Genomic DNA, 72,089 nt, shown 5'->3' on the forward strand with positions numbered 1-72,089 from the left:
CTGTCAGGCTACAGTCCATAGGGTTACAAAGAATCAGACACAACTGAAGTGACTTAGCACGCACAGTGTTAGGTAATTAATGGTCAATATGCATTGTTTTTCATGCCAATATCCAGTTGTTCCATGACCATTTGTTAAAGTGCCTTCTGTCTCCTTTGAATTGCCTTGTCACTGTTGGTGAAAATCATTTGGCTGTATATGCATGGGCTCATTTCTGGGCTGATCTCTTTTGTTCAATTGATCTTTATATCTATCCCTTCACTAATGCCACACCGCAGCATCATAGAACTTGAAAAAAAAATGAGTATAAATGTTTGATACTTTCCTCGAAAAAAAAAAACAAAAAACCTTTATATCTACTTGGTTGTTTGTATTTCCATGTACACTTTAGAATCAGCTTGTCAATTTCTATATTAAGTTTTTATTAGAATTATGATTGGAATTGTGATGAATCTATTGATTGTGTTAGTTGCTCAGTCATGTCTGACTGTTTGTGACCCCATGGGCTGTAGCCTGCCAGGCTCCTCTGTCCATGGGATTCTCCAGGCAAGAATACTGGAGTGGGTTGCCATGCCCTTCTCCAAGGGGTCCTTCTGACACAGGAAGCAAACCCAGGTCACCTGAATTGTAAACAGATTCTTTACCGTCTGAGCTATCAGGGAAGTGATGAATCTATAGGTCAACTATCTTACAATATTGAACTGCCAAATTATGAACACTGTATACGTCTTCATTCTTAGTGTCTTCTTTGATTTCTATAAGGGATATTTTCTAGTTTTCTGTGTATATGGTCTTACATGTCTCCTGTTAAATTTATTCATAAGTTTTCAAACACACATTTTATAATTCTAAGGTAAACAGAATAAAAGTTTTTTTTTTTTTTTTTCCAGATTTTTGGTGCTAGTAAACACAGACTTGATTCCTGTATATTAACCTTGTATTCTGTAATCTTGCTAAATTCATTTATTAATTTTAATAGTCATCTTAGTATTTTCTATGGATATGTTCACTTTATCCTCAAATAAAAATGGATTTACAGCTTCCTTCTAATCTTCATATTTTTATTTATTTTCTTGTCTACCACATTATCTAGGACTTTCTGTACAGTGTTTAATAGAGTAATAAAGTTTCATTCTTATTTCCTGTCCTTAGAGAAAGATATCCTAGCTTTTAATACGATCACTTTAGATAGGGTTTCAACACATGAATTTTGGAATGTCACAAACATTCAGTCCATAAAAGGGACGCAATAGATAAATGGGAGAATGAAGAAGTAAGCCAGTGAAGGGGTAAGGGAGATCCCAAAAAGATGATGGAATGGGACAGAAGATCTTCCCGGGTTCTGTTACCAGTGTAACCGCTTGTCCCCTGCCAATGGATAATCCTATGTTTACACCTATGTTTAATTTTATTTCTCTATCAAAGCCTTTTAAAATCACTTATTCCTTATCTCTTTTGTGTAGCAGAATGTAAACCAATTCCATTGCTGGTTGTAAAACAGCAATGAGATTATATCAGTGAATACACTTGTCAACCAAACACTGTCATATCAGTGCAGAGAAGCATTCCTATTGCTATTGTTATTATTGCTACTGAGAGAAAACCTAGAGAATGGATATAAATAGATGGATGTTAACTAAACTTATTGTGGTTATTGTTTCACTATATATACTTAGTTGCTCAGTCATGTCAGACTCTTTGTGACTCCATGGACTGTAACCAGGCTTCTCTGTCCATGAGGTTTCTCAAGGCAAGAATACTGGAGTGGGTTGCCATGCCCTCCTCCAGGGGATATTCCCAACACAGGATCAAACCCAGGTCTCCTCATTGCAGGAGGATTCTTTACCATCTGAAACACCAGGGAAGCCTATATATATATATATATAGTATAGTAAACACCAAATCATTATGTTATACAGTTGTCCTTGGTTTTCATGAGGGATGAGTTCCAGGACCTCCCACAGAAACTACAACCTGTGGGGACTCGAGTCCCAGTCAGTCCTCTACATCTGCTCTTCTGTACCCATGGATTCAATCAACTGTGGCTCATGCTATATGTTTTTATTGAAAAAAAATCTGTGTGTAAGTGGACCTGCATGGTTCAGACTAACGTTGTTCAAGGGTCAATTGCATACTTTAAATATAATGTCGTATGTCAATTATATATCAATAAAACAGAGCAAAAATACATGTTTGCCCAGGTGAAAAAAATAAGCTGAAACAACTTCAAATCAGTTTACTATCTGCAGAGTCAAAAAGGACCAAGGTCACGGAGTTCTAGCAACCTACAAAAAGACTGTGTTTATATTATTAGCTGATTTTCACTTCTTGCCCACTAGGGTCAAAGGCATTCTTTCTTAGAAAGGAGTCCAAGGGGGACCCTAGATATCTGAGAAAATGTAGGCCTTATGGATGTGACAGAACTTTGACATCCCAGCTGTGTTGTACAGCCCAGTAATGAATAGTTGTTTTCTGCACTAACTTTCCCTTTCAGAATCTATGAACTCTATTGTCCCTCATCTTAGGTAAACAGATTGCTAATATCTTTATCAATGAGAGTTGCTGAAGCTCAGAAAGAAATACCAGAGTGGGGAGGGGGGTGGAAATCTATGTATCAGTCCAGCTGGTATGAGAAGGATCTTAATCAAAATAACAACATTCATGAACATCTGGTCTCATAAGCTTTGTTTATCATTTCCTAGACCTCAGAAAAAGCTTTGTGAGTTGTAGGTGGCCTGGTGTTTCTCACAGCGTTCCAGATGTTTTTCTCCCGAAGTCAAAGGCAGCCACAGGAAATTTGTTTAACATTATAATTTTTAATCATGAACAGAGACACAATACTTTTGACTTTCATTTCCTCTCAGAATCTTCTCAGATATTATCCTTTTATTCACTTTTAAAGTTTATTGAAATAATATCACACTTTCACATCCCATCATTTTTGACTGCAGGAAATAAAATATACATTTTTTGTTTTTATTTTCTCCAGACCTAGCATAGTTCCAGTCATATTCTAAGTTTTCAATAAATGTGTGAATTAAGTGAATACATGAATGAATGAGCAAATTAATTAAAATTTTCCTTCCTCTCTTGGTGGTGATTTAGTCATTAAGTCGTGTCTGACTCTTGCGACCCCATGGACTATATAGCCTGTCAGGCTCCTCTGTCCATGGGATTCTCCAGACAAGAATACTAGAGTAGGTTGCCATTCCCTTCTCCAGAGATTCTTCCTGACCCAGGGATCCAACCCAATTGCTGGTAGATTCTTTACTACTGAGTCAGCAGGGAAGCCACTTTGTCTCTAATAAGTGTGTTAAGATGACAAGAAGATACCACCCTTCCACAGGCAGACACACTCACACACACACATAACTGGTGTTGTGGAAAGATGAGAAAAAGCAACTTATTTCACAAGAAATGTTTTATATTTTTCACGTATCAACGCCAGAACAAGTGACTTCATGCATTCTTCATAAACCACTGATCAATAGAAGTTATAAAAGAATCGTCTATGCTGGGATTTCGTGAAGTAATGACCAGCTGTGGAACTGGTTCATGTTTTTGTGGTTATCTAGTTAGATGTGCTGGTACAAGGCCTAACGCCCACTGAGACCTCCTGTAGTTTCAAAAATATACTTTCTTTATGGCACAGGACTGTTTACTCATAACTGTCAAACCACCAGCAAGTTATCAATCCACATTCAAGGCAGGCACCAAGCTGAATTTGTGTTAATGTGAACTCTTGAGGGAAACAGAAACTAGGCTGTGTTTTTATACAATTTTAAACACAGAAGAGAGAACACAGGAACTTTTTCAAAAAAAATAAAATAAAATGCTTTCTCCTCAAGAGGTTTTTCCTTCGTGGTGTTGTTCAAGCAAGGACTGTTTTGGAAATGCTGACAGGATCTTAGCAAAGGCATCCAGAGGGAAACATATAATATGTTTATTTATCTTAGAAACCACAAGAACATTGCAAGAGGCCAGAACTGGCCCTATAAAATGTGTTGCTAAGATATACAGTATGACTGCTTAGTTTGGGTAAAATCAAGTCATTTCTGTGCTGATAAAGGAGGGTAATCTATATTCTGATGTCTCCCAAATTTATGTCTACAACCCAACCCTCTCCCTGGAGCTCCAGATGCCTAGATCAAAAGCTTCTTTTATACCTCCTCCTCGAAACTGAATAGGCGTCTTAAAAGAACAAATCCCAAGCCAGACTTTTCATTTCATCCACCCCAGCCTCCTCAGTGTTTTCCATCCCAGTCAAGGGTGACTTCATCCTCCCTGTGGCTCAGGCCAAAATTCTTGGAGTCATCTCTGTCTCTCTTCTTTCTCTCTCACACCCCATTTGATCTCTCAGCCATCCAGTCCTCTGTAGCTTCAAAACATTTCCATATCTTGACCCCATTCTCACTTCCTTGTCTGATACTAACCAGGTCAAAACCATCGTCACTTCTTTCTTGATAAATATCCCTCCTAGGTCCATGCCTGTTGCTCTACAGCCCATGCAACTTGAAGTACCCTTTCATAGACAGTTGAATCAAGTCATTTCTCTACTGAAAACCTTTCAATAGCCTCCTGTCTTGCTCAGAGGAAAAGATAGTCTTAAAGTCCTGTAAGATTTAGGTTCCCATTGCCTCTCTGACCTCATGCCGTATCTTGCCTCTCTTTATTCATTTTACCTGCTCACATTTGATCTCTCTGCTATTACTAGAACCTACCACACATCTTCCTAACTTCTGGCTCCTTTTTTTGTTTTGCTTCCTTCCATTTTTCATAGCTCTGCTCAAATGTCACTTTATCTTAAGGTCTTCTTCTGACCATGCTATATAAAACAGCAAGTTCCCATCTCATACTGTCAATTCCCTGGTCCTTGACTTTCCTCCGTTTTATTTTTCATGTCCAGAAAGTCTCCTCCCACTGTGACATCTGCTGTCTGAGAGTGAGACATCGTTCATTGCTTTATGTCAACCACTAGGGCAATGTGAAACACACAGCAGGTCTTTAATTAATATGTGTTGAATAAATAAGGTGATATGTGTTGGCAGATATATCAGACCTGGATAGAAGGGTTGGATTATTTGACGTCTATGTCTATTTAAAAATTGATTTGTGTTCCTACACTTGTCTGTGAAGGCCTGGGAGTATGAACTTAGCCCTCATAGTCCCTATTGGAATAAGGTGTCTGGCGAGCAAGTTGTCTGTTCATCAATGGTTAATCAACAGTTGAGGGTCATGTACTTGGTAAGCAACTCATCCAGTCCTGTTCTTGTTATCTTGCATTGTGGAGGCGGGAGTGGCAGACATATGGACTTTCTCTTCAAATTTAACTCTACTGGAAGGCTGTTTTACATTCCTGGGTGTTTATGTTTGATTTTTAATAACTTTAGTGTTTTCCCTCTCTTGAGTTTTCTTTTTTTTTCCACTGTTACACCTTGTAGTATGAAATTAACAGTCTGTCACAGACCTGTGACTTGAAATAACTGTGACAGATGGTGCACTAGAATACATGAACAGATCCCCTAAAAGAAATTCTTTTAGCAATGAATATAGGAATTAAAAACTGAGCAGCAAAATCAGAAATGAAATATCAACTCAACAACTTGTAACGTGTGTCGCAGGAGGAGAGTCTGCAGGGCGATGAATTCTTGTCAAGAGTTAACAGTGTACATTGAGGAGCAATCTTGGAACAGCCCTCACTGGAACTCTGGATGAGTGAGAAAGTGTTGTATACGCGTTTTTAGTTTTTAGTTTACTTAAGGGATCAGGCGTTTCCTTGTTAGCCTGGAAGACAAGGCAACGAGATCCTGCAGCTGCAGCTATAAGAAAATGTGGAATAAGGAATTGTATAATGGAGAGGGAGGAGGAAAAAAGAGAAGGAAGGTGTAGGCATGATTCAGTAAAATGAGTGATCCAGGAAAAAAAGTGGACATCCAAGTTACGCCTGATTTATGTGATGAGAAAGACATAGGTACTTTCATTGCCAGGTCAAGGTCATTGATCAGGAGTGCATTAAAAGAACATAAATACTGTGCTCTGGAAATTTTATGGCGCTTGAATATGATAGATGACAGCCCTTAGGATAAAAAGGTGTGCAGCCTAGGCTAGCATGAGTGTGTGGTTTACCCAGTCACAAAGGGTCAGGAGCAAATTCATACTTTCCAACCTCTTATGTAAACCACACACAGTCAAACAAAAGTGTCAATAGAAAGAAAAAGAAATAAAAAATTTTATAAAGATAAAAAGAAAGTGAGTGTTAATGGTTTAATTACATCCCCTCAAAGACAGTTTCAAGATCTAACCCCTAGTACCTGTGACTGTAATCTTCTTGGAAACAGTCTTTGCAGATGCAGTGAAGATAAGGCCATACTGAGTTGGAATGGGACTTAACCCAATACTGTAAAAACAGACACACACGAGAAACAGGCCATGTTGGAGACAGAGGCAGAGATTAGAGTTTATTGCCTCAATATGGGGAGGGAGGAGGGAGGAGGGTTCAGGATGGGGAGCACGGGAATACCTGTGGCGGATTCATTTCGATGTTGGGCAAAACTAATACAATATTGTAAAGTTTAAAAATAAAATAAAATTTAAAAAAAATTAAATAACTCTCCTAAGTCCTGTGAACAGAAAAAGGTAAAATCAAGGAAATGAACTACATTTTTCCTTATTTCAAAGAAAAGATATTCAAGAAAGAAGTTGTGCTGATACCTAAGAGTGGGATTCTGAAGGGTCAGGCCTCTTTCCCATGAATTGGAAAAAAAATTAAAAATAGTTTTACCACTGGAAAAGGTAAGTCTGAGTATCTGCCTTGCAGAGGAAAGTCCAAAATCTTTCCCATGGTTCTCTCTCTATCCATCCCTCCCCCAGCTGTAGGTTAAGCAGCAGGGTAGCTGCAAACATTTCTTCTCCAGGAGGAAGTTTACAGCATGAAGGAGGCTGTACTTGAGAGGAGAGTATAGCATTCCAGCTCTGAAAAAAAAATGTCCAGAGATATCCTTGAACACCAAATGCCTTCCAATAGAAATGACCTTTTCACTGTAGTCATGAGAGTAAGACCTCTTGAGACATATGAGAGAAAAGAAGAAGAAGAAAGACATTTCCTCCTTCCTATTGAACGTTCTGGAAAACTGATATTTTGTGTACCGACAAGACTGTGGAAAGAAAAAAAAAAAGCCTCTTTCCCTAATGTTATCCTCAGCTCTGTGTATACCATAAGTAACTATAAACCACTGCTTCTGCTTCAGAAGAAGGTGAAGAAGTAGCAGAAAGCCTTCCTTTATGCCAGAGGATCAGACAATGTGCTAGGTATACCTCTGAGTGGTTGAACTTACTCTCTGCCTTGAATAGCCTCCAAATCTCCCTGTGGAAGGCTCACACAATCATCAAAACCCATTTCAGTCCCTACCTGTGAAGTTTTTCAGGCTCCTCTGTTCTTATTCTCCTGCTCTTAGAAGAGGTGACCATCCCTCTTGTGAGCCATTGCTGTAATTTGCATACATTCCTATGATAAAATTTATCCCTCTGAATTTCTGTTGTTTGGTTAAAAGATTGTGTCCTTTGTTAAACTCCAATCACCTTAAAGTCAAAGATGGTGTCTTCTTACTTCTTGCATCTCCAGTGTCTGACACGGACCTAGTAAATATTTTTCCAAGAATAGAAATTCACTCTGTACCATGAAAATGATATTTAAAATCATTGTGATTATTAAGAATATGATTTCCATTATTATATCGACATATGGCTATTAACTTAAAATTCATTAAAATTACATAAAATTTAAAAGTAAGTTCTTCAATCATTTCACAGTCATGTTTGGTTAGTGGATACAAGCCTGAACAGTATTGATAGAGAACACTTTCAAAACTGAACAGTGTTGTTGAAGAATATTTTCGATTTTTTATGAACAAATGTATCCTTTTTGAAAAGTGAAGACACTAATTTGAACTGGTGAGACTGTCTATTATTTTATATCTCTACATTATATGGGAGATGTTCGGTGATTCCTCATTGTTGGGTATGATCTATTTTAAAGTAGCAGAAGACAACATATTGAAGTGATGGAAAATTTGCCTTTCTTACTTACAAGCTGTATATCCATGGAAAAATTACTTGACTTCTCTGGAGCTCCATTTGCTCATCTGTAAAAGGGATATTAAATAACCAGAGATAGTCCACAGAGCTGTTGTAAATATTAAATAAGATGCTTTCTGTGTGTGTGTTAGTTGCTTAGTTGTGTCCAACTCTTTGCAACCCTATGAGCTGTGGTCTGGCAGGCTCCTCTGCTCATGGGATTTCCCAGGCAAGAGTACCGGAGTGAGTAGCTGTTCCCTTTTCCAGGAGAGCTTCTCGACCCAGGGATCGAACCTGGGTCTTCTGCATTGCAGGCAGATTCTTTACCGAATGAGCCACCAAGGAAACTCAAATAGGATGCTTTATATACAGGTAAATCATAATATTCAATAAAATACGGTGATTATTTTTATGGAAACTGCACCTCAATACTCTAACCCATTAACACAGAGGAGCTTCTGAGAACCATGAATAGATTCCCTTATTAAAGACTATCACCTTTGCTTTTGACATGCTGAAGGCAATGGCACCCCACTCCAGTACTCTTGCCTGGAAAATCCCATGGACGGAGGAGCCTGGTAGGCTGCAGTCCATGGGGTCGCTAAGAGTCGGACACGACTGAGCGACTTCACTTTCACTTTTCACTTTCATGCATTGGAGAAGGAAACGGCAACCCACTCCAGTATTCTTGCCTGGAGAATCCCAGGGACAGTGGAGCCTGCTGGGCTGCCAGTCTATGGGGTCGCACAGAGTCGGACACGACTGAAGCGACTTAGCAGCAGCAGAACTATATAAATTTTTGCAAAACAAAGGCTGATTCTAACCTGATCAGGACTATGATTCTGACTCTGCATTTCCAATATCTCAATTTCATCATCTGTGAAATGGAATAACACAGTCTTATGGATTTTTTGTGATAAGTAGACATGGTCCCCAAAGAGCCAAATACAAAAGCTGGCAATTTGTTGTATGCACTGAATAAACTCCAGAAATAAATGTCTATTTCTGCTACTGTTATTGTTGTCATTCTTATCTTTCTACCAAGAGTTATCACATGTCTGCAATACATTCACTGCTAGTTTATTGAATAAATGAATGAACAAAAGAATGAATAGAGTATGCTAACGCAGTAAATAGCTTCTTCCAGTTATGGACTGATAACGGATTATGAATAAAAATCACTAGCATAATCACTTCATGGGAGTCTGCCACATAATTAAACTGTTCCTACAGAGCTTTGTATATCCCAGGCAGTAACTGGTATGAGGAGAATATGATTTTAACCAAAACAGCTTAGAGCTCAAGCTTTGATTCTTATGATCTTCATGATTATGCAAATATTATTTTGGTTTTCTGCTATATTTATGTACAATACATAATTGACTGCCCATTAATATTGACAGTATGCGTTTTCTGTTTACGCTTCGATTTTTGACACTAACTACATTTCTTTCAATAAGTAAACTCTGCTTTAGTCAAAGCCATTATAAAAGCAGTCTAGTGTTTCACAACGGAAAATCAGATTTAGCTAATCATTTGACAAAGTTTTGTCAAATATTTTTGTATTTATTAGCACCTCTGCTAATGCATCTCTGCATTAATACTTCTGCTCAATGCAGAAAAGTCTAAAATAATCGGGGTCAGAAAAACTGCCTGGGATGACCTACAATGCAAATGTAATGCTTAGATGAGTGTGTACTAAGTTGCTTCAGTCGTGTCCCACTCTTTACAACCTACGAACTGTAGCCCACCAGCTCCTCTGTCCATGCAATTCTCTAGGCAGGAACATTGGAGTAGTTTGCTGTGCCCGCCTCCAGCGGGTCTTCCTGACCCAGAGATCAAACCTGTGTCTCTTATGTTCCTGCACTGGCAGGCGAATTCTTTACCTCTAAGGCCACCAGGGAAGCTCATGCTTAGCTGGTGGAACGTGTTCAATGATCCTACAGATACGATTACAGTGTTTGGGCTATTCTCTGAATGTCCTGAAGACATCCATTCCCCTCTCCTCCCCACTCAGCCCAGGAGGTGGCTTAATCTCTGGTTTTCTTTAAGGACTGTCTTCCCTTGAGGTTTGACCAGTGGGAGGACCTGAAGTGGGAAGGGAAGGTAGTTACCCTACTTCAGTTCTTCACCTCTGGTGGGTACTGCATCCCACCAGGAGCATGCCTCCCTGGATGCATCCTCTCACTTAGCTCCGGAAATTCAGTTCTTCTCCTGTCCATCAGCCACATGGGTGGGAATGCCTTTCCTCCATTGTCCATTCCTAGGTGCCTCACCATCCCTTGTTTCCTGTGGCTAACTCTGAGCACACTCTAGAGCAGCCCTGTCATCAAATTGCTTTCATTTAAATTCTCTGGGGTGAATTCTGTTTTCTACCAGACCCTGATTTGTACAAAGATTAAAAGAGAAAGCTCTGTTGCCAGGTATTTCCCAGGTATTTGACTATGGGAAAGTTACTAAATTTCTCCTAATTTTAGTTGACTTTTCTACAAAATGGGGATAACAATAGTATTTACTCTACAGGGTTGTGAAGTCTGTATGTAATAGTGAGGGACAATCTCATGACTTTTCCTGGAATTTTGTGTTAATATGCTCTTGTGTTATATGTTAATGTAACACATGTTACATGTGTTAATATGTCTGGGAGTCAATGATGGAGGAAGTTCATATTGTGCAGCCATAAGAGAGGCCAGCCTGAAAACGTAATGCAGGAAGGCAAAGCTGAAAGAATTGATGAGAAACTCTGATAAAGGCTCACCTACTAGCAAGACTGTTTTGTATTTCCCCTCATAGTTTAAACCAGTTTGGGTTGCAGTATTTACAATCAGAAAACATACAAGGTTATAGAAGACATAGACTGTTCTCACGTGTTTGCTTATTAGACATTGATATCACACGCGTACTTTTTGATAAATATTTACTCTTGGTAAAGCAGCCCATTCCCCAGGCTTGTTGAATGATCTGCTTTGATAGCTATTTTTAAATTCGACACAAAAGAATTTATAAAACCGAAGGTTTAGCTAAATGCAGGAAATATTTCTAATACGTCTAGTAAGGACAGAAATGTTTATGTGAGCAGATTGATTATACACAAAGTTTTAAAACGAATTTAGTATCCAGTAACTGAAAATATTCTTTTTTTAGACCAATAAGAAAAAGTCAGTTTTGTGCCTTAGCAGCAGCAGCAGCTTAACACTGAATATAGATTAAGTAAGTTATAATACACAAACATCAAAGGACAGGGGTAGAATACAAACCTGAGAACTTGAAAAGATGTGCTGTTTTTATCAAGAAAGCAATGTCTACTCCCTTCAGAAGATTGAGTTTAGGGAAGATTTAAAATTACGCCTTTATACAATAGTAAGTTTAAATGTACTTGTGAATTTATTTTTTTCAAAACAATGACATTAGCAAAAATTTTACATAGCCTGGATTGAATTCACACACTCAAATGAGGCTTTATCAATAATAATATGGATGAATACATTGCTAGACTATGTCAATGGAGCTAATCCCCCGCCGTGAGTTACAGAAGATTGATACCATTTTTATTTGATTCTTTCCGGAAATTAAATGCTCTACTAAAATTGTTTACTCCAAATTTTACATTTAGTGAAACAAGAATATCTGCAATAGCTCAGTTAACATCAATAATAAGCTTCAAAAAAGGATTCTGAAAATGGCAGGCAAAATATTTTTTTATTGTAGGCAATTACTTAAACTGCATATTTGGCTTTATGCATAATAAGTCATGTGGGAAAAACATCCACATTGCAGATAGATTTCCAGTATCTAGTTTTCTTTTTTTTTTGTTTTTTTGTTTTTCTGAGCAATGACATTAATGGGATTTTGCCAGGTTATAAAAATGAGGGTTTTCTTGGGAGCTACTTGTAGTTTCCAAGCTGAACGGCAGCACGCACATAGACACATCGGAAGGTGGATGGCTGGATCTCCCAGTACTGGACTGGGTTGCTGAAAAGGCTCACTCCTGAATAAGAAGCCTTTTTGGTGTTGTATCCGGGTGGGCAGAAGTCGTTAGAGCCGATTGCAGAGATATTGTTGTTGTGAAGGTAGACAACCTGCAACCCCAAATAATGGCACATGGTTATTTTTCTCTAAATATATGGAGACCGTACAGGTGAACACTTAATTCTTTTTTAGCATGCTCATCCTTCAGTTTAAATATCTTAATACTTATCAAACCAAATGTTTGGTTTCTCTCTCCCTTTTTAATCTTGTTTTTCCCTTCCTTAGTCTTCCTTATCTCAGTATATGGCATTTCAGTCTTTCCAGATGAGTCAGGCTAAAAACATTGCCATTATCTTTGACTCTCCCTGTCTTATACTCTCTGCCTTACCATCAACAAATCCTGCTAGTGTAACCTTAAAAAAAAACAAAAACGTGTAATCCAGTTCTTCTCCCCATATCTACTCCTACAACCTTATCCAAAGCCACTATTATCTCCTTCTAAATTATTGAAGCTGCTCTGATCTTCCTGTTTCCTCATTTGCCTTCTTGAAGTCTGTTCTTTCTTTCTCTTTTCTACCTTCCTACTTTCCTTCCTTCCAACAATTCTTTTAAAAAGTAAGCAAGTTATATCATCCTGACTCAGTACCCCAGCAGCTTCCCGTCTCATGCAGAGTAAAATCTAAAGTTCTCACAATGGCTGGCCATCCTTCTACTCTGAGCTCACCTCCCTTCACTGTTTAGTCCAACCTCCCTGACCTACTCGCTTCTCTTCAACTAGAGCACTGTCCCTCCTCAGGTTGACACACACCACATCCTTCTTTTGCCATAAACTCCAAGGTGTCTGCCAGGCTTACTGACTCATGTAATTCATTTATCCTTACCAAAGAAGTCTTTCTTGACTATCCCATTCTGCTGTTTGCTGTTCCAATTATATTTATTTTTATTCATAGCAATGATCACTATATTTGCTTTTTCTCTGTTTTGCTCCTCTAAAATAAAAGCTCTATGAGGCAGGAAACCTGTTCTGCTTTGTTTGTGACTATATCTCTGGTGTCTGCTAGAACAGAGTGGATGTTCAATAAATATGTGTTGAATGAATAAATGAATGATTTCATGGTTATTTCATAAATTGTATCCACATGGAATATTATGTTTTCAGGGCAAAGACAAAATTATAGACTATTTAAAGAATTAGCCTAAAATAAGGAAGTAATATAGTAAAGTATGAGAGGGTATAGAGTATTAGAATCAGAATTAAAAATCACAAACTCTACGAAATACTTGAATGTCACTGTATTTGGAATAAGCAGACCTAGAAATTTTTAACAAAGATGTATTCTAAGTTATAAGTACTATTCAATGAATATAATATGATAGTTCATTAGAAGTTTTTTTCTGAAATATATTTTATGGTTATGTTTAAGACAATGGCAATTTGTTCATAGATTTTTTTTTAAGCAAAACTAAATATCAGACTTAAAAAGAAGTTTGAAAATGAGTTTTTACTCCCATTATTTATATGTGAATTCTGAAGATCAGAAGTGATTGATCATAAAACCAAGGCAAAAATATAATGGTAAAGTAATAATTTCTAAAGCAAGCTATAAAATCTATGAGGTCCTTCCTTAAAATAACTGACTTGAAATATTGTTCCACCCACCAGAATATTTGTATTCATATGCTGATTAAGAGTCTTGATTAAGAAAAAGGTTTATGAAGAGAACCATAGATGTTTTACAAAAACAGAAACAAGGGATATTAATATCAAAACAATATCTGTAAGGTGTGTGTGTGTGTGTGTATGTGATTCTCAAACTTTGAAAATTTCTTGTTGTCATTTGACAGTCTCCATTGTTTAACAATCATTAAAAAGAAAGGAGAGGTGCTTGGTGAGAGTCTATGGCTAATAGTTAAAATAAGAGAAGGAAATATCAAGACATAAAGCAAGTCTTAGTCTGTGTAAAAAGGAAATTAAATTTCCAAGTCGTTATATGAGGTCAATATTTTCTTACAGCCAGACAAAAATCATCACAATAAAGAAAGCTATAGTCATAATATCACATATGAATATAGACAAAAAATTAACAAAATATTAGGAAATTATATATCACAACATATTTAAAAAAGGACTGTTCACCATGGTCAAAACCAAACATGATTTTTCTCAAGGATGTAAAATTTATTTAACTGGAAATCAATTAAGTTAATATAGCATATTAAAGGAATAAAAGCAAAAATCACATGATCTCAACAGAAAGAGAAAATATTGGGAAAAAACACACATTTATGACAAAAATTTTCAGTAAATTAAAAATCAAAGGAAACATTTTTAACTTGATAAAGAACATGTACAAAAGACCTATAGTTAACATCATGCCTAATGACAAAAGGTTGATTGCCCTTGTAAAATAGGGATCAAACAAAGATATCTAATTTCTTTTTTTTTTTTAATTGGAGGTCACACATACCCCAGTGTTCAAAGATGTCTAATTCCATCACTTCTACCAACATTGTACCATAGATTCCAGCCAATGCAATGAAGCAAGAAAAGAAATTTTAAAAATTCAGATAAGAAAGAATAACTAAAATTCTCTTTATTTACAAATTACAAGATCCTGAATGTAGAATATCCAAAGGAATGTATTAAAAGTACTACAATTAAAAATAATTTTAGCACAGGACCCTAGAACTAGGACAGAAGGTAGATGTACAAAAATCTATTGAATTTCTATAAACTAACAAAAAAACTCAAAAATAAAGTTAAAGGAAACCATCCGTAACAGCACCAAAAATAACACAAAATTTAGAAATGAACTTAATAAATTGTAAAACTTGCATACTAAAAATGCCAAAATATTGCTGTGAGAAAATAAAGACAAAATAGAGATATTCCATGTTTGTGCATTTGAAGACTTGAAGTTATTACAAGGACAATTCTTTCCTGAATGATCTATAGATTCAACACAATTCCTATTGAAGCCCTGGCAATCTATTTGAGAAGAAATGAACAAGCCGGCCCTAAAATTTGAATGGAATGCAAAGAAACAAGAACAGCCAAAATTTTGAAAACTAAGAACAAGGTTAGAGGAACTTCATTTCTAATTTCTAAACATAATCAGAAGTTAGTTATCAAAAGGTATAGTACTAGCAAAATAAAATGTGGTATATCCATATAATGATGCACAAGTCATCAATAAAAATGAATGAATTACTGACACATGCTGTGATGTGGATGACCTAAAATTACTCTGATAAGTGAAAGAAGCCAAAAGCCACACCTTGTATGATTACATTTAGAAAAGAAATGTATAGAGAAGACAGAAAACAGATTAATGATTCCCTGTGCCTGGGGACGAGATTGAGAACAACTAGAAATAAATATATAAGAGGCCTATTTTGGAGGTAATGAAAATATTCTAAAACTAGATTGTGGTGATAGTTGGATAATTACATAATTTTACTAAAAATATTTGGACTATATGGATATAGAAAAAAAAAAAGTAGAGTGGGTGAAACCTCTAAGAGCCTCTAGAAATGCAGGTAATATGAGTACATGGATGCCAACTGGAAATGGGAAACTAAGAGTAAGGTCCTTCTGAATGTGGGGCCCTGTGTAAATGTCCATGAAATTTGCTGATATTCAACAAAGATTTCAAAACGGCATGTTTGATGGTATTTTCTCTGTGACCACAGTAAGACACACTATATGTTGAGCTTTTCGTATATACAATCTTTTAAAAATACACAATTTAAATAACACGTTTGTTTAATTTCCTCAAGATCACAATGGAAATCTTATATTGTTATATATGAAATCACTATGACTACTTAAAGTAATAGGCATGACTTACATTTATAGGTTTATGAACTGTAAAGCTCTATTAGCATAGTGAACCACTGAACCATATCTTCTTATCTTTAAGAATACATGATAACTGATAATTTATATGAAGTTGACTCGGTCACACTGCTAGGTAAACATTGTCTTTTGACCTACAAGATGTTTGTTGAAACTCAAAGTTAAAACTACTGTTTTATTTCATATCTATAGATTACAGATGATATCTAACCACTATAGATTTGTTACACTGATCTGTATCTTGAAACTACCCTGTTTCATAAAAAATAAATGACATTCTGGAAGCAAGTATTATAGTAAGTTCAAGGTAGTAGTCCTAATTTTTAAAAAATTAATACTAATTTAAACCTATATATCTCACAGAACCAGAATGAAAATTCATATAGAAACATCAAAAATATTTCTCTGCAAAAACATTTCTAAGCAGAACTTCCTGCCTCCAGGCATCCCAGTAGGGATGCTTTGCTCCCTAGATATTCCTCACAATAGGTAGTGGCTTTATGTTACCTGGATGTACTTATGATCGGCCAGCCCACCGGGCACTTTGACAAGCTTGTTGTTGTTCAAATGAAGTTCCCTCAAATGAGGAGTGTTGGCCAAAGAGCCATTGTCAACCGCAGAGATGCTGTTGAAACCCAGTCCCAACCTGCAACAGAAAACAGAAATGAATGGATCCACTGCACATGGATGCCTTCTTACAATAGGAAAGGCATTTTTTTGTTTTGTTTTTGTACTTACTGTTACCTCTGCCTAATGTGATTTTTCCCAAACTATTTGAGCTTGGATAGAGCCCATTTGTTCTTAAGGTTTCATCTCAGATACAGTCTGCTTCTAGTGAATGCTCCTATAGCACCCTGTTGTCACCCTCTTGTAACACTCAAGGGGCTGTGCACTTGTGTGTCTTGCTTTGAGAAAAGTGACTGTCTTGTATATCTGGTACTAACCCAGAGCTTGATGTAATGAAGAGTTGATTGTATAATGAATGCAGTTAACTCAACTGAGGCAAAATGAAAGTGTCCCTATTACTATCTTGGTCACTTTGTAAATCAAGCAATTGTATTTTTATTGTATAAATTTATTTGTTGTAAATAAAAAGTGAAAGTTTGTAATGTCAATAAATCTACCTGCCAGAAAGCTTAACAGAAAATGTGTTTAAAACAGTCTATCAATGACAATCTGTTACTGTCAGATTATGCCTGGTGTCAATATTCCTGGCTTCTGACACTGACCTCTGAGCTATGACCCTTAGAGCCCTGATCTCTGACCCTGATCTTGCCCCTTCTTCCACTTCTCATACAATGCCACTCAAGGTTCTGGGTTGTATTTTTTTAATTAAATGTTTAACAAGTGAGAGTCTGCAGCTTTGATGTTCCCTCACAGTGCGTGCTAGGTCACTTCAGTCATATTCGACTCTCTGTGACCCTATAGACTGGAGCCCGCCAGGCTTTTCTGTCTATGGGACTCTCCAGGCGAAAATACTGGAGTGGGTTGTCATGCCCTTCTCCAGGGGATCTTCAAGACCCAGGGTTTGAATCTGTGGCTCCTGCATTGCAGGCAGATTCTTTACCACTGAGCCACCACGGAAGCCCTCCCTCACAGTAAATCAGATTCAAAACTCAGAAGAAGCTGACTTGAAGACAGAACCATTGTACCCAACATTCTCAGAATTAGTATCTGGCAGAACCAGGGTGCTGTCAGTCGAAAAGGGCAGAGAGTGATGAGGCAATAAAGTAGTGGAAGAGAACCAGAAAGCTCAAAGGGAGAGAAAGCAGAAGAATATCTTGAAATCCTGCAAATTTAGTGAAAAAGACTTGGCCCTTTTTGAAGAATGATTCCTGCTTGCCTTCAGTGAGTTGAGATTTTTGAGCCCTTTTGGGATTTAGATGTTGGCGTAGGGCTTCCCTGGTGGCTAAGCTGGTAAAGAATCTGCCTGCAATGCAGGAGACCTGGGGTTCTATCCCTGGGTTGGGAAGATCCCCTGGAGAAGGGAACTGCTATCCATTCCACTATTCTGGCCTGGAGAATACCATGGACTGTATAGTCCATGGGATCCACAAAGAGTCGGACACAACTGAGCGACTTTCACTTTAGGTAACCAAAGTCTTCCAATTTTCATCGTGACTTGGTATTTGAAATAACTGAGATTAAAGTGTGCTGATTTTAGGCTATTGATAACACAGGTGGCTTGCCTTACTTGTTGATTATCAGCCTGGCACCTTGTCTCATAATATTTTGTCTTTCCCTCAGTCTTAAACTTTCATCTGTTTCTCGTCTTTCCTTTTCTATTTCAGAACCTTGACTCCTAGTTCTTATAGCACTCCAAGTCCCATATCCAATTTGGACTAATACATGTCTTAGAATATAATATTCCTAACAATTTAATTGAAGGAAACTACATTTTCAATGATCAATTTATAGTCGCTCATCAAATGTTTTTTAGAACCTATTATGTTAAAGACTTTTGTTCTAGGCTTGTGAGAGCAGAGGAGACATGACTCAAAAACCATGATTCTTTCCATCAAAGAAAATTCCACCTGTTAGGAGAGAATATGGTATATATGCTTAATAAGAAAAAGGAAGTTTGCCTGAAAAATCACTTTATATTCTTGCAGAGGGACATACAGGATTTTCTCTTTACTTGTTCCTAATAACTAATTGGAATATTTGCCCTGCAACAATGTTCTGAGATGAGTGGCTGCTTTTTTCTCCTTTTCACAGTTTTGATTTTTAGCACCAATGTACCTCTCATGTTCCAGAATCAGGGAGGAGCAAACAACATAAGGATTTGATGCTTTATGAGACAGATTTTTCTGAACTGGATTCCAATGAGAAATGTATTTAATCAATTTAAGAATTAAGAAAGTTTGCTTGGCCAGTGAGGCAATTTTCTCTTATTTAATGACTGGAATTCAAAATCTTTTTAAACAAAAATCTTCATTTCTACTGACCTTCTCAAAGTTTATTAGCTCTTTATGCTTCTGTTTGATAAAAAGTATGTGATGTTAATTTTAAAGTGTGGAATCTTAAAGTCTCTATACCACTTTCAGCACAAAATAAACTTACTTTTCTAAAATGGCACAATATTATGAATGATTTACCACATTTAGAATTTTATACTATTGCCAATCCCTACTACTTATACTCCTCCTAATACTACTGATAATAATCCAATAATAATAGCTGTCCTAAGGCTTCCCTGGTAGCTCAGATGGTAAAGCGTCTGCCTACAATGCGGGAAACCGGGGTTCAATCCCTGGAGAGGGGTCGCGAAGATCCCCTGGAGAAGGAAATGGCAACCCACTCCAGTATTCTTGCCTGGAAAATCCCATGGACTGAGGAGCCTGGTAGGCTACAGCCCATGGGGTCGCAAAGAGTCAGACATGACTGAGCAACTTCACTTTCTTTCAAAGACACTTCTACACAGTGAGAAATGCAATTTATCTTCCTATATTCCTCTCTAGCTAGAGAGGCTTAGTCAACATACAAAGGTAGGTGACACTATTTTGAATATTATTTTCTCCATTCGAGACTAATTAAAATTGCTTTAGATAACGGGTTTCTTATCATTTGAGGCACCAGGGTTATATATTGCAGCTACAGTCACATGCATATATCACCTTCATCCCTCACGCTCCCCTGGGTCACCGGGGGATACGCACAGAAACAGGGGAAAACTGCACTATATATGCATCTGCTTTTATGTATTTCTCAAAGATAAATGATATGCTTTGTATTTATTTATCCATGATGAAATTTATGTGCAAAAAAAGGAGTGAGCCAATTTGGCATGACACTATGCTTCTCAGCAAGGACATCAGCAGTACATGTGAATCAGGAGCAGACTGTTCGTGAAGACAGCTGAAAGGGTCTGCCAACACTCTCTTTTTACTGCTTCGCCAGATTACAAATATAAAAAAAAATTGAAATTAGGTTAGAAAGCAGAGTGGGCATTAATGATCATCTATAAGGAAAAAAAGTTTAGAAGGGTCATAAAAAAAATTTTGAGAGTATATGTAAAGTCCAGATAGACATTTTAAACTCTTCAGAGAACAGGAGTTAGACAATCACATGATATGTATTCTAATACATGCTGTAAGATGCCCAATATTTTCATGTCCTGGTAGCTTTCATTTTAATACATTTTCAAATTCTGAATACTATGTTATAATTACTTAGACTTCTGTTTGATACAATCAAGTTAGAACATATTGCATGAGAATATGGATGTAATCAAATACTTGGTACATATGATATATCTTAATCTAAAAACAGTATGGTATTCATAAAATATAAGGCAGATATTAGTGGACTTATGATAAGTACTCTATTTCGTGAGTTTTTTTTTATTTTAAATAATTCAGCAAAAGTTTGTGGTTATTAGTAACAAAAACAAAAATTGTGGTACAGGCAAAAATCAATCATCATGTTTCTAATTCTGAGCGTACAGGCACTAATATACCGATCCATTTCACTGATAGAATATTATGAAATAACATTATTACTTAGCCAAATTATTCAGTCCTTTCAGGCTAGCTGCATCAACTTTGGTGATTTTGTTGCCATCGAGATGTAATTCAGTAAGGGAAGGAGGAAGACCTGAAATATGGAAATACAGGAAGTTAAATTAGCAGAGAAATATAATTAGAGAATGTATGAAGACTTAATGCAGACACATGTCATCAATTTTCCAAATGACACTCAGTTTCAAAGGATTTGCTTTGCATCTTATTCATCAGTTTTGCTTTTCATCTTTTTCCTTCATCCCTTTTACAATAATACATGTTTTCGGAAGTAGTACAAGCCATTTCTACTTTTCTCCTAAACTGCTTTTAACAAACTGTGTTTGCTATGTAGTAGATCATCATGAAGTAGATTTTTGTCCTAGACATTGTCAGTACAGTTGTAGAAGTGAAGACTTCTCTTCTTTGAATCTCATTAGTTTCTCACACCTTTGTTAATGGGCTCACACTGCCATTGACAAAGGATAATGACTCTAAAATGAAGCTTTTGGCATTTGAAGTATAAATTAGTAATTATGGATAAGTTCAACCTATAAACAACCTTAATCATGTATTTCCTTACTGAGATTCATTAATAACTAACACTTATATACTGTGCTGGCTTTAGTTTTAATCAATTTTTCCATAAAAACATCAAATGTTTCTGTAACATGATGTGTAGAAAGAGCTTACTTGATCCTTTTAAATTAAGACTGTTTCTTTATACAAGAGGAATACCGAGTCCTATAATCAAGTGATCTGTCATAGGTAGGGCACCTGGGGAAATCCAGCGTATCAGCTAGACCTCTGGATAGTACCTTGTGAATGGCTATGACCTCTGAAAATGTAGTAATGTTAAGTATAAAAGTTTAAATAGTATATTTTCATTTCCTCTTGCCATCTGAGGATCTATTATGTTTTTTTACAGTTTTTTAAAAACTACATATTGTTCCATTTACAAGAACAGCAACAACTACAAAGAAAATAGCAAATTGGTTACATGGAGAACTAACATCTGCTTAGCAGATAGGGTTGGTTCTTTGTCTATAATGAATAAAATTGGAAAATCACAGGTTATGTTCGGCTTGAAATTTTCATTACATCCCACTGAACTCAGTCAAAACATTCCATTTAATGTAAAAGTTTATTCCATATTTTATTTGAAAATGACTATTAATTTCTCAACAGTAGTATGTTTTATGTGGGAGATACCAAAGAAAGGAACTTCTGCTTTACTGTCTGTTATGTGCTGAACACTGAGAATAGCATTTTCCTAACCTAGCTCATGTAAGTTTTTTCAATATATTAATTTATTTTTCATTAATTCTGTTTCACTGATGAAGAAACAGAGATTCACAGTTACCCATTTTGTAGCTTATCTAGCTACTAAGTGGGGACTGTGGTATGCTCCCAGATGGCCAAAGAGAATAACATGCTCTTCACTGAAGAAAATGAAATAACAATGGCATGATTTTTGCAAATAAATGTCAGGAAATCAAAGTCAATAAGGACTAAGGGATTTCAATCACTTTAGTCTCAGAATATATAAATGTGGATTTTTAAAATACTCTCATAAATAAAGCAAGTGAGTACAGAGCAAGGCAGTGAATGTACATCCTTTCTTCCCTGCCACTATGAAAAGGTGTTTTTAAAAATGTAGTGTCTCTGGAACAACAATCATCATCACATCCCTCATTCTTACCTCATTTCTAAGTGTCTTCCCTTTGGGACATCAGTTTCCCAAAAGGAAAGTTATGGTAAGTTTCACTGTGAAAGAGAAGTTTGCAATAGGAGGGTCAGATCAGATCAGATCAGTCGCTCAGTCGTGTCCGACTCTTTGTGACCCCATGAATCGCAGCACGCCAGGCCTCCCTGTCCATCACCAACTCCCGGAGTTCACTGAGACTCACATCCATCGAGTCAGTGATGCCATCCAGCCATCTCATCAGAGATCCAAATTTATAGAAAACATCATTAGCCTCTGCCACAGTAGCATTTAGCCAAAGATTCTACACCTGTTACTGCTTTTTCTTTTCCTTTTCCATTTTTAAGATAAAATATATTGAGAGCTTACTTTGGGCCAGATACTGTGTATGTACAAGTCTTATTTATATCTATTAACCCTCACAAATATCCTACAAGAGAGGCGTCACTAATACCACCATTTTATAGGTAGCAAAACTGAGGTTTTAGAAGTGTGGAATAATAAGCCTGAAGTCACAGGATAACTAAAAGACTGAGCCAGTCCTCTCACCCAGGAAGGTCTGACTTCACAGTGTGAACATAAATCTATACTCCACTCCACTGCCTTTTGATGTCACTCAGTGAACGGAGATAACATGTGCTAATTAAGACTCCTGGAAAGAGGCTACGTTCAGGTGTAAGGGTACCAGTCTAGGAAAGCTAGACTCTTACATGACACAGGTATAGATATGCACAGGAAGAAGGACTTAAGATGACAGCAGAATGAAACGGTCAAACACATGAGTTACGGCATCAGCCCAGCACAAGCCAGCCGTGCCACTGGCTAGCTTGGAGGCTTTGGTCACAATTTACTTTATGTCTTTCAGATTTATTTTCCTCAATTATAAGACAGGTGTGATAATACTACTTAAAAGGGTCATTTTGAGATTCATATAACAGAAGCCAAGAAAAGCATTTTGCATAATATAACAGAATTCATGAAAAGCATTTGGCATAAGTGCTTAATAAAACTGAGTTATTATGATTTTAATACTATTAAGAGTTTAATAAATAAAAGCAAGTAGAAAAGATGAGAAAAGAGCCCTCGCATAGTAATAAACAGATATAAGAAATCAAGGAAAACTGATCACTAACTGATGAAATGTGTTATTGAGCTATATTTAGGAGATGTAATTAGAAGGACAGCAAAATCAAAGAATGTGCTTTAATGCAAGTCATCTGGTAGCATGAAGTAATAAAAAATACCTGGACTTTAAATTCAAGCTACTTTACTTTACCTCCTACAGCTCTAAGGCTTTAGAGAATATATATATATATATATATATATATATATATATATATATATAAAATAAAATGTACTATTTTAAATGTATAGAAAAGGCAGAGGAACCAGAGATCAAATTGCCAACATCCGCTGGATCATCAAAAAAGCAAGAGAGTTCCAGAAAAACATCTATTTCTGCTTTATTGACTATGCCCACGCCTTTGACTGTGTGGATCACAATAAACTGTGGAAAATTCTGAAAGAGATGGAAATACCAGACCGCCTGACCTGCCTCTTAAGAAATCTGTATGCAGGTCAGGAAGCAACAGTTAGAACTGGACATAGAACAACAGACTGGTTCCAAGTAGGGGAAGGAGTACGTCAAGGCTGTATATTGTCACCCTGCTTATTTAACTTCTATGCAGAGTTCATCATGAGAAACGCTGGACTGGAAGAAGCACAAGCTGGAATCAAGATTGCCGGGAGAAATATCAATAACCTCAGATATGCAGATGACACCACCCTTATGGCAGAAAGTGAAGAGGAACTAAAAAGCCTCTTGATGAAAGTGAAAGTGGAGAGTGAAAAAGCTGGCTTAAAGCTCAACATTCAGAAAACAAAGATCATGGCATCCAGTCCCATCACTTCATGGGAAATAGATGGGGAAACAGTGGAAACATTGTCAGACTTTAATTTTTTGGGCTCCAAAATCACTGCAGATGGTGATTGCAGCCATGAAATTAAAAGACGCTTACTCTTTGGAAGGAAAGTTATGACCAACCTAGATAGCATATTGAAAATCAGAGACATTACTTTGCCAACAAAGGTCCGTCTAGTCAAGGCTATGGTTTTTCCTGTGGTCATGTATGGATGTGAGAGTTGGACTGTGAAGAAGGCTGAGCGCCGAAGAATTGATGCTTTGAACTGTGGTGTTGGAGAAGACTCTTGAGAGTCCCTTGGACTGCAAGGAGATCCACCCAGTCCATTCTGAAGGAGATCAGCCCTGCGATTTTTTTGGAGGGAATGATGCTAAAGCTGAAACTCCAGTACTTTGGCCACCTCACGCAAAGAGTTAACTCATTGGAAAGACTCTGACGCTGGGAGGGATTAGGGGCAGGAGGAGAAGGGGACGACAGAGGATGAAATGGCTGGATGGCATCACTGACTCGATGGACATGAGTCTGAGTGAACTCCAGGAGTTGGTGATGGACAGGGAGGCCTGGCGTGCTGCAATTCATGGGGTCACAAAGAGTCAGACACGACTGAGTGACTGAACTGAACTGGACTGAAATGTAAATTAAAATATATTTACAAATATAAAATCCGTACACTGGTGATGTAAAAATTACCTATTACCGTGTAACAAGTCAGAGACTCAAAATGAAAGTACTTTGTGAACTATAAATCAATCTCCCTTCATCTATCTATCAGTCTATCATCTGTCTATTGATCTATCATCTATCTATCTATCATCTATGCCAGTAGTTGCTATCAATGGGTATCAAAAACACTTTGTCGCAAAAATACAATAGAGAGGGCAAGGGGTAGTAAGAACCATCCTATGGACTAAGTACTCTCTAGACCTGAAATTTCAGTAGAAGCACAATAAAGGATAATTGTTTTCTGTGGGCAAGTACCTATATTTTGTATCAATTCAAGAACAAGACATCTAAACTGAGGAAAGGCCAGATTGAGGAGAAAATTTGAGAATACGGAGGAGGCTTTGTGTGACTGAAATAAATACCTGGGACCAGAAAACTGTGAAAATTAGAGAAACTTATTTTTGCTGATTTGTTGGCTTAAAAGCCTCTCCTGACTAAACCTTAGAATGGTGAGCTTATCCCTGTGACTGTGATGATGGCTGTTTACTTGCCTGGCTCTGCTCTAGGCAATAAGCTTCTTGAAGGCAGGCCTATATCCTATTCACTGCCCTTTCTCCATGCTTATACTTTGCCTGAGCTACATGAGTGTTTAAAAAACTTTTAATGAGTAATAGAAGGTAACAGTAACCCACTACTTATTTACCGGCCAGATATTTTTCTATTTATTTAATTTTAAAACAATCCAGTGAAGTGGATACTAATATTATTACCACTTTACAGATTTTACAAATGTGTCATAGATGTTAAATAACTTGTCCAAGATCATACAGCCAATTAGTGACAGTCTGAACTCAAGCAGACTCCAAAATCCACACTCTTTACAACATATAACCCCCACTCTTAGAGTGTGACCACTGTGGATCCTGTTATTCAGATGGTAGTGACTAGAATGTCCTCAAATGCAATGGAATTCACTAAGGGATTAGAGACTCAGTAAAAATTGGCTCAATTTCAGATGTTCTTCCATGGTATCATTTTTTAAAACAAAGTACTACAAAAGCAGTCTATTTTTTAAATAACCATAATTTTTTCTTTATGATATCACAATTCTATAATATAAAATCATTGTCTGTTAATTTGCATCTTATATTAGATGTAAGTATCTTTATAGCTGAAAGAGTCTAGCCATCTCTACAGTCAGCCTGGATGGCCCAGTGGCCAGCTAGTTTCACTGAAATACTTCAACGGATAGAGAATTTACTAGAAATAATGTTGGCCACTTGAGTCACCATTCAAATTTTCAAAGACTTTTTTTTTAGTGTCAAGGCCTTTGGATTTAGATATTCAAATTGCTTTGAAGACCCGTGGCTGATTCAAGTCAACGTGTGCCAAAAACCACTACAATATTGTAAAGTAATTAGCTTCCAATTAAAATAAATAAATTAATTTTTAAAAGAATATCAAATGAACAAAATATATATTAAAAAAAAGAATTTTCATCACCTTGAGGGATGGTAGTTATATTTGTGTCAGCAATGCGGATGTAGGAGAGCTTCTTCATTCCCTGAAAGGCTCCATTTTCAATGCCTGAGCTCTTCAGCGGGTTGGTGCCAAGTTCTACAAATGCAATAAGTGCAAAACTTTTAGAGGACAACCTGAGGAAACTGCAAGCCAGAGTAGTGTCTGCTCAACAAGAAAAAATTTGGATCAATAACAACTTGAATGAAAATACAGAAGAGAAATTAAAAAGCTTGTGTCTCATAGGGATGGCAAAATGTGGTAAAAGTTTCCCTTATTAAAACAACCAAAAACAGTAACAACAACAAAAGTGATTTAGGAAAAAGTAATAATATGAAAAACAATAACAACAAAATTATTTAAGGTCCATAAACCTGTTTGTCAACAAATCAACAAAAGTGAGTGTTTATAAATCACACTTGTTATGGGGCAATTACTAAGATATATTAAAATACTGTTAAATAATATGAATCTAGCATTTGGTAAGCCAATTATAATATGACATATTTTACCACATACAGAGAAAAACATTACAACACATTATTTAAAGCAAATGATTTATAGATGTTCAGACTAGAATTAATTCCCACAATGTAAAGGTATTCTCCAAATATCTCTAATTAAGCACAGCTTAATTCTATCCTGCATCTTGGGTGCAGTAGGTAGTGTAGCATCAGCCCTAGAGACTTCTTCCTACATTTTCAGATGCTCAAGTCCAAGAATTAAAATTTTGTAAGGCACAGATTCAATACCCATTTCTCCTGGTCCAGCTACTGTTATCTCTACATGCTTTAAGAGCTGTAAATTCTAGCTAATTTACCTTCCTGTAGCTAAAGCTTACTTGTAATCTCTTAAGGTGAACCTTGAATCCTGGTTTTAGAGCTATAAGAATATATGTACCTACGACGATCATCTGGTTCAATCCATTGAACACAGACTTTCGCACTTTGGTGATCTCGTTCTCATGGACACGCAGCTCCTGAAGAGTTTTGGGCATTTTCTCTGGCAATTCCTTCAGTTGATTCTTGGAAAGATAAAGTCGTTCCAATTTCACCAAAGGAGCAAATGCCCCAGGGCTGATTTTGCTAATTTTGTTGTTGATGAGAATCAGTGTCTGTAGATAGTGAACAGAAGCAACATCTTAATTCCAGAACCTTCCACACATAAAATATGTATGTCCAGCAAGTGTGTAATTTCATTCCATTTATGGGACTAGCAGAGAAATCTGCAAAATTAGAAGAAATTGGAAAGAAGTTAAACTGATCTGATTACTTGAAAAGCACATGAGAACCTGAACTTCAGGAGAGAAGGGGAGAGAAATTTGATAAAAAGCAGATTATACATAGAGAGATATAGCTATTTAATTTTTAAACAATAAATGCTCCAAAATATTGAAATTACTAGAGTGACCTGGAAAGAATCTAGTGCCAACGACATCCATTCTCCAGTCAGCTTTTCAACCTCTAAGTCCGTCTTCATTGGCTGTTGTCATGGAACCCACTACAAAATGGTGGCAGTAATTTATACCATCACCAACACTGCCGGAGAGCAACATTATCTCGCAGCCTCGCAGAATTTGATATAGTCATTTTCCAAAAGTTTGCAAATCAACACATTATGTTGTAGCTTATTGCTTTACTTTGCACTTTCTTGTCTCTTAAGAGGTTAAAGAAATTTCCTTTTATTTTGTTACCATTAGCTTTATTTTTTGGAGGAAAAGGATTGCTTGGTCACAAAACTTCTCATTTTTCTTAATGTTTAATGTATTTTAATAAATGATTTATGGATACATTATATTTTTCTTCTGTTTCTGCTCATTTTGCACATAATGCTTTTATGTAGTCAAATATGTTAATTTTTTGTAATTTTAAAATGTGTGTTTCTAAGTTCTCTTAATATAAGAAATTATTGGTAATCCATTATTGTTATACTATAGATACTGCTACACCTACTTTTGGACTACCTCAATTATCTTCCAATGATCTGTGTGTATACAGAACCACACTGCATTATATCAACTTGTTGGCATATCATAAAGAATTTAGGATAATTTTATCAAGATCTAAGAAACTTCTATTTTCAATTGTGATTTGTTTTTAGGCAGATGTGAAAATGCAAAGGGGCAAGAAAGGAACAAGAGGAATAGAACAGTGGGAACTTTCCATCTCAAAAATATGACTATTTTTAGAAGGTAATAGCTAGTTTAATAACCCATGGACATTCTCATGTAGTTCACATTATTTGATTAATTAAACCTTATTACAAATAATAAGTTAATAACCTTTTTAACTAATCCTCACTGGTGAATTGTTTGATTAAAATAAAATCCTAGGTAATTTCAGTAACTATTATAGAAAGTTAAAAAAAAAACATGAAGGTTAAAGTCTTAGGAAATTGATATTAATAAGCAAAATGTCCAGAAAAATCAGTAAAAGCCAGAGCTAGAGGAGAGAAGAGAGGACTTGCATCATTTAAAAACAGTCAAAATGGTGGATGCTTAATTGTAAACGCAGGACGTCCTTAATTGCCATCCATGGAAGGAAATTCTGAAAGGCTGATATAATGCATTTAATTATTAAATGCATTAAACCTGGTCTGAAAAATCTGTGTTATTTTATGTTGAATAAAATATTCAACCTATTATGAAACCTATTATGAAGAGTCAACCTGCTGATGTATTACCTGCCATTTTGGGTAATAAAATATTATTTCTTTTACTAGATAATAACTAGACAATGTCTCTACTGGTGAGTATGCTATAGTAATAACTGCTGCTATATTTTGGAGGTGGTGTGACATTTGTCCCCAGTTTTTTCTTCAGTAAAGCAGAAATAATAATAATACCTACAGGGGCTTGTTGTGAGGACTAAAAGTATCAATCATGTATATAGACTGCTTTCTTGCAAAGCAACTTTCAAATAGCATTGTTTGTAGAAAAGGTCTAGTCCAGCAAAAAGAATCTCCACTGAAAAATAAATAAACTACAAATTTTGATCATCATGACATAAAGTGAAGTGTTAGTTGCTCAGTTGTGTCTGACTCTTTGTGACCCCATGGACTATAGCCCTCTGGGCTCTTCTGTCCATGGGATTCTTCAGGCAAGACTGGAGTGGGCTGCCATTCCAGGGAAGCTTCCCGACCCAGGAATTGAACCCAGGTTTCTTGCATTGTAGGTAGATTCTTTTCCAAGACCTGTATAAATTAGAGTTTCATATAAAACAGATACATGTGTGAAAAAAGTTACTCATGTATATATAGTACTGCTGAGAATGGCTAACATTAGTTCTATACACAGGGATAGGTATTTAAGAAAGCATAGTTTATAAAATTTTATGGCAAATGTTGATATGGAAAGAAGTGGACTAATTACATTGACTAATGACAAGGCCCAGATAAACCAGAGAAAGAGTCAAAGGTAAACCACATATATTGTTCAGGAGATCAGCTGATGAAAAGAAGAAAGACAAGCAGAAATGGACTATCATTATTTAGATAACGGGCTGAGAGAACCTGAATTAGGAGGGACACTGTAGCTTGAGCATCATAAAATGCCCTGAGTGCCATTTAACCTAAAACTGAAGCACAGGCTCAAAAAATCAGAACTACCTACTTCTTTGTAACTAAAGAAAAAGTGATATAGCCTGGTAGTAGGGGAGAGATGATGAAAAAGTGACTGGCAATAGAAATAGGGTGGAAGGAGGAGTAAAAGCATTTTCACCACCTTCGTCAAAGAAAGTAGTCAAAAGGTCCATACTTCCAGTTTTAAGACCAGTAAGTACTGGGAATGTAATGTACAAAAAAAAAAAAAAATGACGACTATAGTGAACACTGCTGTATGGCATGCCTGAACATTGCTAAGAGACTAAATCCTAAAAGTTCTCATCACAAAGAAAACATTTGTTCTTCTTTTTTTAATATCTGTATGAGATGATAGATATTAATTAAACATGCTATGGTAATCACTTCATAATACATGGATGCCAAGTTATTCTGCTGTACTCCTTGAAGTTGTATGAAAGTGAAAGTGTTAGTCGCTCAGTTGACTCTCGGCGACCCTGTGGACTGCAGCCCACCAGGTTCCTCTGTCCACAGATTTCTCAGGCAAGAATAGTGAAATGGGTTGCTATTTCCTTCTCCAGGGGATCCTCCCAACCCAGGGATCGAACCAAGGTGTCCTCCATTGCAGGCAGATTCTTTACTGGCTGAGTCACCAGGGTATCCCCGGTGAAGATATATAGTGCTGTATATTAATTATAGTTCAATAAAATTGAAAGAAAAAATGTTGAAACCCAACTTAATAGTATGTTCAACTTTCCCCAAAGCCACTAATGTAGGGCTCATACTGTACCAGGGGTTGTTTTAAGGAATTTTATTGTTATTATCGTATTTACAGGCAGTTATAAACGCACAGACTTGAGCCAGACTGCTCCTGAGCTTAGATCTCAAGCTCTGGCTATCATTTGCTGTGTGACAATGAGCAAGTAGCATAACCTCACTGTGTCTGTGTGCCCTCATCTGTATTAAGGTGTTATCTAGAGTGTCTACTTCATTAGAATAACTGTAAGAATTAAATAAGTCAATGAATAAACGAATATAAGATGTTAGAAACAGTGCTTAGTATGTGTGTGAAAGTCGCTCAATTGTGTCTGACTCTTTGCGGACCCCATGGACTATACGGTCCATAGAGTTCTTCAGGCCAGAATACTGGAGTGGGTAGCCACAGGACCCCCTTCTCCAGGGGATCTTCCCAACCCAGGGATTGAACTCAGGACTCCCGCATTGCGGGTGGATTCTTTACCAGCTTAGCCACCAGAGAAGCCCCATAGTAATGACTAAACAAGTGCTTTGCTTTTTGCAAATTAAAGCACTATAGAGTTTAAAGACTCTTTCAATCAATTAAAAAAAAACACATATTAAATCCAAAAAAATAACAAATATTTGCTATTATTCAATCCTTGACAATGTTTGTTCATTTTAAATTAAAACAAAAGTTTTTTACTAGATTTATTTCCCAGGTGACCCAATGGTAAAGAATCCACCTGCCAGCACAGAAGACACAGGAGACATGGGTTCAATCACTGGGTTGGGAAGATTCCCTGAAGGAGGAAATGGCAACCCATTCTATTATTCTTGCCTGGAGAATCCCATGGACAGAGGAGCCTGGTGGGCTTCAGCCCATGGGATTGCAAAGAGTCAGACACAACTGAGCAAGAATGCAACTAAACTTTAATTCAAAGGAAATACATAGAATGTTGGATTATAATGTTTAACTTTCCATTATTTTATAGAATAATTATTTATTTTTATGCTATTTATAAGAATACAACTACTCTCAAGCAGTACGTACCGCTCAAAGGGAGGCGCAGTGTAAACTGAAAAAATTCAAAATCGGACACGACTGAGCAACTGAACTGACTGAGGGAAAAAAGCAACATTTTTCTCTTAAATCCTTTCCATTGTAATCCTTGGTAAATTTTTATTTCTCTCCCTTCTCATTCAAGGGTGGCTTTCTTTGCTAAAATTACGATGTTTATTTGCATAATAACAAGGATAGAAATGATCATGAATGAAAGAGTAAGAGAAAAATAGCTTTTTAACATCCTCTAAATGTTTAGAAGCTCTAATAAACTCTCTCTCTTCTTCCAGTATATACTTTAAATTAGAAAGAAAGGGATTGCCAAGATGATAAGTTGCCTAAAAACATACTTAGGAGGGGATCAGGCAAAGAAAGGACACATTATTACAAACATCAGATTTAGTGAGAAAGTCACAGAAGCTAGGTATCTCTTGTTTAAGGTATGAGGAGTTTAAACAAACTTTTGAGATAATATTTAAACAAACAGGAAGTTGAAATCAAGAGGCTTTTCCTTTCTTACAAAGTAGCTTGAGGGTAATTTATGCAAATAAAATGAAGCATTTTATAGTTTTGTTTATTGAAGCTAATATATTCATTTTTTTTTATTATTGCCTCTTTTAACTTATTCAATAGTTAGTTTAAATAATCACTAACAAACTTTGTTGGCATCTCCATCAGCTCACTCCCAGTGAAATCATAACATGAAAAACGGAGGAAGGTGAGTAGGGTCCCATGTCCTCTGTCCTGGCAGTGGAGAAGGATCCCACTGATCCAGGGTTCATCTCCAGCTCAGGCCTTAGCTTCCACTATTTTGGAGCCTGCATCTTTCACTTTAGCCATCTTCTATTCTTGTTTCTCGCTCATTTTCTTCTGCCTTTCCTTCCTCTTGCACAGAAAACTCTCTTCTCCTTTCAAAATTCTGCTAATCCTCTATGACCCTTTTGTCTCTTATTATCTCAAAAGACTATCTGGGTAACCTGATGTAGGAACATGTCTCTTTTTTTCTCATCATTAGTGCCCATAATATTAACTACTTATATCATAATGTGCTTACATTACTTCAGTAATTTGATGATGTCATTTTGTTATGTGCTATTATTTTTATTAACTGTTTCATGAGCAATCTTAAAATGTCAAGGAAAAATTCTTTGCTTCCTTTTTAAAATCTGGTAAATTTTCTCAGAGAAGGCAATGGCAACCCACTCCAGTACTCTTGCATGGAAAATCCCATGGATGGAGGAGCCTGGTAGGCTGCAGTCCATAGGGTCGCTAGGAGTTGGACACAACTGAGCGACTTCACTTTCCCTTTTCACTTTCCTGCATTGGAGAAGGAAATGGCAACCCACTCCAGTGTTCTTGCCTGGAGAATCCCAGGGACAGGGGAGCCTGGTGGGCTGCAGTCTATGGGGTCGCACAGAGATGGACATGACTGAAGCGACTTAGCAGCAGCAAATTTTCTCCTACTGGGTAAATGTTTATTGCTTTTCTTATCTTGGCTGTCTGAAGGTTGATAAGTAGATACTGTCTTGATTATAATATCCCTTTTCTGCTGGAATCCTGACTGGTAGACTGTGTTACCTTATAATAGATTAGAGGGAAGTGAAAAATCAGAATATACAGACAGATACAGATAAGGATTCAGCATGTGCATGCTCAATCGCTCAGTTGTGTTCCACTCTTCCTGACCCCATGGACAGAGTCAGCCCGCCAGGCTTCTTCGTCCATGGGATTCTCCAGGCAAGAATACTGGAGTGGGTTGCCATGCCCTCCTCCAGAGGATTTTCCCAACCTAGGGATCAAACCCATGTCTCTTGAGCCTCCTAAAGAAAACAGAACAATGAAATAAACTAAGATCAGTCCATTTTGTTCCACTGTTGAAATACGTTCTGGAAAGATATTGGAAAGAGAAAGATTGTTATCGATGAAATGTGAGAAGATTAAGATATAATGTGTCTTTTAGACAGCGGATACTAAAGCTATATAGGAGTTGTTGCTGGTGGTTAGTAGCTCAGTCATGTTTGACTCTTTTGTGACCCGATGAAATGTAGCTCGCCAGGCTCCTCTGTCCATGGGATTTCCCAGGCAAGAATACTGGAGTGGGTTGTCATTTCCTTCTCCAGGGGATCTTCCTGGCCCAGGGATCAAACCCAAGTCTCCTGCATTGGCAGGCAGATTCTTTACCATCTGAGCCACCTGGGAAGCCTATATAGGGGTATATGTGAGAAAATTGGCTCTGATTTTTAGGGGTTAATATCCTGCTTTACTCCATCACTCCCTAAAAAGAGAATTTAATAAACACTTATGTGCTTGTGTATTACCATAGAGCACTCTTGACTTTACCTACATTTTGTTTTCAAAAATACTTTGAGTCAGATCTTGTTATAGCTCAAGAAAATAGCAATTCTTACATGAAGGTTCTTCAGGTTCTTAAAGTCTCCATCTTTGATCTCAGTTATTTTGTTGTTTTGCAGGTCCAGCAGCGCAGTATCAGGAGGAAGGTCTTTTGGCACTTTTTCCAGACCTAGAAGGAGAGAAAAAGCAACATGCAGTCATTAAAAAAGGGACACATGACCACAGAGTCACAAAGAATGTGTTTACAAAGACATTAGTATTTCAGTGATAGTTTTCCACTATCATATTTGTCTTCTTCTAGGAATTATATTCTAAAGGAGATCAGTCCTGGGTGTTGGAAGGAATGATGCTAAAGCTGAAACTCCAGTATTTTGGCCACCTCATGTGAAGAGTTGACTCATTGGAAAAGACTCTGATGCTGGGAGGGATTGTGGGCAGGAGGAGGAGGGGACGACAGAGGATGAGATGGCTGGATGGCATCACCGACTCAATGGACCTGAGTCTGAGTGAACTCTGGGAGTTGGTGAGGGACAGGGAGGCCTGGCGTGCTGCGATTCATGGGGTCGCGAAGAGTCGGACACGACTGAGCGACTGAGCTAAACCGAACTGAGGAATTATACCAACTGTTGTTTAAAATATCTGCTTTACCTTTTCTAACAAAGTCAAAGGGTTTATTTAAAAAAAATCATAAACAGAGCAAACTATTTACCCATGTAATGATTCTTTTGCATAAAATAAAAATAAGATTTTTGCCAGGTATGGTTCAAATGTCTCAGTACACAGTGTGTTTCACCTCATTGTTCTTATTTTAGAGTCATTTCTTTGATAAGTGTTAAGTGGGAGTGATTTGTAAATCTATACCTTTCTATATAAACATGCTTTCAGTAGACAACTTTAACCACATCATCAAATATTCTTTTGATAAACTTAGCACTATCACAGATCTACACATAAAATTTAAATTATGTGAATATGTAACCATGCTGTTGTGTCAACAACTTGAAAATTTATTCAAACTCTTGGGAGAATGGTTCTTTCAGTTTTAAATCACAAAACAGTATCAATTTTATGACTATTAATCAGAATAAAATGAATAAAATTTGTGATTCTAACTTCTCTAAAGTGTATTATACAAAGCATTACCTTCAGACTTAAATTTGGATCTAAATGACTGAGGTTTTAGTTTATAAATGTAAATACATTGAAAAACTAAATGTTCTATGGCATTAAAGAAACATTTTCATAGTCATTCCACTAGATGTATAAGGATAAATTGCTTTTATTCAAAAGGTATGGCATTTAAAATAAATTATCATGCTGAATGTTAATGGAGATAATATTAAACTATGAGGCCTTTTGCCTTGTTTGTTCCATGGGCTTTGTCCCATATTAATATAAGATGATACTTTATTAACTCAAATTCATATGATCATTTTCATATTAATATTTTAAGATTGTATAACAAATCAGAAATGCTTTTTAACCTCTTCTGAAAGTTTATATCTGAAACTTGAAGTGCTGAAGATCATTCTTTCATTCATTCAATAAAGGCTTATTGAATATTTTTAGACATCATTAATTTATTAGGCAGGCCCTGCCTGAGGATATAGCAGGCACAAGATAGAAATTGCCCAAATTCTCATGGAAAAAAGAATTCAATCTACAGTTTTCAATTAAAAGGAAAATTACAACAGAGTATTTAATAACTAGGTTGGAAAGATATCTTTTTGATTTTTATTATATATAAGCATATGAAGGTAGATTATCAAGGTTACCATATTTCTATCTTCATATGTCCTTGGAAATTACAGAAAATGTATCTGAAATCACCAACTTCTAATTTCTTTCCAAAGAATTTTTCACATTATCACTGATCTGATGATAGTGGGAAAAAGTCTATAGTTTCCAATTCAGTGGTCAGCTATGGTTATAAATTTGAATATCAATAATGCAGGTGATTCTGCACATGCATAAATATATTCTAAGAACTAACTACAGAAATAGTTCACAGAAGAATAACAGAAATGAAGTGTTTTCAGTGACAAACAGCAAGCCACAGAACAGCTACCTTGTAGGAGGATATTTAACTGTACTATATACTCATGATCATTGCCATTTTCAGAAATGTCAGTTTGCTAATTTCATGCAATTAAAGAGTGTCAGACTTCTGCCAAATCTTTGATAATTAGTGTTCTTTAATGAAGAAAAGACACGTTTCCTTTCATTTGGAAAAAAGTTACTGCCTACATTTTATTATTACTTCATGCGCTTCTTTGTCCAAGTCTTAATTCCCACTTTTGCTTACTTTTATACATTGTTGAATGTGAATTCTAGTGTTCAGTGTCAAAGTTGCCTTAACAGTTGTTCAGTGCCAAAGTGCAGGTTCATTTCAGATGTGGACAAAAAATGATATATCTGGATGGCTGATCATTTTGATTATGTTGTCATTCTAGAATATTATAATAACAAGACCTACGTGGGGTGAATTATATACATTGTTCCCCTGATGATTTACCACAGAAAAAAATCAGGTTTGTGGCTTTTGCAGCTTAGTTGTTAGAGAGTCATCTTAATGATTAAAATCATAACCCTACAATCTCTGAATTGCTAGAAAATTCATATTCATTTGAGAGACTTAACAGATTTGTGTTCTATTATTAAAACTTTATATTTACATAGCTTTACAACTTATAAAAAATGAAAATATGTTACCTCATTAATCTCACAGCAACCAAATGAAATAGGTAAGGCACTATGAAAATTTCGTTTTTTCGATGATTTTTAGAAAAAGTTAGTTGACATGAACGAGCTCATGTAACTGGGGTGACAAAATGCAGATGAAAAAACTATTTCTTGGTTTCCAACAGGATATTGTTTTTTTCCTGTCATCCCTATTCGTATCCCTAACAAGAACTGTTCTGACATCAGACTCAATAACATACTGAAAAGGGCTAGACAGGCATCAGAGTGCTAAGTGAGCTCACTCAGAAATTACAGGAAGAATAGGAAGGGGAAATAATCCTAGATACGTATTCTTAGAATGTCACAAAGGGAAGGACCATTAAATATCAGCTAGTCTTTGATTCCTAAATGCTGATCAGGTAGACTCTATGATGATGTTCTTATTAGTCTGTGTCAAAATCAGAAACCTATAGGGAAATTTGGTTAGTTTTGATATAAATTACCAGATACACATATATATGTGCACACACACCTTTGTGAGGATAGCTCCTGCCTCCATTTAAAATAGACCTTCTTTTTAAAAAGTAAGTATTTGGCTGCTCCAGGTCTTAGTTGGAAACTCGGGATCCTACATATTTTTATTCAATACACACTTGTCCAACCCCATTGAAAGATGGAGTCAAATTCTTCTCCCTTCAAATTTGGCATGGCCTTATGATGTCTCTCAGAACCAAGGGGCTGTGGCGAAGGTGACATGGCATGACTTTTGGAACTAGGTCAGAAAAGGCTGTTTCTATCCAATTCTTCTGGCATGCTTGCTCTGGGGAAAGTGTGGGGTCATGTAAGTTGAGTCTGTCTACGATGAGACCACTGAGTTGGTGAGGCAACCTGAAGACACTCCAGATGACAGAAGAGCTGAGCTCCCAGGCAACAGCAGCACCAACTGTCAGTCACTAGAGTGAGCTGTCTTGAGCTGACCCAGACTGGGTCAGCCTCACCACGATTACGGCCTCAGCCAACATGCATGTGTGCTAAGTCACATCTGACTCTGTGACCCTATGGACCATAGCCCGCCAGGCTCCTCTGTCCATGGGGTTCTCCAGGCAACAATACTGGAGTGGGTTGCCATGCCCTCCTCCAGGGGATCTTCCCGCCCCAGGGATGGAACCACACCTCTTATATCTCCAACACTGGCAGATGGGTTCTTTACCACTAGCGCCATCTGGGAAACCATGGCCACCTGACTGCAAATGCCTAAGAGACCACAAGGGAGAGCAGCCTTCTAAGACCTGCTCAAATTTTCTGTAGCTTAAATTATGAGCAAATAAAATTATTTTTAAGTAACTAAGTTTTGAGGTAATATTTATTCAGAATAGTAACAGGAACAAAGTGGTTTCCTAAATCCAATTATTTTTCAATAAGCATTCTTTAATAGAATTCTAAATCTTCTGTTAAAATGCAATTGTTTTCAAGGCTAAACTGAATTATTTAGTTGCTCTTCCAAATTCAGTAAAGGAAACTTTATCTTCTTTAAAATTGGGTTATTAATTAAAATAAATAATTAATTTTAAAAAATTAATTAATTAATTAAAAATTAATTAATTAATTAAAAAAATAAAATAATTAAAATAAATAAAATAAATAAAATAAAAAACTCTATTTAAGACATTACCAGGAACTCATTTCTGAAATAAATGCAAATAAGAATTGTATTTTTAAGAAGTGTATTTTTTTTTCTAGTTGTCTCGGTGATGAATGGTATTGTTGTGCTAGTAAATTTCAGCAATCTGGTAAACATCATGTTGGACAAAGGCCAGGATGTCCTAAAATACCATGCCTTTTTTGTTGTTCTCTGACCTGTGGCAGGGGTCCAAACTGCAAGATTTATTCTCGTTGACTTCCAACACTTTTTAAATATTTCTGTCTCCAGTGTAATAATCAAGACAATGGTGATACACTTAGTTTTGACACATGACCAGTATAATATAATGGAGTCCCAGATCCATCAAAAAACATTTCTGCTAAAGGCATGCGCGTTTCCTTCTTCTCTTAAAAATGGTAATTTAACACTGATGGCAGTTGGATTCAGAAATACTAAAACTTCCCTTTAATTTAATTCTCTTTCCAAATAACTTAAGGAAAGTTTGAGCTTCCTGATTCTGAGTGTGTGTGTGTGTGTGTGTGTGTGTGTGTGTGTGTGCTCAGCTGTGTCCAACTGTTTGGGACCCCGTGGACTGTATCCTGCCAGGCTTGTCTGTCCATGAGATCTTTCTAGGCAAGAATACTGGAACAGGTTGCCATTTCCTTCTCCAGGGGATATTCCTGACCCAGGGATCAAACTCGCATCTCCTACATTGGCAGGCAGGCTCTACCCCTGAGCCACCTGGAAACCTACTCCTGGTTCTATGTGTGTGTCAGTCATTCAGTCATGTTTTACTCTTTGCAACTCCTTGCACTGTAGCTTTCCAGGCTCCTCTGTCCAGGGAATTCTCCAGGCAAGAATACTGGAGTGGGTTGCCAGTCCCTTTCCCAGGGGATCTTCCTGACCCGGGGATTGAACCCAGGTCTCCCACATTGCGGGCAGATTCTTTACCCCTGAGCCACCAGGGAAGCCCACTCCTGGTTCAACAGTCATCCTCAAAAAGAATAAGAAAGGAAACACTACAGTTTCCTGACTCCTAATTTCTAGGCAGTCATGTTCTATCCTGTTTCCAGCTTGATAGAGTCAAGAAAATAAAATTAAGCACTCATTCAAGCACTAAGGCATGTATATGTTAATTTATTCATATCAAGCATTTACTGATGTTTGAGAACCTACCAAGTATAACTTTTTGGAGTGGAGGGCCAAAAGATAAATTATCACCATGCTTTACTTCTGGTAGGGAAAGTAGATATTTATTTTTATATAACAATCTAATTACATTTTGTTTGGTTGGTTTTATTTTTTTATTTTTTGTGTCATGCTGTGTATGTAGCATGTGGGATCTTAGTTCCCAGACCAGGGATTGAACTCTTGCCCCTGTTTTGGAAGCACAGTCTTAACCACTGGACCACCAGGGAAGTCCCAGAAAGTAGATATTTAAATAGGTAATTAAAGGTAATGAATAATTACCATCTATTTAAATGTAATTAATTGATTATTGTAGTCATCAAGGCAAATAAAGATTACAGTGAAAACATGGAAGTAGACAAGATGAAATAATTGCCTGAAAACCATCTTCAGACTAAGTCAAGGGTTAATTGAATCTTGAGTGTTACAGTGTAGCTGCTACAGGGCTTCTTCCTTTTATTAAGACTGGATTGCAAACTGAGTTAATTCTCCTTTGTGCCTATTTTCAAAGAAATATATAATTTTCTCGCTACTCTTTTGAAGGAGAAAATTAAGATTAGAGAGTCTTCTGCATTTCCTCTTTCATCCAGGAAATTGATATTCTGGCTAACCTATTCCCATCCTGTCCTCTGGAGCCAGGAATGATCTTCCAGAGGAGAATGCATCACAGCTGCAGTCTAACCAAATGCCTTGATCCCACACAGCTGCCTCCTTCTCCCCTCTGGGACTAAGAAGGAAACCAGGGATATGTTAGTTGTCAGTCAGATCAAGGAGACAGATGCTTCCTTTGGCCTTCTCTGACTCCTCTCTTCCTTCTCTTTAACCCCTTGAGTCAGAGGCTTTGGTTATCTGGATCATACCTGAGTATTCCTCTTGCTCTACTCCTACCCCAAACTACTTTAGGCAACCAATGGGCATGCTCCGTGCACAGCCTCCTGCGTGTACCACATCTTAGAGATACTCTTTCGATGCATTTGAAACTCTGAATGAGGGTCATCCCTCACCCCTGCTGATGTGAAGCTAGATATAAATTATGAAAGCAACTAAGCCTTCAGCATTCTCTCTGACCCTTGACAAAGAGGACTAATTTATTCTTCCAAGATGATTTCACAGAAGAACTCTAATGGTTCATTTACCTCATACATAAGGTTTGCTTCTAAAAAAACAGTTTCCCCTTAGATGTTGTGGATCTAAGTACCAAGTGGTGACCACTAACAAAATTTTCCTAATTGAAGCAAAATGATTTTAAAAAGAAGTAAACTATGCAATTTAAAGGGTTGTACATTTTCCTGAGATTTTAGACAAGTAAAATATTATTTGCATCATGAGATACATTTTAAGAACATTAGTTATTCATAATGCTTTTGCCTGGAAAAATAAAATGCTCCACCTTCTGGCCTCTTCTTTAGAGGGCTAACTATATAGGTTGTGAATCATTTATGATTATAAAATAGCCAAACACTTTATTGTTCTCTAAATTGGTTCGGTTCTCAACCAAACCAATTTAGTTCAAAGGAATAGTCTTTGGAGAATACTATTTTGATAATTATATTAATTTGATAATTATACAATTTTCTAATTTTTGCCTATTTATATTTGGTTGTGATATGGCTTTCTTTGGGGAAGGAGGGGAGAAAAGGTGCTATTTTGTATCCAGCTTGGCAAGCCATATACTTAGTGTTTTTTAATTTCATATAAAAATAAAAACCATACAGCCATGAAATTAAAAGATGCTTACTCCTTGGAAGGAAAGTTATGACCAACCTAGATAGCATACTCAAAGGCAGAGACATTACTTTGCCAACAAAGGTCCATCTAGTCAAGGCTATAGTTTTTCCAGTAGTCATGTATGGATGTGAGAGTTGGACTGTGAAGAAAGCTGAGCACTGAACAATTGATGCTTTTGAACTGTGGTGTTGGAGAAGACTCTTGAGAGTCCCTTGGACTGCAAGGAGGTCCAACCAATCCATTCTAAAGGAGATCAGCCCTGGGTGTTCTTTGGAAGGAATGATGCTGAAGCTGAAACTCCAGTACTTTGGTCACCTCATGCGAAGAGTTGACTCATTGGAAAAGACTCTGATGCTGGGAGGGATTGGAGGCAGGAGGAGAAGAGGACGACAGAGGATGGGATGGCTGGATGGCATCACCGACTCGATGGATGTGAGTTTGAGTGAACTCCAGGAGTTGGTGATGGACAGGGAGGCCTGGCGTGCTGCAGTTCATGGGGTCGCAAAGAGTCGGACACGACTGAGAGACTGAACTGAACTGATGAGAAATAGCCTCATGTTATTAGCTTACTTAAGTAGTAAACTGGACATAACATTTACTATGAAAAATATTTTGTATAAATATTTTCTATTCTTACCTAATGAAGTAAGAGATATTCCCATTTATCCAGTGAGGAGACAGGCTTTGAAAGTTTCAAAGTTATAGGTCTCAGTCTTCATGTTAGTCACTCAATTGTGTCCAACTCTTTGCAACCCGCCATGGACTGTAGCTCGCCAGGCTCCTCTGTCCATGGGATTCTCCAGGCAAGAATACTGGAGTGCGTTGCCATTTCCTTCTCCAGGGGATCTTCCCAACCCAGGCATCAAAGCCAGGTCTCCTATATTGCAGGCAGATTCACTGCTGTCTGAACCACCATAAACGGTAAAGCTGAACTCGAGTCCAGAGATATCCTTTGATATCCTTTGATATCATTGGATATCATTGATAACCTTCAATGTCAATGGAGAATTCATAACTTTCTTAGGCTAAAATATATGTCGAACTTCATAACCCAAGATCTTCCCATGATCAAGTGTTTTTAAGGGTATTTCAAGTCTTTTGAAAGTTGTTTATAATAAAAATTTTAATAAACATTGCTTTAATTTGGAAGAATAGTCAAAAAGCAATATTTATGCTTATGTCACCAGTTAGGGCTGATCTGTCTTTAATAAACGAGATGAAAGTACCAAATAATGCTTCTTGGTGACACTTGATCCAAAGATGAATGGCTGGGCCAAAGAGTACATAAGTAAGGGAACCGTCTTCCCTTAAGGTACTAGGTACGTAAAATAAAGCATCTTTTCAAAAGATCTGACAAGAATGAGTTACATTGTGGGTTTCTTATTTTAAGGAAATCCATAGGTTTCTGAATTTGCTAACCCTACATTTATTTTTATATTGATATTTTTATAAATGCTATAATTATGAGTATATTTTTATGCCTTAAGAGGCTAGATAATGAAAAGAATATATGTGTCTCATAAAATTATGGTTCAAATTACAAATTAAATACAAGCTCAGCCACATAATTTGGTCAATATCAATGGAGAATTCATAACTTTCTTAGGCTAAAATATATGTTTACTTTTTCAATCCCCCATGCTCTAGAAAAACATACGATAATACTATTCAGATAAGTTGGAACTAGGAACTAAAATAGTCAATGGGTCTTCTTGAACACTTCAAGCTTCCCATGGGCTGATTATTCATTATTCATTTCACAGTTTTTACATCTCAGCTTTGAAAGAACTGTTTAATGATATGTTGTTTAACTTTGTCAGAAATACTTCTTACTGCAAAATAATCAGACATTTTAAAAAGAAACGTTTGCTTACATTAAACACTGTTTGGATAATAAGATGACAAAGCACTATTATCCTTCAACACTGAAGCTCCTCCCTGTTCATTAAAAGCTCTGGTAAAAATAATCCTTAAGAAAACATTAATTGTTTATATGATAAGCATTCACATTTCTTATCCCAAAGTGCACTGTCTTTTTTCTTTGCTTACCAACTGAAGAACAACAAATGATAATAATTCAAGCTTCATGTTCAGCTCACTAGAGAATTTAAAAAATAAACTGCATTGCCTTTATTTTAGGTTTCCCAGGTGGCGCTAGTGGTAAAGAACCCACCTGACAATGCCAGACCCCTGGGTCAGGAAGATCCCCTGGAGGAGGGCATGGCAACCCACCCCAGTATTCTTGCCTGGAGAATCCCATGGACAGAGGAGCCTGGCAGGCTACAGTTCATAGGGTTTCAAAGAGTTGAACACTACTGAAGTGACTTAGCATGCATGCTTTTACTATGAATGAAATTGTCCACTTCTTTGCTTTTTCCTATGCTTCTTTCATTTTTCCTCCATCACACAGGATCATCACACAGGAAAAACCTATTGAACCTCTACTATGGGCCAGGTACTTCACACAGATAGTAAGATCTTTAGGACTGTGATTTCTTTGCAGATAAAAATGTTAAGACTCTGAACAGCTTACCATGATCATAAAGGGAGCAGAGGCTATGTTGTCGTTGAAAATGTGAATGCAGTGTTTTCTTTAAAGGCAAGTGGATTGCTTTTCTTTTTTAAAAATGTATTTTCTGTTATAGAAATACCTGACCAATTTTTGAATATGTGTTTAACTACTCATCTGTGAAATTAAAAAAAATAATAAAAGTAACTTGTATGAGACCATTCACTGCTCACTGGAACTCAGGGCTCCTCTTCAAACATGGCTCCCCAAAATGAATCATTATTTCAATCTCAGCTACTTCTGTAAATAAGATCATTAAGCCCAAAGGAATACTGTATTCTCTGAAATCTTAGAGAAGAAGATAACTTGGAAAACTTTCTCATTTGAAAACAACACAAAATAAACAAAACAATCTCAAGGACAACCAAGAAACTGTATCACGAAACAGCCACATCAATGACTTTATGTTTCCTAAGGTTACATTTTTCTGTTTAGTTTTGAACAATAGGCTTGGGAAATTTTCATGATAGACAATAATAAACTGTCCCAATGCTTTCATCAGAGTCAAGATTTATGAGTTATTTATCAAGAAAGCAAAGTAAAACTATATGGAAAAAAATAAAACTTCAGTGAAGTGACTGGACCCATCCTCCTTAAAAATATCAACTCTATTGTTGACAATATATGTAGTGAGGGGTAATTATGGATCCTTTTAAACGTGTCCTCAGGCAAAGTGAGATTCCACTTTTGTCACACTTCTTAGGAACCCAGCCATTTTTGCAACATTTGAAAATTTTTACTACTGGTATATCCATCACATGTTTATTCTCTTCTTTAGATATCTTGTCTAAACCAGTTATGGAGATAATCTCTAGATGCTATAAAAGTTTCTGTAGAATTTGGTAGTAATCTAATCCCCTTTGTCTTGAATATATAATTCAAAAAAGGAAAGTCATCACCAGTGGAATAACAGACCCACAAGAACTGGGACCATATTTGTCTTCCTCATTGCTTTTTCCGCAGGGCCCAGAACAGATCTGACCCATTATAAGATCTCAAAATATCTGCGGAATGAAAGAGTAATTAATTAATCTAATGGCATTATCCTGTAGCCTTTTACAAAATCTCCCTTTACATTTTTCATTTGGGTTTAAATGGCGATACAGTACATGTTAGCATCGAAGAATCTAGTTCAAAGTGTTTGCATTTCAGCAGCTGTTACTATTTAACATGCTTCATGTTTTCCTGGGTTCCTGTATGTGTTTATTCCAGCTCTAGGAGTTAGTGGAAAATTTTCCTGCAAAATACCCCTAGAAAGCATATTCTGAATAACTATCGGATTTCTCAAATAAGTACTCTACAAAGCTACGGGGTTTATTCTATAAGAAAATGCTCCATGGCAGAATCATCCTGTGAGGTTTTTTCCTTCTTTTTTTCTTTCCAGTAAGAAAATGAACCAAAAGAAGAGAGGAATGTGAATCAGCTGCCATGTAAGCTAAATTCATTTCCCTTCGGCTCATCTGCTAGGGCTCCAAGCTTTCTGGAGATTTATCTTCTGAGTATATGGCTCTTGGAATTCCCAGGCCAAATTTTTCTTGAAAGATAATAAATCAAAATGCATCTGCAGTGTTAAGCTAAAGATATAGGCTTCGTGATCATATCGAATATTTATACCACGACTTAGTTATAAAGATTTTCTTTGAAACTTTCTAAAGAATATAAACAGCTAGATTACAAAATTCCAAAGTCAGAGACAAAACTAAGACCCAGGGATTATGAGAGTATTTTGGTACTTGAAAGATAAATTTTTGTTCTAAAAGTTTACTGGTTTTGCTTTTGATAACACTGCATACTTTACAGTTTTGTTCAAACCCTGCTATCTGGGCTAAGCCAAGAGTAGAGAGATCACCCGGGTTTTCTTAATATCTAAGATTTCATGGGAGCAAATCACAGACTTAAAATAATCTATCACCTTGGAATCATAGAACACAAGATATTATTTGTTCAAAATTTTATTTTACATAAGGGGAGCTATGAACCTTAGAAAAAAATTTTTTTAGTGATGTGTCCAAGATTGCAGAGCGATGCTTCTCTGACTTAAAAAAAAGAATCAAGTCTCCTAACTTCAAACTTAACTTCTTTCACTTCTACTCTGCTTCCCTAACTCCTCATTAGGTGGCACTGTCTCTCACATTTGGAATTGCAGAAATTAAAACTGAAAATGCTGCGCTCCCAGGGAAGCCATTCCCATGAATAAAGCAGACAAGGTAGGTAGACAGCCGGCATCCCACTCACCCAGATCAGAACACTGGACAACTCGCAGATGGCACTGACAGCGGAAGGGGCAGACTGGGCCCATAGGCTCTATTTCAGGAACTTCAGGAAAGTGCTCTTCCGGGCCTATCCCAGAAGCCTCATCTTCCAGCATAAAGTCAAATAAGCCTTTCTGTTGAAATGGTCCAGCCCAGGAAACTTGTGCAACCAAGAGAAAGATGATAGTTGCCTTCATGATTTCTCTTGTATATTTTCACAACCGAGGAACCTGGGAAATAGCGGAAGGTTTAGAAGAATAGCCTTGCCTAATGTATGTGTTATATAAGTGGAGTGCACATAGAAAAAAGCATTAAAAAGTAATATTTTATGTACTGTTAGGAGCAGAACATTAGAAATATATTTGGAAGGTAATAAGGTTCAGTAGAGATGAACTTGCACTGTTTACTTATGAAGAAAAATTTAAAAAGTATTTGAATCACTTCATTGAATTTGGGGTCTGAATTAAGACCACAGATTATATAGTCAACCTGTAAAACTGTTGAGATGATAAATCACATTGAAATTTTCAATGCTCACTCAACACAAGCCATGCCACAGTTAAACAAGTTTTGTCTGTACACATGAGAGTCTCCAGTTCCTGCTCAGAAATATCTCTAGAAGCCAATCTGATTTCTCCATCCCACTGTATTTATCCCAGTCCAGACCCTTCTCATCACTGAACAAGAGCCTTCAAATAGTCTCAGCCTCAAATATTTCTTCCACTCCAGGCCATGTTCCACTCTGCTGCCCAAGTCATCTTCTAAAAATTCAATTTCATTGTATTAATTTTCTACTGCAAATCCTTTGCTGACTTCTCACAGCTTGCCAATAAAGTCTCCATCCCCTTTGTTGCAAATAAGACCATGCACGACTTAACACCATTTCTCTCCATTTTCTCTCTACTCCCAGTCCCCACCTCAACCCTGACACTCAAAGCTAATCACCATTTAAAATACCTACCTTGTGAGAGTGTTGTAAAGGCTAAATAAGATAATGGGTTTCCCTTGTGTATTCCCGGGCATCCGGGCAGGATGCTGCGTTCTCCTTCTTCTGTGCTCCCAAGGCACGTTGCTTACCTCTTTTAAAGAACTTATCACATTATATTGTAATTTGTTTTGCGTGCTTGGCCTGCCCCCCCACTCGAAGATGTACTCCTTCAGGGCGTGTCTGATTATCCTTTGTTCTGTACCGGGGCCTTGCACAATATTTTGCCCATAAATGACTCAGTTGACCGTCAATTTATTAATAATACAAGTTATTCAATTTGTTCTAAGCAACCAAATTTGATTTTTTAAAATATGGTTATCTTTGTTTAAATAGTGAATTTCTAGCGTAAGAAAGATATCAAATTGAAAACCTGAGCTTGATATAAGCATGATTCAGTTTTTAACATAAATCTTTTGGGTGGTTTCTCAAATGAATCCTTTTTAAGGACTGTGTAAACCAGTAAACACATATGGAAAATCCTATCTGGTTTTATTTTATTTTATATGACATATGTTATCTAATTTTACCAATAGGATTATTTTGTAAACAAATTGACAAAAATATGATTTCAGCGCATCTATACCATTTTTATTCATTCATTTAACAAGCCCTTCGAGATATATATACATCTCTGTTATTGAGTTGGTTGTTTAGATGGCTGAAGTGAACTAAATGAATCTGAATAACAAAATCTTAATAAATCTGAATAATGAAAAGTAGTTGATCATGGATAGAACAGTCTATTTTGAGTTGTTATATTTTCAAACTCCATTAAAACTGCTCAATATTCCCCAAACACATTGTAGATATGATCTTTAGTCTCATCATCTTTAATTATGTTATTTCCAGTCACTATCCAAATGATAGCAATACAGAAAAGATAAAGTTTTCATATGTGCTAACTTTAATATATATTCTGGAAATGTTTGCCTAGATCCACTAGAGGGGAAACAAATGTTTTAAAATTTCTTACACTTTTATTCTTAGTTGATTACTGAAGCACGTCAAAGGCAGCACGTTTGCAATACAGGCTAGTGACTTTAACATAATACCACGAAGATTATTATTCACACTGCCCCTTTAAATTCAGGATCAGATTCCCTCTGGAAACCCATTCCCACTCAGTTACTGCATTGCCTTTTAAAGGAGACCCTATTGTTTTGGCAGGGTTCCCTTGGACTGGATCTCAGGGAGTGGTTTTCTGTCTGTTTCGCATTAAAATGCAATGTTTACGGTTTACCACAAGTTTGCTAGCCTTGCATATTTCATGTCTTGCAAGTTTTGAGAAAAATGAAGCAAACTAATTGCAGATTTAATAAATAGCAATGAGAAATTAATGCAGATGTCTGTTTCTGATCTTTTCTCCAGAAAAAAAAAAAAAGAAAGCCTGGTTCACGAATCCAAAAAACAGAATATTAAACATTAGCTCAGGGGAATATTATCATTTACATTTGTTTACTCTTGTTAAAATGGTGCAAATTCTCTACACAATATTCTTTTGGGTTGAATCTGAACTCAAACAGACAGTTTTTAGCTTCCATTACTTATCATTTTCTTGGGTGTGTGGCGGGGGGCGGGGGTGGGGGGGACATTTTAACCCTGAATGTCCTGGGGAAAAATAATATGGCCAGGTATTTTCCACAAATTCCTCCATGAAATAACTTCTTTTAGATTAGTATCATAATACTTAAAACACAGCATCTTAAAATAATTAATCCAGGCTACTGACAGTGATAGTCTCTTTATCATTTCCTTCCTCTCTTAATAAATCAGGAAAACAAACAAACCTATAGCAGTAGCCCAAGTAGACATCAAGGAGACTGTTACTGAGATGATGTACTATTAACATTTTATTTCAACCGTTTTAAGTATTCTCAAAATGTATGCCTATTTCCTAAATACTAATTGCTAAGAATGTCACTACTTCAGTAAAGTTCATTGCCATAATTTAATGTGTTCTATCAAAAATAATAATTTTAGGTTTCGTAAACGACATCCCATTAAATTATACCATTCAGATCAGCATTTGTATGATGTCATTTACGCCTTTGGCGTGAATTTCCAAGTCAAAATTTATACCTCAGGAGATAAGTGAAGCTCTAAATACAGAGCAAATTAAACCCCCCAGCACTGGGTGAATTAAAAGCCTCAATAATAATAGAAATAAGTTAAAAGTAAACAGTAAAACAGTATCCATCTATCAATAAGGGGTACTATAGGAGGCATCTGATTCTTTTTCTGGTCAAAATAGCAATTCGAAGAAAAAGCCGCAGGTATTTATATCACTGGGAGCCCACTTAATCAGTGGTCATCATGTTACCCTGTTTTGAAATTAGAAAGGAAAATAACCCACACTTTCATTCTATAGTGAATGTATCTTATGATAAAATTTCATTTGCAGAAAAAATTCTGGCAGAGTCTCTTCTTTACATTTTAGTAACTATGTAGCTAACTGTGAGATTAGCTTAGTTAGGTCCTTAATAATCAGCATAAATAGAGTCAGTGTTGGTTTTCACCTCTCTGGTGACAGTTTCTATTATTTTCTAAGTTGTAGAAATATACACTAGACTTCTATAACTAATCACCAAAGTTCACTTCTCTGAAGTGTAAAAGTTCTTAAAATATACAAGAATTCAGGAGGAGAATAAATTCTTAAATATACAATCCAACTATGAATAGCATGCCAGTCTAGAATACTTTTCTATAAACATTTCCTAAACATTTCATAGTAAAAACCCAAAATATATCAATAAAGAGAGTCACCGTGTTAGGTTATAGTTTCTCTAAGAAACATCTTTGCAAAGAACAGAGAGAAAGAACTAAAACAATGCATTACAACCATTTTACCAAATACTTCGTTTCTGTTTTCAAGCAATACTTGTTTAAAACACTGCATAAACATTACTAAAAGTTCAGTACACATTTTTTTTTCTCTTTTTCTCTTACCAAATAACTCCTTTTTTCTTAACTTGATCAAAGTTTTATTAGTCTGTAGCAGAGTTCAGGACAATTATTGAAAACCATACCTTTTAATCCGGGGATTTGCCACGGGAGCCCTCAAAGCTGAGATGTAATTACACTAAATATTCAGCCCAAGCAAAAGAGTTTGCAGGTGTGGAAAGGAGGAGGGGGAAGGTGCTGCTCTGTGACTGTCACTAGGCTGAAAACCTCCTGCTTCTACTCCATAGCACAGTTGAAAAATAAGGTTTCCCTCAATGAACACAATCCGGCTGACACCCACATTAGATCATATGGTAATGATATGTCTCTTGTATTGTAGCCAGAAACTTTATCGGCCTTTTTTTCTCCCCATTTAAATGCTTTATTCCTTTTGCATCTGCTTAAAATTCTAAACTGCTTCTGTAATATAGTAGTGGAGCAACTTGACTTGGAATTTGTTTCATTGTGTCCACTCATTTCCCTGAAATTGTAACGAAAGGGTTTATTTCCCCACCCCCAACCCTACTCCTTTATCCACTCTTTCTAGTCTTCTTTATGAGTCACATTTATCATACTTCCGAAATGACAGTTTGTTTGTTTTGTTTTGTTTTTGCTTTCAGGATGTGTAAGTCTGGCAAATGGAATGAAATTATTTTAAGTGTGGGCTATGAAAATAAATGAGTACTCATTCGGATTCTTACTTGCCTTGGGCTATTTGTGCACATTCAAAAATTCAAGTACTATGCTATGGAGGTTTTCTATATATCTTGAACATATTTCTAAAGTTCCCTGGAAGTAAGCCATGACTTTATATGAAAAGCACACCATTTATTACTTTCCTTACTTATAATTTAAAACCTTTCTTGTTGTCTACCAGTTATGTGTGTGTTTTTTTTTAAATAAAGCACATAGATACTAAAAGATGATCACAATTTAATTTAGCTTGTATATGAAAAATTATATTTTCGTAGGCTATATTTTTATGTAATCCAGAACTTTGAAAAGGCAATAAAGTCTATGGCTCTTTCCAAATTCAGTAAATAGAAAAAAGAAAGTGCAAATACAAGGAAAGATATTTATTCAGCCTGTGAAAGCTTTTTTGAGTTTTTGTAATTCCCTTGCTGGATGCTGTCAGTTCTCTGTGTGATTCTATGTTTTGACTTGTATCTTTATGCCCTGGCCCCTGGGCTGTTACCAGGTGGAAACTTGAAATCAACATCTGTGAAACATGAGAGGATAACCCTTCCATTCTCCACCCTCCCTTCTTCCCTTCTCTAGCCATCTAAGGACACAATTCTACAGTAAATATATTTTGCCTTGATGAAACTTGAAGGGATTAAATTTTTATGTGTGTTACCTAAAGAAGAGGGGGTAAGGCTGTTATCACATGATACTTGCCTTATTTTCCAAGCCCAGTGTCCATAATGTTAACACCTTACCCCACTCTTCTTCTTGGCATTTAACCCCATGCCTGGTTAGTCTGATGATTTAGATCTGATTTAAATCTGATGATTTAGAAGAAGATGATTTAAATCTGATGATTTAGAAGAAGGCAAATATTTTCCCTGGACCTTGGTGCAAAATCCATGATCCCCTTGGTGGTGGTTTAGTCACTAAAGTGGTATCCGACTCTTGGAACCCCATAGACTGTAGCCCACCATGCTCTTCTGTCCATGGGATTCTCCAGGCAAGAAGACTGGAGTGGGTTGCCATTTTCTTCTCCAAGTGATCTTCCTGACCCAGGAATCGAACCCAGGTCTCCTGCATTGCAGGCAGATTCTTTAGCAGCTGAATGGCAAAGGAAGCCCTATGATCCTCTTGGAAGTGAAGTCATTCAGTCGTGTCCGACTCTTTGCGACCCCATGTACTGTAGCCTACCAGGCTCCTCCGTCCATGGGATTTTCCAGGCAAGAGTACTGGAGTGGGTTGCCATTTCCTTCTCCAGGGGATCTTCCCGACCCAGGGATCGAACCTGCGTCTCCCACATTGTAGACAGACGCTTAACCATCTGAGCCACCAGGGAAGTCCGGAATCAATTAATTTTTTCCTCTTGCACTCCTCTTACATTTATCTCATTCTTATAACATGCAATCATTTGTTCATATTAGGGTTATTTATGTACATCTTTCATCTCAAGGAGATGATCCCTGGGTCAGGAAGATCCCCTGGAGAAGGAAATGGCAACCCACTCCAGTATTCTTGCCTGGAGAATCCCATGGATGGAGAAGCCTGGTGGGCTACAATCCACGGGGTCGCAAAGAGTCAGACACAACTGAGCGACTTCACTTTTCATCTCAAGGAATAAAGCACAGCCTCTTCATAGTTGTGTCCCCACTACCAGCACAAAGTAAATTCTCAAGAAACGCTTCGTGAACGACTATAACATGAAGAAAGATCATTGACTAAGGATGATTATTGTTTTACCTGGGTCTGGTTCACTCTTTATCAAAACCCAATCTGGGTTTCCCTGGTGGCTCAGTGATAAAGAATCCACTTGCCACTGTAGAAGACACGGATTGCATCCCTGGTCCAGGAAGATCCCACATGCTGGGGAGCATCTAAGTCCATGTTACAACTACTGAGCCTGTGCTCTGGATCCCTGAACCTTAACTACTGAGCCCCCGCGCGGTAACTGCTGAAGCCTGTGCACCGTGGAGCCTGTTCTGGGCAACAGGAGAAGCTATCATAGTGAGAAGCCCACATAACAGGACAAAGAGTAGCCCCTGGCCACTCGCCGCAACTGGAGAATGCCCACGCACAGCAAGGAAGACCCAGCACAGCCCCAACATAAATAAATAAATAAAAATTAAAGAAAAGAACAATCTACTGCAGTACTACAGGGTACACGATGAGTAACAGCAGCGGTTGTTACCAGAGAGAGAGGTAAAAGGAGAAAGAGAAGGGGAATAGGGCATTAAAGAAAAAGAAGAACAATTAGAGCAGGAGGAGAAGACACATTATCTTGATATGCAGACCATCTTAATTTTATAAAGCAGAACCGTTTTAGCTAAGTTTCACATCCAGTTTCTTTCCTCTGATAGTAAGCTGTATGAACTCAGCACACTCGACCTCTCTGAGTTCCCATATCTGTAAAACAGGTTAAAAGTAATACCTAATTCATAATGTTGAAATAAAGATGAAATGAGGCAAAGGTTTAAGGCATGTAATTCAGAGCATGGCTGTTATCCCAGGAAATTAAGCTTCCTGTAAATGTTAGCTTTTATTGTTTTCTGATATATATCATAACAATCGTTTAAGTTGGGCAAGGGAAATCATTTTACTGAAGTCCAACGACCTGCCCAAGCTCACAGAGCCAGTAAGAAGCACACAGGAGTAAATATCCAAGTATTCTAGTACCTAATCTATTTTATTGTTTACTATACTTCATTTTAAGAAAGCTCAAACTCTTAAGTTATAGAAAATTAATAATAAAAACTTTGAGTAACATGTCTTTGTAGACTTGTTTAAAAACTGTGACCAGGTTTTACAATTCTTTTTAAACTTTATCTTTCTGGAGGAACAAACATTTCTATCTTTTAAGTTTTAGTAAGACCCTCACCTCCCAAATCCTAAGGACTTTACTGAATGTTAGTTTATTTCAAATGTGTGCCTTTAACCGGATGTTAAATTGCGTCTGTTGTCATACCTATTTTTAGATAGAAGAAATGAAGTTACAAAAAGTCACACATAGCAAGTCATAAAGATGCCATAGGGACCACTGTCAAAATCTAGGTCTCTTGCAATCAAATGGGAAATGAAACAATTTTGAGGCAAGAAGCCATGCATGTGCGGAGAAGGCTGAAACTTATCCTGGCTTGGAATGTTTGGGGGTAGGGTTCACTGAAACCTTGGCTGCTGTTATAGATATTTGAAATATTCAGATTCAGAGCAGATACCACATCTGCTGTAAAAACCACTTAAACAGTGATTTCTACTGACAACTCACTAGTTAACCGGGTGACTATATTCTGCATGTTGTCAATGTTCATTTCAAGCTAGTCACTCTTTCCCACCAACATCAAACACAATTGGTCTAAACTGTACCTGCACACTAAGATGTGAAGAATGCCAGAGCTTCGGAAGGTTGTCTTCTGACACCCTTTATTTTCGAAGAGGTCTGGAAGCAAGTGATTATCTTTACAAACCTGTGACTGGTTTATTCTTAGACTGACTCTTCAAAGTAAGGTCAGCAGCTGGAATGGGTGTCTGGCTCTTTATTAGCCATCCTAGACAGTTTTTCTTCTTTAGCCAAGAAAGCAAGCTAAGGTGGAATTCAGGCCAGCCTAGCATGCAGGATGGACTGGAACATTTCTTCTGTCTTCCCCATATTACTCCACCCCCCCACCCTATCAACACTGTGTTTAGTGTCCCTGAGCTGTGCATATGAGTAACTTCACCTCTCTGTGTTCTAGGGTTTTAATCTATAAAATATACCTAACCTTAGTACTACCTTTGTTTACTTGCCTGGTGGCTCAGACGATAAAGCGTCTGCCTGCAATGTGGGAGACCCGGGTTCGATTCCAGGGTCGGGAAAGCCTGGAAAATCCCATGGACGAAGGAGCCTGGAAGGCTACAGTCCATGGGGTCGCAAAGAGTCTGACACGACTGAGTGACTTCACTTCACTTGAGTACTACCTACCTTATATATTTGTTGTGAGGTTTAAAAACAAAAAAACATAATACATCAAGCACTTAGAGCTGCATCTGACATATCTCAAATAATATATACGTGTTCGTCATTGTTTCTGCTATGGCCACTCCTGCGGGCGTGGTTGTTACAGACCTTTCCTTGGACATACCAGTTTGGTGATAGGATCACATCCCGGTCCTAGCCAACAGATGTTATCTGCCTAGCAACTCAAGAAATCCTATAAATGCTATGATATAATAAATGATATAGCTGGAAAAACAGGGACTTTTCAGTTAGATAAGCTTGGGTTTAAACCTCTACTTGTAAAAAAAAACTGTCTAGTTTTCTTCTTCTAATCCTAGAATGCATGACATTGTGCTGGTTTCCAAAACTTGACAAAATCCATTTGTAGGACTGTATAAGGATCCAGAGATTCCAGGTAAAGAATCTCTACTCTGAAAAATGAAGGCAAAATGGGAATAGAGACAAGGACTGGGCAAGAGATGAATTAAAATAAAGCTACGGAGATACGTGCCTCTCTTTCATGACAAGGAAGCATTCAGTTGCTTTATTCTCTGACTCCTGAATGTTCAGGAGCATCTCTTTTGTCAATTGCAGTCAAGAGATTTATTATTTTTTTCATAAGTTCGATAAGTTGTACTGGGACACCAAGCCAGCATATTAAATATCTGAATATCTAGTAATCTACTAAATAATCAATGAATCAGCACATATTGACTGAGGAACAGCTGTGGGAGAAAATGTTGATCCTAGGACTTGTAGAGGATATTAATAAACAGAAAATAAAAAGTGAAAGGCATGACCTCAAAGGACTTTCACTGCAGTAAGGAGGTAGGGTATAAGCTATATTATATTATATACATCTATATATGATATTGTTTTAGAGTTATATATACACATATATGGGCTTCCCTTGTAGCTCAGTTGGTAAAGAATTTGCCTGCAATGCAAGAGACATGTGTTCAATCCCTGGGTTGGGAAGATCCCCTGGGAGAGGGCATGGCAACCCATTCCAATATATTTGCCTAGAGAATCCTGTAAACAGAGGAGCCTGGCAGGCTACAGTCCATAGGGTCACAAAGAGTTGGACACGACTAAAAGACTAAGCACAAACACATATATATAAAATAACATTTTAGAGTTATTTGTGTGTGTGTGTGTGTGTATATATATATATATAAAATAACATTTTAGTATTGCAGTATCAGAAAAAGTATAATGTACTATATAATTATAACTCCTGGCGAAAGTAAAGTATGATGTAATTAAAAATAATTGTCTTAGCAAGTGAGAAGAGGAATGGGGGAGAGATCACTTTACACATGGGTGGTTAGGTAAGTGTTTATGCAGAATGAGGAACAGTTCGAGCTGAATCTTGAAGGATAAAAAGAATGTGAAAGTTGAGAGGCAGCTTTTTAGGCTGGAGGAACAACACTATCAAAACCTTGGCAATGGGAAAGCAAGAGACAATAAATCAGTCAATTTGGCTTAAAAGGACTCTATTCAAAGACGCTCTAAGCTCTTTTCTCATCCTTGAATATTCAACAACCACTCTGGTATCTGACATGTCGATGTCACACAGTAAATGAATGTTCCGTGTTTATGGTAATAACTAAAGGCAGATAAGGAAAGAAATGAGTGCAGAGTCTGACTGTGACAGGACTTGAAAGTCTCCCTTGGGGCACTTATTTATTCATTCATTTGTTCAGCAAATATTCATTTGATGATGACTGTGTGCCAGTTTCCTGTGCTAGCAGCTGGATGTCCTCAAAGGTACTTGAATGAGATATAAGATGATAAAATGTTATTGTAACAAATCACATCTAGCAAGTGTATGCAGTGTGATGAAACTGGAATCAAGAAACTAGTTAGACGGTTATTGCTTTAGTGTTGAAGTATTATGAATAATACCTTAGCAACAAGAAAATGAGCTGGCAAAAACTTAGGCCACTGGTCACAAAGCTGATATGATATATTAAAGATAAATGTTTAGACCATGTGTTTTGTGCCAAGCACTGGGTATGTTCTCAAAATTCATTAACTCAATTGAGATTCTTGATAACCTTATCAGTTAAGCACTATCATAATTAATTTTCATCAGTTCAGTTCAGATCAGTCACTCAGTCGTGTCCGACTCTTTGCGACCCCATGAATTGCAGCACGCCAGGCCTCCCTGCCCATCACCATCTCCCGGAGTTCACTCAAACTCATGTCCATCGAGTCAGTGATGCCATCCAGCCATCTCATCCTCTGTCATCCCTTCTCCTCCTGTCCCCAATCCCTCACAGCATCACAGTCTTTTCCAATGAGTCAACTCTTCACATGAGGTGGCCAAAGTACTGGAGTTTCAGCTTTAGCATCTTTCCTTCCAAAGAACACTCATGGCTGATCTCCTTTAATTTTCATAATCAGTTTTAAAAGCCTGGAACTACGGCTTGAAGAGGCTCTGTATGTGGCCTTTGTCATGTAAGCAATCCAGGAAAATAGTTAACTTCCTTGCTTGCATCTTTATCTGTAAGAAGAACATTGTTAAATGGAAAAGACCAGCAGAGATGATTAACTAAAGCTCTTGATGACTGCAAAAGTCATGAGAAATTAACCATTTTATGTGAGTACCACTTTTAAGGCATTAAGATAATCAGTAGTCTTGATAGCAACTTTAGTGTGAGTAATTATGGAGAAATCATGCAATCTGAAGTATGGAATTAAAAAAAAAAAGAAAGGATTTACATCTAACCTTTGTCTGTGAATTCTCACATGGGAAACGCCCTTGGGTTGCACCAAGTCTTGCTTCCCACAGAGTGATGACAAAAAGGTGACATTTTACAGGTGAGAGCACATTTGGAGATGTACCTATCAAAAGTGAGTGGGAACTACCAAAGAAAGAGATAAAAGAAAGACCACCCCCAGCCTTGCTCCTGCCTGTGTGCTTATTAACTAGTGCTGCTGGAAATAAGACCTGCTACTGTAAACACACCAAAGTTTGGCAATGCTGTACTTTCTTTTCAAGCAAAGAAAAACATTCTGCCTAGACAAAAGTAAACCAAGTAGAAGATGAGAAGACAACAATAATGTGTAATGCCTGAATTGTGAGTTGAGCACACAGGCCCTGGGGCCAGAATGCTCAGGTTTTGATTCTTGGCTCTGTGATCTCACTGATTACCTGTGTGATCTCATGCAATTTCCCCATTAAGGACCACAGGTTATCACACAAGGGTAATGATCGCACTTTATTACACAGAAGGATAAAATGAGTCTGTATTTGCAAAGGGTTTAGAACAGGACCTGTCCTGTAGGATAAGCTTTGTGAGTTTCTGTCGAGCAATGCAAATTTCAGAACAAACTGAGAACTTAAGAAATGTTCTCCTTCGTCTTGTTTTATTCATGCTCTTGCCTGAAAGTTCTGTCCTGTTTGGTTTGGAGCATTCAAATGCCGGTCAGGTCTGTGCAGTGTACTTACTGCAGGGCACCTATTTGGTCTGTAAATATTCTACTTTGAGTTTACCTTGTATCCTAGGAAAAAGAAATGCTCCACCACAGGATACAGTCCTCTACACTTTAAGTAGGCAAATGAATGAAAAGTTCGATTCTAATGTCTGTACTGCAAAATAATGGCTTTGCTTAGGAACTTTTTCTGGGATAATTATAGCCCCTTAAGAATTATTTGACTTGATTCAAGTTATCCTTTCAATAGCAATAATTCATCCCTTGTAATTTGTCTTATTTAGGTTATTTTTAAGTAATTCATGAGATGAATTCTTTGATGCAGATAGATACTAACATGAAAACAAAGTGAACTGTGCTCTCCTATTTAAGTCTCATGAGTACTTTTATTTTTTTGGAACCAATTCTTTTTTATTTTGAATAAATCCACCTTAACTTCTTGAAGAAATATTATTGTTTAGAAGTAATTTATGTGCCCATTTTTTGGAGAATGATGTCTGAGCATATTATTGATAAAAGCAATAAATCACCAATGTGTGAGCCTACTTTAAAATGATTATGAGTCTATGGTGAAAAAAACAGAAAATTGGAGGCATAATCACATTTGTTGCTTCATGTTTAAATCTCTTTGGAGCTTTCTGTATCAAAAGGTTGGCTTCTTATGAAACATCTTCCTTCCTGGAGGCCAGTTTCGATAACTTCTCTGGCACTAGTCAGCGGTCTGAGACAATAAAAAATTTAAATAGAAACAGAGTACTTAATTCTTCCCATAGGCCAAAAATCATACAAATTGGTTCTATCAAACCAGCTCCTAATGGATTCCTACCTACTAAATGACAAGAACATTATGTGCCTGTCTGAGAAGAGTAAAACCACAGTGAAAGCTGCTCAGAGAGAACAGGAAATACTGGGAAGATTTTTTGTTTGTTTGTTTTTAATCTATGTAGTTGCAAACGTTGATGGTTGCCAGCTGGCAATTAATACCTAATGGCATCAACATTATATTAACAAGTACTTAATGATGCCATGGCAGATCTGTGGTGTTAAGAGCTTTATTTTTTCTGTGTGTTTTTACTGTTGTAAAAATATAAATAACATAAATTTTATCATATTTACTTTTTAAGTGTTCAATTTAATGTCATTAAGTACACTTACAATGTTGTGCAACCATCACTTCTTTCCATTTCCAGAACTTTTTCATGTTCTCAAATAGAAACTCTGTATCCATTTAATAATAACTACACATTTCCTTCACCTTTCTGTCCCCAGTAATCTCTGTTTTACTGTCTCCATGAATTTTCCTATTCTAGATACCTCACATGAAGGAGAATCCCAACAACTTTGTAATTTAAGGGAAACTAAGTTTTTTTATTTTTTTTGCTTTTTTTTTTTTTTTAAGTGTATTTAAATGGAGGGAGAGTAGAATGGGAAGAAATGAGCAGGGGCACTGAAACAGCTGTAACTATGGTGCTTCAAGGGATGGGTTTCTTCAAGGAAGAAATCCCTGGCCTCAGTCATTAAGCCTGATAAGTGGGCCTGGGAGCTTGCTATGTTTATGTCAAATAGGAGCTACCCCACATCCAAGGTCAGGGGCAGTGGCCGAGAGGAACTACCCCATGTCAGAGGTCAGGGGTGGCGGCCGAGAGGAGCTACCCCACACTCAAGGTCAGGAAGGGCAACTCATCCAGGGTAAGGAGCAGCGGCTGCACTTTGCTGGAGCAGCTTTGAAGAGATACCCCACGTCCAAGGTAAGAAAAACCCAAGACGGTAAGTATTGTGAGAAGGCATCAGAGGGCAGACACACTGAAACCATAATCACAGAAAACTAGCCATCTGATAACACGGACCACAGCCTGGTCTAACTCAATGAAACTAAGCCATGCCGTGTGGGGCCACCCAAGACCGGAGGGTCATGGTGGAGAGGTCTGACAGAATTTGGTCCACTGCAGAAGGGAATGGCAAACCACTTCAGTATTCTTGCCTTGAGAACCCCATGAACAGTATGAAAATGCAAAATGATAGGATGCTGAAAGAGGAACTCCCTGGGTCGGTAGGTACTCAATATGCTACTGGAGATCAGTGGAGAAATAACTCCAGAAAGAATAAAGGGATGGAGCCAAAGCAAAAACAAAACCCAGTTGTGTATGTGACTGGTGAAAGAAGCAAATTCCGATGCTATAAAGAGCAATATTGCATAGGAACCGGAATATTAGGTCCATGAATCAAGGCAAATTGGAAGTGGTCAAACAGGAGATGGCAAGAGTGAATGTCGACATTCTAGGAATCAGTGAACTAAAATGGACTGGAATGGGTGAATTTAACTCAGGTGACCATTACATCTACTACTGTGGGCATGAATCCCTTAGAAGAAATGGAGTAGCCATCATGGTCAACAAGAGTCCGAAATGCAGTACTTGGATGCAATCTCAAAAATGACAGAATGATCTCTGTTGGTTTCCAAGGCGAACATTCAATATCACATTTCCAGAACGTTCAATATTACGGTACCCAAGCTTATGCCCCAACGAGTAATGCTGAAGAAGCTGAAGTTGAATGGTTCTATGAAGACCTACAAGACCTTTTAGAACTAAAACCCAAAAAAGATGTCCTTTTCTTTATAGGGGACTGAAATGCAAAAGTAGAAGTCAAGAAACACCTGGAGTAACACGCAAATTTGGCCTTGGAGTATGGAATGAAGCAGGGCAAAGGCTAATAGAATTTTGCCAAGAGAATGCACTGGTCATAGCAAACACCCTCTTCCAACAACACAAGAGAAGACTCTACACATGGATTTCACCAGATGGTCAACACCGAAATCAGATTGATTCTATTCTTTACAGCCAAAGATGGAGAAGCTCTATACAGTCAACAAAAACAAGACCAGGAGCTGACTGCTGCTCAGATCATGAACTCCTTATTGCCAAATTCAGACTTAAATTGAAGAAAGTGGGGAAAACCACTAGACCATTCAGGTATGACCTAAATCAAATCCTTTATGATTATACAGTGGAAGTGAGATTAGATTTAAGGGACTAGATCTGATAGACAGAGTGCCTGATAGACTAGGGACGGAGGTTCGTGACAATGTACAGGAGACAGGGATCAAGACCATTCCCATGGAAAAGAAATGCAAAAAAGCAAAATGGCTGTCTGAGGAGCCCTTACAAATAGCTGTGAAAGGAAGAGAAGCGAAAAGCAAAGGAGAAAGGAAAGATATAAGCATCTAAATACAGAGTTCCAAAGAATAGCAAGAAGAGATAAGAAAGCCTTCCTCAGTGATCAATGCAAAGAAATAGAGGAAAACAACAGAATGGGAAAGACTAGGGATCTCTTCAAGAAAATCAGAGATACCCAGGGAACATTTCATGCAAAGATGGGCTCAATAAAGGACAGAAATGGTATGGACCTAACAGAAGCAGAAGATATTAAAAGGTGGCAAGGATACACAGAAGAACTATACAAAAAAGATCTTCATGACCCAGATAATCACAATGGTGTGATCACTCATTTAGAGCCAGATATCCTGGAATGTGAAGTCAAGTGGGCCTTAGAAAGCATCACTATGAACAAAGCTAGTGGAGGTGATGGAATTCCAGTTGAGCTATTTCAAATCCTGAAAAATGATGCTGTGAAAGTGCTGCACTCAATATGCCAGCAAATTTGGAAAACTCAGCAGTGGCCACAGGACTGGAAAAGGTCAGTTTTTATTCCAATCCCAAAGAAAGGCAATGCCAAAGAATGCTCAAACTACCGCACAACTGCTCTCATCTCACACACTAGTAAAGTAATGCTCAAAATTCTCCAAGCCAGGCTTCAGCAATACGTAAACCGTGAACTTCCAGATGTTCAAGCTGGTTTTAGAAAAGCCAGAGGAACCAGAAACCAAATTACCAACATCCGCTGGATCATCGAAAAAGCAAGAGAGTTCCAGAAAAACATTTATTTCTGCTTTCTTGACTATGCCAAAGCCTTTGACTGTGTGGATCACAATAAACTGTGGAAAATTCTGAAAGAGATGGGAATACCAGACCACCTGATCTGCCGCTTGAGAAATTTGTATGAAGGTCAGGAAGCAACAGTTAGAACTGGACAAGGAACCGCAGACTGGTTCCAAATAGGAAAAGGAGTACGTCAAGGCTGTATATTGTCACCCTGTTTATTTAACTTATATGCAGAGTACATCATGAGAAACACTGGACTGGAAGAAGCACAAGCTGGAATCAAGATTGCCGGGAGAAATATCAATAACCTCAGATATGCAAATGACACCACCCTTATGGCAGAAAGTGAAGAAGAACTAAAAAGCCTCTTGATGAAGGTGAAAGAGTAGAGTGAAAAAGTTGGCTTAAAACTCAACATTCAGAAAACGAAGATCATGGCATCTGATTCCATCACTTCATGGGAAATAGATGGGGAAACAGTGTTAGACTTTATTTTTTTGGGCTCCAAAATCAATGCAGATGGTGACTGCAGCCATGAAATTAAAAGACGCTTACTCCTTGGAAGGAAAGTTATGACCAACCTAGATAGCATATTCAAAAGCAGAGATATTACTTTGCCAACAAAGGTCCATCTAGTCAAGGCTATGGTTTTTCCAGTGGTCATGTATGGATGTGAGAGTTGGACTGTGAAGAAAGCTAGTGTCGAAGAATTGATGCTTTTGAACTGTGGTGTTGGAGAAGACTCTTGAGAGTCCCTTGGACTGCAAGGAGATCCACCCAGTCCATTCTGAAGGAGATCAGCCCTGGGATTTCTTTGGAAGGAATGATGCTAAAGCTGAAACTCCAGTACTTTGCCCACCTCATGTGAAGAGTTGACTCATTGGAAAAGACCCTGATGCTGGGAGGGATTGGGGGCAGGAGGAGAAGGGGATGACAGAGGATGAGATGGCTGGATGGCATCACTGACTCGATGGACGTGAGTCTGAGTGAAATCCGGGAGTTGGTGAGGGATAGGGAGGCCTGGCGTGCTGCGATTCATGGGGTCGCAAAGAGTTGGACACGACTGAGGAACTGAACTGAATTAAACTGAATTATCTGTAAAAAAAGTTCACCAAGGAAGCTTTCTTATCACCAAATGTTTGTTTATAAACATTGAGAATGTAATTTGCAGGCCAGTTAATGCATTGGGAATGATGGTACTGACACTCTTTAGCAAGCATTCATTTTCAGTTCTTTGCTCAGTGCTGGTAACTGAGCTTTAGCAAAATGTCTGTGTCTTGTCACAGCAGTTCTGTGAAATGAGGAACAAAAGGGTATGTTTTGTGACTATAAAATACATTTAAACTAACATGGCATAGCCAAATAAAACCTTTAATCTTGGTCTTACTAGAGATACTTTCTGCACAAACTAGCTATTTTTATGAAAGTACTAAAGATAATATCTTCCTGAAAGAGTAGCATCTATTTATGTAAAATGCTTTTAAAATTTCTTTTTAAATCATTGTATATGTTACAATTAAACACAAACCTCTTAAATATTTAATTCCAAACAACAGAAATCATGTGCAAAGATTTTTAGGAAAAAAATCTCAGTGCCAGACAAAAACCTACCTTGGGAAACGTGAAGTTACTCTCATTCACAGTTTAAAACTCATAGCTCAGTTTCTTCCAAATTTAATTTATACTAAGGCATCCTAGTTGAGGGTGCCAGAATGAAAATTCCATCAAAGAGGGGATATTTGCCCTTTGTCTCACTGCAATATTTCTTGTGTTTAAACAGGCATGGCCCATGGTAGACCTAAGTCAAGAGTTGTTGAATATTGGCCCTGTAGAGTCTGATGTTCCCCAGCTTCAGGGCGTACAACATTCAATTCTTCCATGCTACATCGTTAAATATCTGGAAGAAGCTGTCTTCACTGGTAAAGACCCGTAGTCGGCACAGGATCAAGTTCAAGTTGCTCCTTTCAGATTGATAATTTTGGAGATTTCAGTCCTCTCAGCTTTCCCTGCCATGTTCCAGGGTTCAGACTTCACCATCCCTAGTTGCTCTCTGAAGCCCCACAGATGATCCCCAGGTACCCATACAGAGAATTGCAAATCCTCTTCTGTTTAAACTTTCTTATGTTCTTCTTTACTTCCATTTCTCTATCCAAAGTTTTTTTTCACCCTGCCTCTTTCTTTCAAGACTGTCATTTCCCCTTTAACTCAGTGATTTTCAAAATTTAGGAAGTTGATTACGGCCATCATAGCTTTCTATCTTCGCTGTTTTGCTCAATAATTATTAACTTTACTTGATTATTAATTATTCACTTAATGACTATTATTCCAAATAATAATAAAGTCTAAAAAACCACATGGTAGTTATTTTTTTAATATATTTAAAGAAACTTAGCATATTAAAAAACAGAGACATCATTTTGCCAACAAAGGTTCATATAGTCAAAACTGTGGTTTTTCCAGTAGACATTTATGGATGTGAGAGTTGGACTGTAAAGAAGGCTGGGGGCCAAAGAATTGATGCTTTCAAACTGATGCTGGAGAAGACTCTTGAGGGGCACTTGGACAGCACGGAGATCAAGCTAGTCAATCCTAAAGGAAATCAACCTTGAATATTCACTGGAAGGACTGATACTAAAGCTGAAGCTCCAATACTTTGGTGATCTGATGGGAAGAGTGACTCATTGGAAAATATTCTGATGCTGGGAAAGATTTAGGGCAGGAAGAGAAGGGTGTGACAAAGGATGAGATGTTTGGATGGTACCACTGACTCAATGGACATGAATTTGAGCAAACTCCGGGAGATTGTGAAGGTCAGGGTAACCTAGTGTGCTGTAGTCCATGGGGTCACAAAGAGGCGGACACAACTTAACAATATGTTTAAGCAAATAACTAGTATAGTTAACTCCTTAAATGCACGTTGCTTACTATCAATGAGACAGGCTTTACTCTTTTGGAAAATACTTAGTAATCTTACCCAGTGCTTTTAAAACTACACTTCAATACTTTATACTTAATTTGATATTAGTAATGGTTAATCCGTAACAGATAACGGGCATATCGATATTTGAGGTTTTCCTACGTGAGGCCCCATTAGTTTGTTGGAACTGGGTCAGAAACATGTCCCTAGTTTTCCATGTTTGTGAAGTCATTCAAATCTCTTTCTCAGTGTCACAGACATTCCCAATAACAGCAATCTAAAGACTAGACTAGTCTTACTTTCTTTGTGTTAAATCTACTCTGTATGGATCCTGGGCTAGTTACCTACAATGCTCTTATTGGATAAAGTTACCTGGAATGTTATTTTCTAATACCCTGGAAATCCAGCATTGGATTTCCAGGTAGTTGGTTAGTCACTAAGTCGTGTTTGACTGTAGTCTGCCAGGTTCCTCTGTCCATGGGATTTCCAGGCAAGGATACTGGAATGAATTGCCATTTTCAACTCCAGAGTATCTTCCTGACCCAGGGATCGAACAGGAGTCACCTGCAGTACAAGTGGATTCTTTACCAACTGAGCCTTCAGAGAAGCCTTAAATCCAACTTTAGACTTGCCTAATAGATTCCCTTAATATTGCCTTATCTTATTTACAAGGTTGCCCCCCAATAGTTTCTTTAACAGTGAAGACTCTTACCTATCTGTATACTTAGAAATTTCTTAGGTCAGGTTCATCAGAAAGTAGATCCTAAGACAAATCTTTCTGGCATAAAGATTGATTGGAAAAATAGCTCAGAAACAGCCCTCACAAGGGAGAGAGGGAAGCAGAGTTGTAAGGGAGAAAGGGAAGACACCCTTATAAGGGAGAGAGGGAAGACAGAAAAAGTTGAACTGTGTTGAGGTCACAACTGCAATACTGGCAGATCCGATGGAAAGCTCTGGAGCTGAGTGAACTTTACACTTGACTCCAACTCAGCAAAGCAGCTGAACTCCTGTACCCCAATAGCAGACAGATAGTGTGTAAGATGTCTCTGAGAAGTGACTTGACCTTGTGCAAGGTAACGACCTTCACCATAGGACCACCTTGTGAACCATCAGATGACAGAAGTTCTGGCAGCACAGAAATCGGTGCCTCAGTACTAAAGAGGAGACCTGGGCAATGACTCATAACCTCCACCCCAAGAGCTTCCTCTCCTATAATATAGGAAAATGCAAACTGAGTTTTTATATGAATCAAGTTCACATTTTCCATTATTTTGAAAGTGTCTTTGTAACTGTGTATCTCACTAAACCATGAGTTGATTGAAGGTCAGGGACAGGACTTTTCCACTTTTAATTTCTGACATCTGGCACAATATGTATATAGCTGTTCAAAAATTGTTAAAATATTGAAACTAAAAAACTGGACATTTGACACAAGTCCATAAATAAGCAAATTACAAAAGATTAAGAATACAATTGAACTTTGAGCAAACATTAGGGTTACTGGGCCCTCCATATACTTGGGTTCTCTGTACCCTAATTTCCTTTACCTCTGCAGATTCAATGAATCACAGATACTGTGGTTAAGTAATATGTATTTATTGAAAAAAATAATGTATAAGTAGACCCTTGAAGTTCAAACCTTTATTGTTCACAGGACAGCTTAGCATAGTTCAGTCACTTAGTCGTGTCCAACTATTTGCAACCCCATGGACTGCAGCACACCAAGCTTCCCTGTTCATCACCAAGTCCTGGAGCTTGCTCAAACTCATGTCCATGGAGTTGGTGATGCCATCCAACCATCTTATCCTCTGTCATCCTCTTTGCCTCCTGCTTTCAATCTTTCCCAGCATCAGGGTCTTTTCAAATGAGTCAGTTCTTTGCATCAGGTGGCCAAAGTATTGGAACTTCAGCTTCAGCATCAGTCCTTCCACTGCATATTCAGGACTAATTTCTTTTAAGATGGACTGGTTGGATCTCCTTGCAGTCCAAGGACTCCCAAGAGTCTTCCTTGGCACCACAGTTCAAAAGCATCAATTCTTTGGTGCTCAGCTTTGGTTATGGTCCAACTCTCACATCCATACATGGCTACTGGAGAAATCATAGCTTTGACTAAATGGATCTTGGTCAGCAAAGTAATGTCTCTGCTTTTTAATATGCCATCTAGGTTGGTCATCGGAGAAGGCAATGGCACCCCACTCCAGTACTCTTGCTTGGAAAATCCCATGGACGGAGGAGCCTGTTAGGCTGCAATCCATGGGGTCGCTAAGAGTCGGACACGACTGAGCGACTTCACTTTCGCTTTTCACTTTCATGCATTGGAGAAGGAAATGTCAGCCCACTCCAGTGTTCTTGCCTGGAGAATCCCAGGGACAGGGGAGCCTGGTGGGCTGCCGTCTTTGGGGTCGCACAGAGTCGGAAACGACTGAAGTGACTTAGCATAGGTTGATCATAGCTTTTCTTCCAAGAAGCAAGTGAAGTGGCTCAGTCATGTCCAACTCTTTGTGACCCCATGGACTGTAGACTACCAGGCTCCTCCATCCATGGGATTTTCCAGGCAAGAATACTAAAGTGGGTTGCCATTTCCTTCTCCAGAGGATCTTCCTGACCCAGGGATTGAACCTGGGTCTCCCACATTGTAGGCAGATGCTTTACCATCTGAGCCACCGGGGAATTTCATGGCTGCAGTCACCATCTGCAGTGATTTGGGAGCCCAAGAAAATAAAGTCCACACTGTTTCCATTGTTTCCCCACCTATTTGCCATGAAGTGATGGGACTGGATGCCGTGATCTTTGTTTTCTGAATGTTGAGCTTTAAGCCAACTTTTTCACTCTCCTCTTTCACTTTCATCAAGAGGCTTTTTAGTTCCTCTTCACTTTCTGGCATAAGTGTGGTGTCATCTGCATATCTGAGGTTATTGAAATTTCTCCTGGCGATCTTGATTCCAGCTTGGGCTTCCTCCAGCCTGGCATTTTGCATGATGTACTCTGCGTATAAGTGAAATAAACAGGGTGACCATATGTAGTCTTAACATACTCGTTTCCCAATTTGGAACCAGACCGTTGTTCCATGTCCATTTCTAACTCTTGCATCTTGACCTGCATACAGATTTCTCCAGAGGCAGATCAGGTGGTCTGGTATTCCCATATCTTTAAGAATTTCCCACAGTTTGTTGTGATCTACACAGTCAAAGGCTTTGGCATAGTCAATAAAGCAGAAGTAGATGTTTTTCTGAAACTCTCTTGCTTTTTCGATGATTCAGCGGATGTTGGCAGTTTGATCTCTGGTTCCTCTGCTTTTTCTAAATCTAGCTTGAATATCTGAAAGTTCACAGTTCCTGTACTATTGAAGCCTGGCTTGGAGAATTTTGAGTGAGCATTACTTTGCTAGCATGTGAGATGAGTGCAATTGTGTGGTAGTTTGAACATGCTTTGGCATTGCCTTTCTTTGGGAATGGAATGAAAACTGATCATTTCCAGTCCTGTGGCCACTGCTGAGTTTTCCAAATTTGCTGGCATACTGTGTGCAGCACTTTCACAGCATCATCTTCCAGGATTTGAAAGAGTTCAGCTTGAATTCCATCACTTCCTCTAGCTTTGTTCATAGTTATCCTTGAGTTCACACTCAAGGATGTCTGGCACTCTGTTCAAGGGACAACTGTATATAAAAATCACAAATTTAGTTAAAAGACTTATACATGACTGTTTATATATTATAGCATTTTATTATCAAATGTGATGAAGTGTAATCTAACCCAAGGATTTTCAAGCATGCTAACACTTGAGGGGTAAGGAAAGAGGTAGCTGATTCTCCCCTAATCCTCCCCTGCATTTGCGACAATACTGAAATTTTATGTCCACATCATCCCTTCACTGAAAAAAAGTCCTTAAAGAGCTAATGGTTCTCAATAGTTATTTCATATAACTGTTGAAAAAAACACAGTGCTTTAATCTATGAAGGCTGCTCTAACAAATGTCAGGGACTGGATGGCTTATAAACGAGAGACATTTATTTCTTACTCTCCTGGTGGCTGGGATGTCCAAAATCAAGGCTCCAGAGACTGTGTATTTGGTGAGGACTTGCTTCCTGATTCATGGGCGATTGTAGTTTTGCTATAACCTACATGGCAGAAGCGGCAAGGGACCTTCTCTGTCACCTGATTTATAAGAGCACTAATCCCCATCATGAGGGAATCACCCTCATGATCTAATCACTCTCAAATTCCTCACCTCTTAATGCCATCACCTTGAAAATTAGATTTCAATATATGAGTTTTGAGGGGCTACAACCATTGAGCTTATAACAGGCTTTATTATGATTTCTCATATTTACAAACAGCTCTAAAGTAAAACAATTACAAGAATATACAAATTAGACATTATTATCATGTCATTTTTCAAAAAATGGCTGCTTACAAGAGTCACAAACATTTTAAAAATATTGTGTCTAGTTTCTTAAGATGAAATACATGCACTTCATGCTATAAATTTCTTCCCATCACTGCTTTTTATTGCATTCCACAACTTTTGATAAGTTGTCTTTATATTTTTATTCTCTTCAAGTAATTTTAAACAATTATTTTCTTTGACTCAAACATTTGTCTTCTTTAACCTTAAAGTTATTAAAAAGCATATTGTCTAACTTCAAATATTTGGGGATTTGACGTCTATCTTTCTGTTTGATTTGTACTGTAATCCCTTTGGGTCTGAAAGCGTACTTTATGTTTTTCTGTTCTCTTAAATTTGTTAAGACATATTTTATGTCCTCCCAGAGTGTGGTCAGTCTTGATGAATGCTCTATGTGAGCTTGTGAAGGATGTGTACCTTGCTGTTGTTGGCTGAAGTAGCCCATAAATATCAATTGGTTCAAATTAACTGACAGTGTTTTTCAGGTAAAATATATTCTGATTTTCTGCTTGATGGTCAGTCAGTTGCTGAAGGAACAGTGTTGAAGTCTTCAGCTACAGTAATGAATTTGTCTATTTCTCCCTTTCATCTTATCAGTTTTTGCCTCTCTTTTTTTGGACACACTCTTGTTAGGTATACACATTTAGGAGAAATTAAAATTGACTTCTTTATCATTATATAATGCCCATTTATCCATGATAACTTTCCTTCTTCTGAAGTATGCTTTATTTGGAATCAATACAGTACTTTAGTTTTCTTTTGATTATTGTTAGCACAATGTCCATTGCTCCATCCTTTTTAACCAATTGGAGATTTTATTTTTAAAGTTGACTTCCATCAGACAACATAAATTGAGTCTTGCTTTTATACCCATTCTGACAATCTTTGAATTTAAATTGGTGCTCTGACCATCCACGTTGAGAGTTATTCTTAATACAGTTGGATTAATATCTAACATGTTTGTAACTTTGTTCTATTCATTGAGTTTATTCTTTTTCCCCTTTTTCTGCCTTATCTGCTACTAAATGAACATCCAATATGATTCCCTTTTACTTCACATCTTAGCACATAAATTAGTTTTTTTTAATGTTGCATTTGCCTTAGATTTTCCAATATACATTTTCTTTAACTGCCCTGTCTGATAGTCTTTATATATATATAAAGCAGCAACAACCACAAAGAATTATATATAATTTTTTTTTATGTATTTACTTCTGGCTGTGATGGTTCTTTGTGGTTGCTGCTGCTTGGGCTTTTCTTTGGTTTCGATGATCGGGGGCTACTCATGGGGCTTCTCTTTATGGTGGCTCCTCTTGTTTCTGAGCACAGGCTCCAGGTCATGCGGGCTTCAGTAGTTACAGCACATGGGCTCAGTAGTTGTGGCTCCTGGGCTTTAGAGCATAGGCTCAACTGTTGTGATGCTTGGGCTTAGTTTGCCCCATGGCATGTATGGCCTTCCTGGATAAAGGATTACCATGTTTCCCATCTTGGCAGGTGGACTTTTTTTTTTACTACTGAACCATCAAGGAAGCCTCCCAATATGCATGGAATGATACTCGACCACTTCACTTGTAGCAACAGAATATTTCCAATCCCTGTTTCTTCTCCCTGTGACATTGCTGTCATTCACTATCTATCCATAGGCTATACTCACACAGAACATTGTTGCTATTATTACTTGAAATACAGTTATCTTTTATATTAAATAAGAATAAGAAAAATAAAATATTTTTAATCTTTTTTTTCTCTGACATGTTCTTTTCCTTTAAGTAGATTCAAGTTTGTGGTGTATCTCATCTTTCTTCTGCTAAGCCCCCCAATATACATTTTTAATTAATCTAATTGTCATTAAAATACTAGACCACTTCACTTGTAGCAACAGAATATTTCCAATCCCTGTTTCTTCTCCCTGTGACATTGCTGTCATTCATTATTTATCCATAGGCTATACTCACATGGAACATTGTTACTATTATTACTTGAAACACAGTTATCTTTTATATTAAATAAGAATAAGAAAAATAAAATATTTTTTAATCTTTAAAAAAAAATTTTTTTCTCTGACATGTTCTTTTCCTTTAAGTAGATTCAAGTTTGTGGTGTATATCATCTTCCTTCTGGTTAAGAAATCTTTTAACTTTTTTTTGCATACAGGTATGCTAATAATGGGGTTTCCCTCATAGCTCAGTTGGTAAAGAATCCGCCTGCAATGTAGGAGACCCCGGTTCGATCCCTGGGTCAGAAAGATCCACTGGAGAAGGGATAGGCTACCCACTCCAGTATTCTTGGGCTTCCCTTGAGGCTCAGCTGGTAAAGAATCCACTTGCAATGTGGGAGACCTGGGTTTGATTCCTGGATTGGGAAGATACCCTGGAGAAGGGAAAGGCTGGCCACTCCAGTATTCTGGCCTGGAGAATTCCATGGTTTGTATAGTCCATGGGGTTGCAAAGAGTCGGACATGACTGAGCGACTCACACTATGCTAATGATGAATTCCTTCAGTTTTTGTTTGTCTTAGGAAGTTTTTATATTTCTCTTTCACTTTAGAGAGTAATCTTTCTGGATACAGAATTCTTGGCTGGTTCTTTTTATTTTTCTTTCAACACTGAAGATCCTACCTTCTTTCTTGCATAATTTCTGACAAAAAGTCCATTGTATCTTTGTTCCTTTATAAGTAAGGTTTATTTTCCCTTCTCTAGATTCTTTTAAGATTTTTTTTTCTGTCTTTCTCTCTTTATGTTGGAGGATGCTGCTGCTGCTAAGTTGCTTCAGTCGTGTCCGACTCTGTGCGACCCCATAGACGGAAGCCCACCAGGCTTCAGCATCCC

The 72,089-nt window shown here is 37.5% G+C and overlaps 1 protein-coding gene across 2 annotated transcripts; it reads right to left on the reverse strand.

Moving 5' to 3' along the window:
• Window positions 1-11,434: 11,434 nt before the first annotated feature.
• On the reverse strand, window positions 11,435-50,222 carry DCN (decorin). 2 transcript variants are annotated; one of them, XM_019960343.2, is made up of 8 exons: window positions 49,992-50,222; window positions 45,961-46,207; window positions 33,973-34,085; window positions 27,109-27,322; window positions 26,194-26,307; window positions 20,404-20,497; window positions 16,409-16,547; window positions 11,435-12,152 (listed from the first exon to the last, which is right to left on the reverse strand). In XM_019960343.2, exons 2-8 carry the CDS (start codon window positions 46,172-46,174, stop codon window positions 11,958-11,960), a joined length of 1,083 nt encoding a protein of 360 aa, XP_019815902.2. In that variant the 5' UTR covers window positions 46,175-46,207; window positions 49,992-50,222; the 3' UTR covers window positions 11,435-11,957. The 2 variants fall into 2 exon arrangements, with proteins under 2 accessions (XP_019815902.2, XP_019815903.2); XM_019960344.2 differs by lacking the exon at window positions 49,992-50,222 and adding an exon at window positions 46,939-47,157.
• Window positions 50,223-72,089: the final 21,867 nt, after the last annotated feature.

The sequence above is a fragment of the Bos indicus genome, chromosome 5 (genome assembly GCF_029378745.1).
Source record: "Bos indicus isolate NIAB-ARS_2022 breed Sahiwal x Tharparkar chromosome 5, NIAB-ARS_B.indTharparkar_mat_pri_1.0, whole genome shotgun sequence".
NCBI classification, from domain to species: domain Eukaryota; kingdom Metazoa; phylum Chordata; class Mammalia; order Artiodactyla; family Bovidae; genus Bos; species Bos indicus.

Bases quoted from the DNA above. Each gene is read 5' to 3' on its own strand.
- DCN (XM_019960343.2), bottom strand. From the start codon at position 46,174: ATGAAGGCAACTATCATCTTTCTCTTGGTTGCACAAGTTTCCTGGGCT. The intron at 34,086-45,960 runs GTGAGTGGGATG...CTCTCCTTCTAG, and splicing joins TGTCCAGTGTTCTGATCTGG to GTCTGGAAAAAGTGCCAAAA. The intron at 20,498-26,193 runs GTGATGAAAATT...TCCATATTTCAG, and splicing joins TATAACTACCATCCCTCAAG to GTCTTCCTCCTTCCCTTACT.